General features: G+C 47.0%; 1 protein-coding gene and 1 long non-coding RNA gene across 2 annotated transcripts; both read right to left on the bottom strand.

The window, feature by feature from the left end:
• Positions 1-30,413: 30,413 nt before the first annotated feature.
• Positions 30,414-60,231, bottom strand: Onecut1 (one cut homeobox 1). The gene is made up of 2 exons (XM_059267008.1): positions 59,127-60,231; positions 30,414-30,841 (listed from the first exon to the last, which is right to left on the bottom strand). The coding sequence occupies exons 1-2, from the start codon at positions 60,229-60,231 to the stop codon at positions 30,549-30,551; spliced, it is 1,398 nt and encodes a 465-aa protein (XP_059122991.1). The 3' UTR covers positions 30,414-30,548.
• A 3,947-nt stretch (positions 60,232-64,178) lies between these two features.
• Positions 64,179-65,208, bottom strand: LOC131914381 (uncharacterized). Its single transcript, XR_009380117.1, has 2 exons — positions 65,141-65,208; positions 64,179-65,031 (listed from the first exon to the last, which is right to left on the bottom strand). It is a non-coding gene; the product is annotated as an uncharacterized LOC131914381 (long non-coding RNA).
• Between the last annotated feature and the right edge of the window lie 6,553 nt (positions 65,209-71,761).

Raw genomic sequence — 71,761 nt, 5'->3', positions numbered from 1 at the left:
CTCACTGAGCTAGGGGTGAAGTTCAGGGGGAGAGCATTCCTCCAGCATGAAGGAGGTCAGGGGTTATACACCAGCAATGAAGGAAGAAAGAACACTCTGCTGTGGTGAGGAGAACCCTGTGCATGTGTGAGTGTGGAAGACTGAGCTTCCTGGGTGAGTCTATTCACCTCCTTTAGGTGTTGAAGGGAATGGAGAGTGTGGAGACTTCAAAGGACTCTGAGATGGAAGCTTCATTACTAATCAAAAGTTCTTCAGTGTTGGAATCCAGATGGGAAGGAACAAAATGTCTCTGCCATCAGATGAACATGGTGATAATGAAGAAGGCATGCTGGGAAGACTGGGTATCCTGCTGCTCATTTATCTGGCTGAGAGAGAACCTGGGGAGGAAGAGGTGGGCCTTCTCTTTCCTTGGGTTTAGCTGGAGAGATATGGCCTGTGGGTCATCAGCCTAGCTCTCCTGTTCACCCCTGGACAAGAGGAAAGAGAGGCCCCTGCACTTGTTCCAAGTCCCATTCCTAAAGGTGAAGCTTCTGAAGTCTCTGTGCTGACTGAGTGAGGGCAGATTGAGAATGGACCGACTGTTTGTCCTAGGGACGTTGGAGGCCCTGGCTGGTGTATCTACTGGCTTGTTGCCACATAAACTTGCGTCCCACAGTGAGGACATGCAATCTTCTAATGGCATCAGAAAGATTTGCTAAGATTTACATTTGTAAACATAATAGATGGGACATTAAAGTTTCAGTACTTGGAGTAAATCCTGAGTATCGATCACCGTGCAAAAGATTAATTTGAACCACATTCCAAGTTGAGTATGTAAGCATGCCAGCAAGATTTCTGAGGCAAAATTATCAATGTACACTTCCCAGTCCCCAGATCACTTTTAATAAACATGTAACAACTACTTCATTTCTAACTAAGACATTAAATGTTCCTGAGAACTTGACCTTCTCTGTGGGGAAATCAATCAAACTATGATAAGCAATGAATGTTCTGAACAAACATTAAGAGCTGGGGAAATAAGAAATATACTTATGATGACAAAGATTATTTCATGCTCCAGAATTTTTTTCCCTCATGTACATCAGACTAGGAAGTCTTAGAGGCTGAGAAAGTTTAAGAAATAGTTTGAAATTCTAAGTACAAGGTGTGTGTGTGTGTGTGTGTGTGTGTGTGTGTGTGTGCATGTGTGCAAGTGTGTGTGTGTGTGTGGCTCAGCTGGTATGGTGTTTGCCTGGTGTGAATGAGGCTGTGGGTCTGATCCCCAGCACTCATAAACTAGGTGTGGTGGTTTGTGATCCCAGCACCGGGGAGGTAGAAGCAGGAGGGTCCGAAATTTAAGGCCATCCTTGCTACATAGAGAGTTCAAGACCAGCCTTGGTGTGAAGTATGAAAATACTTCTTGTATATATATTAAGGTATAAAATCGTATCAGACAGTCAGGGAAGCAATCAGAAACTATACCTTAAGTTAGAGAGAGAGAGAAAAAAAAAAGGCAGATATATGGAATGGAGCCCAGTGCATGGTCTGGGTGTGCGGTCTGGGTTCATTCAGCTGGTCTTTGAGGGTAAAACAGCAAGGTCTCCTATAGTGTTAGGTACATGCCTAGTGTTGTCTCAAGCAATTTAAACATATTGACATGTTTGCCAACTCGTTGAGTTATATTTTATTCTATTCATTTCATAGATAGTGGAGTCATAGCCCAGATCAGTTAAGCAATTTATCCAAAGTCACACAGTCAGTAAATAACAGCACTGAAAATGTAATCCTAAGGAGTCCAGAGGCAAGGTTCTGTAGCCCAGGCTGACCTTGAACTCACAACAATCCTCTTGCTTCAGTCCTGGTATTATATGTATGCACTATCACACTCTGCAAGACTGTGGTCTTAACCACATAGAATCTCAAGATTCACGTATGACCACTAGCAACAACAACAACAATAACAATAATAATTTTAGTTGTTTCTTCCTATATTAAAACCCAAGGTAAAAGTTGGGATATTAATGAGATACATGCTTGCAGACCCCTGATCACTGTTCTATAGCAAGCCATATCCACAATCGCATCTTCTTTTGTCCTGGCTTGTGATTGACAGGCAAGGGGCTGGTGCTGGAAGGTTCTCAAAGCCTCTAGTTGACTGCCAGCTCACAGTTCATCTCAGGAATTCTCTATCTGTAGATTACTTAATGTGGGCTGTGGAGACATGCCCCTCCACTCGAGGCACCAGCACCTGCTCCAAGGCCATCTGAAGACTGGCTGGTGACCTGCAGAATGACGTCTGCTGAGCCATTTGACCACTGCTAGGACTGGCCCAGTCAGACTGCTCTGTGAGACTCCTCACGAAAGCAGCACAGCCAGGAGGAGAGGGCACCCTGGGGTGGGAGGGGCTGGGCTAACTGGGAGAAGTCAGGTCATCTGCTGGCTGGTGGGCAGGGGCCAAATGATGAGACATCAGGTTTGCAGACTTGCTTGCTGCAGAGATCCTGGGTGACAGGGCTGTGTGGCATCCTGAAGCATCACAGGTGATGTCTGTGAAGACGGCAGTGTGAATGTGGAGCTGGTCTCTTGCAAACCCTTAGAAGTAAGTCCTGTCTTCTGAGAGTGAGTTCATCCTTTCCTGTGATAGACTATCTGGACAAGATGCCAAAACGCAGCTTAGCAGGGAAAGGTGTGTTTTAACGCACAATTCCAGTTACAGCCCAGGAGTGAAGTCATGGGATCGGAGACTTGAAGCAGGTAGTCACGTCACAGCCACAGTCAAGAGCAGAAAGAAATGTTTGCTAGCGTTTACTGCTTGGCTGTCTTTCCTCTACTCCTGTATAGTTCAGGGCCACAAACCAAGGAGTGACGCCATACACTGTGATGATTATATTGTGTACTCTAATAAACTTGCCTGAGGATCAGAGGACAGAGCCAGCCACTAGATTAGACAGAGAAGCCGGGCAGTGGTGGCATACACCCTTAATCCTATCACTTGGGAGGCAGAGAACTCTGTGAGTTCAAGGCCACACTGGAAACAGAGTCAGGAGTGGTGGCACACACCTTTAATCCCAGTACTGGGAAGCACACACGCCTTTAATCCCAGGAAGTGACGGCAGGGTGGAGAAAGGTATATAAGATGTGAGGAAACAGGAACTAAAGCAGTTCAGCTGAGACTCTTTCCAGTGAGCACTGAAAAGGTTTTCAATCTGAGGATTCCTGGAAACAGGATTGGCTGAGGAGTTGGCGAGGTGGGGTTGGCTGTGGCTTGCTCTGCTTTTCTGAACTTTCAGCTTTTACCTCAATATCTGGCTCCTGTTTTTTTGTTAAAAGACCGTCTAAGAGTCGAACCACCATTCACTTTCAGGCTGGCTCTTCCCACGTCAGCGAAGGCCTTCATGACAAGCCAGCACACGCACGCACACAGGGCACCCTCGTCTAGACAGTCCCTCACTGAGACTCTTCCTAGGCGATTTGACTTGTGTCAAGTTGACAATCGAAGCCATTTTTGCAGCTGACAATAAAAAAGAACGCAGCAACTCAGGCACTCGGATCCCCTTCTCTATTTCCCTTCCCCCAAGGGCACCTACTGAGCCAGCTCTGTCCGCCAGCCTTCACTCCCAGCCCCTCTCCACTGTGAGTCCCTCACCCCTCCTACAGAAGCCTACAAGAAGCGCCCAACGGGACTCACTTGAGGAACAGAATTTGCTTAAAAATCATTCCGATGAGAATTTTCAATGAGTTTTAGGCTCATTTGCAAAAGAAAAACCTTTACATGTTCTGATCAGTAGCCTATTCCTGCTGATTGGAATCAGAGCATATGGAAATTTCCCAAGCTGGATTTCAGCAAAAGTGCTTGCATAATGGGGACGCGGGGCTGAAAAATAACTATCATGATTTATGAACACATGGATTCCTTTGGGTCTGCTTTACCTTGGTGAGGTGTCATTCATCAGCCTTGACAGCTCCTCAAACTCCATGTCAAAACACACCAGTCTTCCGCAGGTCGAGATGCTCAGAATAATGGATTGTTACCCACCTCGCTGCTCAGACTTAATCTATTAATATTGTTTCCAGGAATAACAAATACTTAAACATTTTTTATTTAGGGGTCTCATTGGTTCAAAAAATACACGCTTAGTAACATGAACCCCGAATTAAAACTCAGCACCACAAAAATAAATTATTTATGAGCTGGGAAGGTACTGGGGCCCCTGGATCTACAAGACGAATATTAGGTCATCTTCTTGCCTCTCCAGCCATCCTCCACCAGTGCCCACTGCACTGGCGGCTCTGTGAGATCCTGCTGCATGAACCCCCCCAAGCTTCTTCTTACCCAGTGTTTCCTGCTGCATGGACCCCCCCAGCCTCTCCTCACCCAGTGTTTCCTGCTGCATGAACCCCCTCCCAGCCTCTCCTTACCCAGTGTTTCCTGCTGCATGAACCCCCTCCCAGCCTCTCCTTACCCAGTGTTTCCTGCTGCATGAACCCCCTCCCAGCCTCTCCTTACCCAGTGTTTCCTGCTGCATGGGCCCCCCTTCCAGCCTCTCCTTACCCAGTGTTTCCTGCCGCATGAACCCCCCTTCCAGCCTCTCCTTACCCAGTAGTTTCTTGTTGGTTCCTTCCACCATCACAGATGGTTGAATTTTATCTATTTGGAAAAAAAGGCCTTATCATTTACACTCTCCTTTCTTCCATTCTTCCCCCTCCTTTCCCTTCCTCTACCCCTCTTCCTCTCTTGTCCTAGAACTCAATACGTAGTCCAGAATGGCCTCTAACTCTTGTCAATCCTCCTGCCTCAGCCTCCCAAGTGCTGGGATTACAGGCATTAACTATCTAATGGTGGTTCGGGCAGACAGGCTCTCCAGCACAGTTTGCTGGGATTCCCATCCTCAGTTGACTATGGTTTTCCTGTGCCCTAATGTTCCACACATGGACGCAGCTCACGTTTGGCTGCATCCCTGAGAATTTTCCAGTACCTTCTGTCAGCCCAGTGATCCCAAGAAAGCAGGATTTATGGCCGGTCCTGCTGTTTCATTGGCATCTGAGTATGGTAAGCTCTGCTGTCTCAGGTACCTCTGTTGTTCTAGCTTTCCTCTATGATATCATCCTGAGTAATCTTCCCTGTGGGACTCCTTCCTTCCTTATGCTCTTAGACCTGGACAGACTTTATTTGTTACCATATAGGCTTCCTGAGAATTAGCAACCAACTGTTGCCTTGAAAACGGAGGTCAGCCCTTACAATTCCTCTCACACAGCCCATAAGGCAATCCCAGCTGCAGTGTGTGTTGACTTCGTGTTTAACAACCAGACATCTGTTGCTTGTCAACATTGCGTCATACAGGCTGCGTGAACCACAGGGTAAACTGTGGTTACTAAATGGGGTAAGTGTGTTTCAACAATGGAAAGATCCTGTCTCTCTCGGGCCTGATTCAGGGAGCCTCTGAAAGGCAATGAAAACACCTTCCATTCTGCTCAGAAACGTTCCTGAAGGAAAGGGTCTTACGGATGAGGTGGGTGACCCCGAGTTATCCACAAGCCCTGGTCTTCTTGAGAAACAGCACAGGGCACAGAAACTGAAGTTATTGACTCCCCCGGAAGGGAAAGCACAGCCACCTGTTGTGACTCACACGGGCTGTCTGGTAATGGCTTCCGGGTTTGCCTTCCAATTAAGAAGCTGAACAGAAGGACAGAGGTTGTCTGGTTGAGCCTGTGGGGCAACAGGTGTTCAGACCATGAGTCCATGAGGTCACTCCCAGCGTGGGGACTTAGTCTGAAAATGAATTCTGATCTTTGAAAGCAGGGACTGGGGATGCAACTCAGTTGGTAGCACCTAGCATGTACAAAGCCCTGAGCTCAGTCCTCAGCACTGCCTAACCAGGCGTGGAGGCAGGAGGATTCCAAAGTTCAAGGTTATCCTTGACTACACAGAGAGGTCAACCCAGCCCCCATGAGACTATCTATACACACACACACACATACACACACACACAGACACAGACACAGACACACACAGGTGGTTGTGAGCTGATATATATTATTTATATATTACATAATATATATTTTAATATAGTAATTATGTTTTAAATTGTATAGAAATAGCACATTATATATAATTTTTAAATTAGAAAATAAAAATTACTGAACCCTGTTGTGGGGTCTGAAAACAAGTGAGTCACTTGATATTGTTGAAGGAATAAACAGGAACTTAAGTGACAGATTCAGTGGTTCGGTGGCCGTATAGCCTCTGGTCATAGCAGTCTTCAGACTTGGAACTGCATTTCTAAGAAGCTACCAGATAAAACACATCTGGGGGAAGGCTGAGCAGGGAGGAAGCTGGGGGAGTGGGTAGAGAGCAAGGAGGTCGGAAAGAAGGGTCTGCAGCTGAGAGAAGTTGGAAATGTGGGAACAGCCCTCCTCCTTTCTAGCATGCAGGCCTCCCTGAGGGGTTCCAACCAGGCACTTGGAATCTGGAACGAGAGAGACCCACGAACTATGTATGACCCATCCTTGTGGGGCCACAGAGGGCCAGCGATGTCTCCAGTACAGAAGCCAGCCCTCAGCTTATGTGAAAGATTTCAGCCGGGCGGTGGTGGCGCACGCCTTTAATCCCAGCACTCAGGAGGCAGAGCCAGGCGGATCTCTGTGAGTTCGAGGCCAGCCTGGGCTACAGAGTGAGTTCCAGGAAAGGCACAAAGCTACACAGAGAAACCCTGTCTCAAAAAAGAAAAAAGAAAAAAAGAAAGAAAGAAAGAAAGAAAGAAAGAAAGAAAGATTTCTGAGAGTTCAGCTTGTCCTGAGACCAGTGTCAACCCCCCAACCTAGACGGACTTTGACTTAGACTCTGGAATGGACTGTTTCCTGGAAGGCCTTTGAATGGCTGTGTGTGGTAGCACCACAGCTCCAGCCAGGAGGGAGGTGGGATGGCTCAGCAGTTAGCGAGGCCCAGCAAAACTCAGGTCACGTGGCTCACAAGCACGTGTAACTGGAGCTTCAGGGGATCCAATGCTCGCACACACACACACACACACACACACACACAGAGGCAGATAGACATACACACATACATATAGACAGAAACACACACACAGAGACAGACACATAGAGGCAGATAGACATACACATACATACACACATACATATAGACAGAAACACGCACACACACACATACATACAGACAGAAACACACATAGAGGCAGATAGACACACACAGAGACAGACACATAGAGGCAGATAGACATACACACACACACACACAAACACACATACAGTAGAAACACACTCACACAAACACAGACACACAGACACACACACACAGCTGCTGAGTTAAGGGGTCACATAACTTTGTAATCAGAATTGGTTTCATGGTATTTTTTTTAAAATCAAAGCCATTCCCTGCTTTTCTTTTAAGAGAAAATACAATTGTTACTGACTGGGAACAAACCAAAATTACTTTCTAGTTCAGCACACGGGCTGAGGGAGTCTTGTGGAGAAACACACTTGCTCGATACTTCTGTACCAAAACTGAGTGTGGTGATTCACACCAGAACCCCAGCTACCCTGGAGGCGGGGGCTGGAAGAGCATTTCAGTTCAGGAATTCAAGGCCAGCCTGGGCAATACAGTGAGACCCTGTCTAAAAGGAAAAAAAAAAAAAAGACAATCTTAAGGCATCGCTCCTTCACTCTGTTTTTTGAGACAGGGTTTCTTGTAGCCCAGGCTGGCCTCAAATTCACCATGTAACCAAGACTGGCCTGATCCTTCTGCCTCCATTTCCTAGAATTATAGGCATGTGTCACCATGCCCAGATTCTTCATTCTATTTTGGGGAGATAAATCACAACCCTCCCCCAATTCTTTCATGTATAGCACACCTGCTTCGGTATACGCCCATATTGTGACAGTGATCAGTTTCCTGTTGATTTGGTTTGTCCCAGACACGTGCCGGCCAGCCTTATGACTAACGCACACCTTAAGAAGCCCTAAATAGCTGACCTGCCATTCTGGTTTTTTGGTAATAGGCCCACGTCTGGTCTCTCTTCCTCATCTAGCTGAGGCAGTTGATGCTGAGGTAACTTTCCTGTTTCTGCCCTACAGGGGCATGGATGAGGTTAGCTACTCAGACTCTACTTCTGTGCAGAGGGGACTGGGAGTGTAGCTCAGGTAGTAGAGTGCTTGCATAGTCTGCCCAAAGCCTAGGGTTTAGTCTCTAGCACTGTGGGGTATAATCCCAGTTCTTGGGAGGTGGAGGCAGGGGGAAATCAAGTCATTCTTGGTCACATAGTGAGTTCAAGCCTGGGTGACATGAGATCATCTCTCAAAACAACACACACACACACACACACACACACACACACACACACACACATACATGGGGTAGGAGGGAGCAGAGGAGTGCTTCTAGGCAAGCATAATTAATAATTCTTACTCAGAAAGCTCCTGTCCCTGTCTTCTAAGGTCCATAACCTGCTTCCTGAGAGGTAGAGCAAATGAGTTGACCTGTCACCTGCCCCCGCAGATTTCTTACTTATATCACATCCCAGAGAGTGCCTGAAACTATATGTAAGCCAAACCCAAGGCTAAAAACACCTCTCTCTCTCCATCTGGGGAGCTGGGCTTCACCTTGCACAGGGCCCTAAAGACTCCAACCACACTCCTGACAGGACACTGTCAGAAGAGCCACAAATCCAAACACAACCCACCACACCCTATCTTCCAGAAGCTAAAAATACAGATCTCCCCAATAATGATAACTCTACCAATGTATTTTAACAACAACAAAAACCTCAACTTAATCATTTTCCAAAAAACCACAGTGAACACAGTAAAAATATCATAACAGTACAAAAGTCTATTTATTAAAATTAGTCTTCCTAGTTCATACACCAAGTCCCCTCAGCTGCCCCCTCATCCCTTCCCACCAGTCATCAGAATCATACAGAGCCTCCTAGAAATGTTCTCTGTGTGACGTACATCTAGTATCATTTAGTTGACGTCTAGTGACATCTAGGTTGACATCTAGTGTCTTCCTCCATCATTCTCCATCTTCTTTTTAAAAATATTTTATTTTTATTTATATGCAGATAGATAGAGAGAAAGAAAGAAAGAAAGATAGATAGATAGATAGATAGATAGATAGATAGATAGATAGATAGATAGAGTTGTGTGTGTAGTGTCCTTAGAGTCCAGAAGAGGGCAGTAAATCTCCCGAAGCTGGAGTCATGGGAGGTTGTGAGCCCCCTAATATGGGTGCTGGGAGCTGAACCTGTGTCTCCTGGAAGAACAGCAAGTGCTCTTAACTGCTGAGCCATCTCTCCGGCCCTTCCACCTAATTCTTGGAGGCTCAGCCACTCACTGAACCTGGAGTTCACTGATTGGCTGGACTAGCTGGCCAGTAAGCCTCTGAGGATCCTATGCTTTCCGATTCGCCAGCATGGGGATTTATAGACGTGGGCCTCTTCTTTAGCTTTTTATGAGCATGCTGGGGATGTCCACTCAGCATGTCCTCATGCTTGTCAGACAAGCACTTTACCCACAGTCATCCCCCAGCCCACTCCCAGAAGTATTGTACATCTATTTAGGCACATGTATGGCACATATCCACTGTTATTGCCCTCCCTTTCTCGTCCATGTGTGAGAACATCCTGAAACTCCTTGTGCCCACCCCACCACCCTTTATTTTCTTCTTCTTTTTTTTTTTTTTTTTGGTTTTTCGAGACAGGGTTTCTCTGTGTAGCTTTGCGCCTTTCCTGGAACTCACTTGGTAGCCCAGGCTGGCCTCGAACTCACAGAGATCCGCCTAGCTCTGCCTCCCGAGTGCTGGGATTAAAGGCGTGCGCCACCACCGCCCAGCTTCTTGTTTATTTTCAAAGCTTCATTTGCTCAGAAGACACCTCGTGCCTGGGGATTCCAGCATTGCCTGGTTCCCTGCTCACCACTACAGATGTTGGCCTGGCTCAAGGATGACCCAGAGGCTTAGGCACCACACTCTGGAAACAAAGGGAGTTTCCAGCCGTCGTGATCCAAGGTGCTGAGTCTTGGCAGTGCTAGCAGGGTCACTGTAAGGTGACCTGTGTTAGTAAAGACACCAGCTCACAGAACAGATTGTTTATTCCCTAAAATATGACCAAATGTTTATAACTGGATTCATACCAAGCTTGTGAGTTAGAGTCTATTGAAGCCTCACATATAGCTCAGTGGCAGAGTATATGCTTGATGTGTGCAAGGCCCTGGGTTTATCCCTAGCACCACCCAAAGAAGAAAGACTCTAGAAACTTTGTAAACTTGGAGAATAAGGTATAATGTCTGCCTTAGTTAGGGTTACTGTTGCTGTGAAGGGATACTATGACCATGGCAACTCTTATAAAGAAAACATTTAATTGGGGTGGTTCACTTACAGTTTCAGAGGTTCAGTCCATTATCATCGTGAAGGGGAGTATGGTGGCGTGCAGGCAGATGTGGTGCCGAAGCTAGAGTCCTACATTTTGCAAGCAATGGGAAATTGACTGTCATACTGGGCATTATCCTGAGCATGGGAAACCTCAAAGCCCACCCTACAGTGACACACTTCCTCCAACAAAGCCCCACCTCCTAATAGTGCCATTCACTCCCTATGAGATTATGGGGTCCAGTTATATTCCAACTACCACAGTGTCATATCCATCCTCACCTACCTGCATTTTCTCGTATATGGGTCTGTCACTTACAGGTGTGTGGCTGCTGGAAGGGTTGGTCCAGGAGCAGTATTAGGAGTGGAGTTAAGGCTGTGAGTCAAAAAAGTAGACACCAAGAGCTGGGGTTGTAGCTCAGCAGCAGACAGTTGCCTAGCATGCATTTCAATCCCTGGTATTGAAAAAAAATATCAAAAGATTAATGTCCACATGTACCTCCTCACACAGACACACGGAGAGACAGACACACACAGGCAGGCAGGCAGGCAGACAGACACAGACAGACAGACAGACATTGTCATTTAAATGGAAGTCAGCTTTTCTGTGTAGTACTTTTTCTACTCATAAAACATTCTCAGAGGGGCTGAGGATGTGGCTCAGCCAATAGAGTGCTTATCTAGGGTGCATGAAGCCCCGGGTTTGATCCCTAGCACCCCAGAAACTGTTGGAGCCCACTGAGGTTTCCTAGTGGCTTTACCCAGCAGGACTGCATACGAGGATGACTGGACCACGGGCCTGGGCACCAGGTGTTTGGAAGGGTCCACACTTGGTTGTATCTAGCAGAGGGAGATCTGTTTGTCTCCCCGCTTGGCATTGTTATAAAAAGTCTTTTGGAGTAAAGTTCTGGGCTGGTAGGTTTTGGCCCAGGCCCTCCCAAGGCTATCCTGTGTTTCTGTCTTTCCTCTCGTCATCTAGGTCTCTCTTTCTATCTAAATATTTCCCACTTCTCCCTGCTCAAGAGTACCCTGGTCCTAAAGGTGGGGGCTGGTCCCCCACAAGAAACTGGGAGTGACAATGCGCACCTGTAACCCTAGCACTCTGGAGGTGGAGGCAGGAGGATCAGAAGTTCAAGGTCAGCCTTGGCTGGATGATAGGTTTTTCCAGCCTGGGATACATGAGATCCCGTCTAAGGGCTTAAAACTCTAGCACTTCAGAAATGTTTAACTTGGATGTGTAGACAGAACTTCCAGCGTGCAGGAAGTCAACAGAGAAAGCAGGATAAGCATCACGGACAGGCCAGTGGACACAACCACGTGGCCTGGTGTCCTCAGGGTCACTTGACCCTGTCCTCAAGGAGTCAGAACGTGGCTAAAAGGAGTTTTGAGGTTTGAGACAGACAGAAAATTTTCCAGGTAGATAAAAAGCAGGCACATTGTATGGCCTCCTACGGATCCTAGTTTTCACAAACATGCTATAAAGACAATTTGGGAAGTTTCAGAATTTACTGCAAATTATATAGTATTGAGGATATAATTATACAATTTAATTTGGTTAACTGTGAGAGGTGATATTTTGACTCTAAAAGTGTTTTTATTTCTAAAAGATGTACACTGAGTTTTAAAAAACGTCTCCCCCCCCCCCCCTTCCCTGGAATTTTCAGCCTTCAAAAGGGAGGTGACCAGGTGAGGCAGGGAGGTGTGGCTGTGCTGCTGGCTTGTTTTTGTTCTGGTTACTTGAAAGCAGGTGGCGTTACTGACAAGTGGGGACGGATTTGTGGAGAGAAAGAGCAAACTGAAATGTTTGTGGACACACACATACACACACACACACACACACACACACACACACACACACACACACACCCCTCCTGTGCCGTCTCTGTGAGCCGTGAGCTCTGCACAGTCAGCAGGCAGAGGCAGGGCCTGCATTACGCAAAGTCAGGCTTCTTGCTCCACAGTTTGGAGCTCCCTTACCCACATCCTATCACACTCGCTGGAGATACGGCCAGGCACCCTGAAACAGCAAAGGAGGCAGGCACACCCTTGTTTGTACCTTGTGCTCCAGGCCTCCCGAGTCAGGGACCTGCTTCAGAGGTATCAGGAAGCCCTGAGTTAGTATTACCAAAGGACTCACGCGTGGGCGGGAAAGCAGATGAAGTCTCTGGGGGCTTTAGTTCCTCCAGGCGTGTAGACCTCAGAGCTACGCCTTCAACCTCTAACGAGTACCTCAGGAGGGAGCGCATATGAACTGGGGCGCCAGCTTCTTGGACTGGATTTTTTTTTTTTTTCGAGGAAGATGTTTTTTCTCTTTGTTGTTTTGGTGCCTGTCCTGGATCTCGCGCTGTAGACCAGGTTGTCCTCGAACTCACAGAGATCTGCCTGGCTCTGCCTCCCAAGTGCTGGGATTAAAGGCTTGCGCCACCACCGCCCGGCAGGCTCTGGACATTCTCAACACTAACCAAGAAACAACTGATTAAAACTAATCCAAAAAGCCCATCTCTGCTGGCTGTGATCGAGCATCCCTGAAATCCCAGCACTTCAAGACCAGGGTAGGAAAATACAGAATTGGAAGCCAACTCAGGTTTACACAGTGGCCCAGCTTACCCTATGTAGTGAGACTCAGTCTCAAATGAAAACAATAAAAACAAAAAAAACCCAGGCTGGCCTCTCGTCTCCCATGCTTGGGCCCCAGATACCCTGGGTTCTGGCTGACGAGTCCTCTGCCTGTTCTTCAAGGTTTCTCGGGGAGGGTTGGGTGTTTCATGGTGCTAGGAAATGCTGAGTATTCCAGGGTCACTGACTGCTCTCTGAGCAAGCAGGGATGCCCCTCCACCAGTTAGCATCGGGCTGTGGGTTGGGAGTGGCAGAAAGGATGTCTTTAAATAGATTTCCCTTTTTGTTTGTTTGGTTTGAGGCTTGGTGATCGAGGTCACTCTGGGAGGAACTTGGAACATAGTAGAAGGCTCTGGGTAGAGGCTTCGGGCTCACATTTCACCACCATTAATTACCCTTCCACTTCAGTGGGGGAAAGAACAAGGTTGGCAGGGTGGGGTCCAAAACTGAGAAAGAGAGGAAATCAGTGCAATAAAGCCAGCATGGGCAAGACTAGTAAAATGCATTTCAGAAGCCGGGCAGTGGTGGTGCACACCTTTAATCCCAGCACTGGGGAGGCAGAGTCAGGCGGATCTCTGTGAGTTCGAGGCCAGCCTAGTCTGCAGAGTTAGTTCCAGGAAAGGCTCTAAAGCTACACAGAGAAACCCTGTCTCAAAAACAAACAAACAAACAAACAAACAAAAAACCCTGCATTTCAGGGCTGAGAGTGTGGCTCAGTGGTGGGGGCCCTCGCTCAGCATGTGTGAGGTCATGGCTTCCATCTCAAGCTCCACAAACAAAAACAACAGGAATAACAAGCTATGGTTCAGTCCTCCTGAGAGTTCAGTTCAGCTGGCACAACTTAACTTGATGAGGACTCCTTGGTGCTCATGGCTGGAAAGCATAGGTCTCCTGGACAAAGACAAGATAAAGCAAGGCATTCTTGTGTTGTGAGCAAGGAGTGAATTTATCTGATGTCCTAGCTAGATTAAGGTTAAATCTTTCATCTGACACTTGGGAGCTTGCATGGTTTGTGGGTGGTGGTGGTGGTGGTGATGGGGGCATTAAGAGAGAGTGTTTTGCCATGCATCCCAGCCTAGCCTTGAACTCACAACGATCCTCCTGCCTCAGTCTCCAGTTTTGGTGTGCACCACGTGCCCAGATAGCCTTAGTGTTTTAAACCAATTCTTTGGCTTCGCTGGGGCAACTAACAAAGAACTGAGCTCTCGGGCCAGGTGCAGACTCAAACGATCACATGCTGCAGTGAGCAGGTCTGGGGTCTGTGAGAGAATGAACCCATCTCAGGTGTACAGTTATGGGGGGAAATGTGTGTGTGTGTGTGTGTGTGTGTGTGTGTGTACATGTAGGACATCTATATATAATACAAATATAAACTTACATAAATTTATTTATAATTTTGCTTTAAAAATGACTTAAGGAAAAAATGAGAAAAAAATGATGTGGTATATAGTTTCTTGGACTTAAACACTTGGGAGTACTCTTGGCTACTTTTCAGCAGTGTGACCCTGCACACCTGAGGAGCCCTCCTTGAGCATGGAGGAGTCCTGCCTGGGGCTCCTTCAGGACCCTAGAGGCTGCAAGAGGAAGAAGGGTGGGAATGGGTGGGGTGGATGATTTAGCCTCTGAACTTTACATCCCTGTTTACTGGCTCATTCTTCCGTACCTCGTCACCTAAGTGTCTCTAAAGATGGCATCTTCTGGTAGTGATTATACATCACACAGTGATGTCGCCTGCTCCAGTGTGACAGGAGCTATCTCATTGTTATAAAGCTTTCTTTTTGATCCCTGGTTCTTCCCAGTCTTGCTGACAGGCATGTTGGTCAAGTGCTGCCATCTAGTGGCCAAAATACATATAACTAAGCCTGGAAAAGATTAAGAGCCCAGGCATGTCCAGCCTGGACATGTGGTCATTTACAAAGTTCACGCTGGAGTTTTAAAACCAAACACACACACACACACACACACACACACACACACACACACCATAGAACTCATAATATTTTAACTGTGTTTCCATGTTTTTTTTCCAGTTTTTCAAGACAGGGTTTCTCTGTGTAACCAGTGTGCCTGTCCTGGAACTCGCTCGAGTAGACCAGGCTGGCCTCGAGCTCAAGGAGATCCACCTGCTTCTGCTTCCCGAGAGCTGGGATTAAAGGTGTGCGCCACCACCGCCCAGACTGTGTTTCCCATTTTCATTCATTGGTATCTCGGGTTCATTGCCCCTCCCCCCTTTTTAATCTGAAAATTTTTCTTTTTCTCTTTTGTTGTTTTTCTTTTTTGTTTACTCTTCCCTCATATACTACACCCCATTGGCAGTTTCCCTTCCCTCCTCTCCTCCCAGTCCCTCTTCCTCAGCTCCCCTCTCCCCTAGACCCACTCCTCCTTTCCCTTCAGAAAAGGGCAGGCCTCCCAGGGACATCAACCAAACACGGCATAACAAGTTACAATAGTCACCTCCCCCCATATTAAGCCTGGACGAGGCAACCCAGTAAGAGGAAAAGGGTCCTAAAAGCAGGCAAAAGAGTCAGAGACAGCTCCTGCTCCCACTATTAGTAGTTCCCCGAGAACACCAAGCTACACAACCATAACGTGTGCGGAAGACCTAGTCAGACCCGCACAGACTCCCGGATTGTCAGTTCAGTCTGTGGGCCCCTCTGAGCCCGGGTTGGTTGATTCTGTGGGTTGTTTTCTCGTTGGTGTCCCTGAGCCCTCTGCAGCCCCTTCCTCTTTTTGGTGGTTGTAACCCGTACTGCCAGAAGCAGTTGTGTGCATGCTTCTGGGTGACTAGGCCTTTTTCGGTCCTTTAGTCACGAGTGCAAATGGAAATTGTATGAAGATTTTTTCGAACCTTTTGTTTTGTTTTTCGAGACAGGGTTTCTCTGTGTAGTTTTGGTGCCTGTCCTGGATCTCGCTCTGTAGACCAGGCTGGCCTCGAACTCACAGAGATCTGTCTGGCTCTGCCTCCCGAGTGCTGGGATTAAAGGCTTGCACCACCACCGCCCGGCCCGGCTGAACCTTTTTAATGTTCCTGTCAGTGGCATAAGAAAATTTAGACTTCTTTAGGGAGCCTCCAATGTATTAGTTCTGCCTTCCTTCCTTCCTTCCTTCCTTCCTTCCTTCCTTCCTTCCTTCCTTCCTTCCTTCCTTCCTTTCTTAAACAAGATCTTGCTAAGTAACTCTGGCTGCTCTGGAACTTCTTACGTAGACTAGGCTGGCCTCAAACTTGTGGTGATCCTTCTGCCCCTGCTTCCCCAGGGCTGTATGACAGGAATATGCCACAAGTCTTGACTTTAAGAAAAAATTGCTATCCTAGCAGGCAGAAAGTGATGTTTCATCATAGTGTCAATTTTCATTTCACGAATGACTTAATATGTTAAGTATATTTTATGTGCTTGTCGCCCATTTGTGTGTCTTGTCTTTAGAAATATCTACCCGGGTTGTCTGGCCATTTAGACTAGTATTTGCATTTCTGAGTTGTTTTCTATGTATGTTGTGCTGTTGGAGCCGCTGTGTTCTCTACGGTATGACTTGCAAACGTCTCTTGCTGCCTGGTCTGTCTTTAACTGTTGTGGTGGTGTCTTTTAAAGTGTTGTGTAAGTTACTTGTAGTGCAAATTCTAATTGGTCTTAATAATAAAAACCCAGAGTCAGATATCAGGGTGAAAGCTGAAAGATCAGAGAAGCAGAGCAGCCAGCCACTAGAGAGTCTTCTTACCTCTAGGAATCCTCAGACTGAAATCCTGTCTTCACCCTGCCTCATCACTTCTTCTCTCTGTCCAGCCATATTGCTTCCTGTTTCCTCCTCCCAAGTACCGGGATTAAAGTCTGTGCCCCCCAAATACTGGGATCAAAGGCATGAAATCCCAAGTGCTGGGATTAAAGATGTGTGCCACCATTGCCTGGCCTCTAGTAGCTAGTTCTGCACTCTGATCTCCAGGCAAGCTTTGTTTGTTAGAGCACAAACAAAATATTACCACGTGTCCCCCTTTTTATCTAAATTTAAAAAAGGTTATAACTAGTATAAGAAAAACTATATATAATAAGTACAATAACCATATACAATATATAAGCAATAATTACATTAACAATGTCCAATGCATTAACATTTGACAAATTCAGAAAAAATACTCCATTATCTATCCTATCTATCACCTATCTTGGTGAGTCCAACAGGTTGTACCTAATTCACTTTCTATCTTACTTGCATTACCAAAACTATCTTTTAATGTCTCTCAACCTTATACACTTTACAACTGTTTAGTGAATTTCTTTTTCTGACTCTAGTAACAAGGAAAACTATAACTGTAACTATAAAGTCTTCAACTCCATCATAGACCCAAGAAGGAAATAATATTACCTGAGTAATCGGGAAGTACAAGCAAGTGACTTCCAAAAAATGTGAGAAATGACAGAAACAGCTGGCTACCTGGACAGTCACCCAAGGTTCCTTTGCAATGTTGGGATATCTATCTTCAGTCTACAGGTCTAGAATATCTGACAGACTCATCTGTGAAGCAGGATTTTTTAAAGGGCCTTCCTACCTTGTCTTGGCAAAGTTTGGCAGTCCTTTCTTTTGTGTCCTGCTTGTCCATTTGGACAGTATACTGTCAGTAGTCAAGGCAAGGGCATTTTCTTGCCCACTGGCTAACTTTTGCCACAAAGAGAGCAAACTCCATATAGAGTTTCTTTTATGCTCATCATCTTCTCTGAAATAGATTGGTGCTGCTAGGAGCAGACACGTCTCATTGTCATAAAAAAAAAAGCACCTATATTATTAAAACAACTTAAATGCCATTTTCTGTAGATCTCTGAATTGTTTGAAGACCACCTGTCTACCTAAAATATATCTGTTTGACCTTGAAAACATACGTAACATGACTACAAGTTTAATTGTAATAGGTGACTAACTACTAACTTGCATTTCTTTATTATCCTAAATAGTTTGTAATTATAACTTTCAAGGACTAGCAATTCGCATTACATTGTTAAATGAGATGTATAGGTACAATACCTTGAACAAGATTAGAAATATATGTACAGTATGTTCTAACAAAAATAATCTTAACTTTGTATCAATATACAAAGATCCTTATCAATGTAAACTATTTAAAACAAATAGTTGCTTTTTAAGAGTAGATTCAGTAATCTACCCTTTTATCCTATCATATCTATATCTCCCTTTTTTTCTTTTCAAAACAAGATTCCTGAATCTAAATTCCTTTGTTCAGGTTTTTTCCTGACCATTACCAATAACAACTTGTAACCAACCCCCCTAAACAATGACGAATATCCATACTCCATTGAATGACAAAAAACCACCTACCCCACCTCTTGAGAATGTGGATGTTGTGTTCTTAAATTTACTTCCTGCTGTCTGGGGGTGATGGCATCCTTAGGGGATCCTCAAAGGAAAAATTTGGGTTAATTGTCAAGTTCTGGGAGAGGTAGCTGTATCATTTGTTGTCTAGTCTCTGCATAATGGGAAAGTTACTTTTCCTGTAGTTGTGAAACATTTTTCTAATTATTCTTTTATCAATAAAAACTCAGGAGTCAGATATTGGGGTAAAAAATCTGATTGATCAGAGAAGCAGTAGAGAATCAACCAGTGATCTCCTCTCTCTCTCCTTCTTTGATTCAAAGGGCTGAGCCTCTTTCTCTAAGCCCCTCCCTATTACTTCCAGCATCTCTCTATATGTCCTGGATCCTCTAAAACCTCTATGGCTAAACTGGTCAGCTAGTAGCTAGCTCTGATTTGAGGTAAACTTTATTGGCAGTTTTGGGAGTATCAGAGTGCAATCAAAATATCCCACAACATATTTGTGATATAATATCTGGGTAAAAGCAGCTGAATAGAGGAAATATTTATTTCAGTTTATAGTTTCAGATCATCGTGGTGGGGACCAGCAGGAGAGAGGCGACTGGTCACATTGTATCCACAGTCAGGAAGCAAGGAGATATGAGCGCTCAGTTCACTTTGCTGTTTTGATGTAACACCCGGCACTAATCCAGTAAATGCTGCTACTCATATGTGGGGTGGGAGCTCAAAGATGTGCCCAGGGACCTGTATCCTAGGTGATTCCAGGTCCTGTCAAGTTCACAATCAGTATCAACAGTCACCAGTGCAAAGGTGTTTAATTTTGTTAAAGCTGAACTCTCCTAGCTTGGCTCCAGGTCCCATTCAGTCAAGCACTCATCGAGGGGTGTTTTCTTCATGCGATTATCATTCCTAATTTGTGAACGTCAATAAGTGAGGCTATTCTCTGTAGATGTATGTCACTGTCAAGATTCCCAGTAGTGTCCCGGAACTTTCCAAAGCCTGTTATGAATGTCATATCTGCCTTTACCTTTTAGTTTTAAACCCAGCTTTATGGGTTCTCTGCGTGGCCACTGCCTCAGGCAGCTGTGATATTAAACTCTTACTTTTCACTCTTCCCAACAAATGGCCCTAGGACATCATGGTGAGCTCTGAGTTGGGCCAAATAAATACAATTCCTATGAATGGAGATCTCTGGGGAATATCCAGAGAGGTCAGACAATGGCAGTTCACAGAGATCAGCACTTTGGGAGAGAGCAATAGCCTACTGCCCTTTTGCCATGGCTAGGAAATTGGTTTTCACTGACTGGGGAGCTATTGGTTCTTAAGGCTAATGGAGAGCTGGAGTGGCTCAGCCACACTAAAGCATCACAAAGTTGATGGTTGATCTAGTTGTCTTCATGTGTTCATGTATGTATATGGGTGCATATGCAAGTGTAACAGTCGTATGTGAAGTTCAGAAAATACCCTTGGGCATCATTCCTTAGGTGCTGTCTACCTTTTCTGAGACAGGGACTCTCACTGGCTTGAAATTCTCTGATTAGGTTGCCCAGGGAGCCAAGAGACCTCTTGTCTCTGCCTCCCCATTGCTGGGCTTTTGAACGCCTACCGCCATGCCCAGCATGGTAACACTCACTGCTCTGGGAATCAAACTAGGGTTCTTGTTTTTGCAAGACAAGGGCTTTGCTGACTGGGTACCTCTCAGCCCTTGGATATTCTTAAACATACATTACTCAGATCACAGCAGACCTGAGACTAATTTCCATCACGTGACTAAGTTGTTTGGGTTGTTTCTGCTAGTGTCCTTGTTGCTTTGATGGAGGACAGACCCTGGGGAGTGTCTCTGCCTTCCCTGGTATACCCAGGACCCCCTTCAGGCTGCAGGTCAGTGGAGACCAGCTTCAGAGAATAGAGGTTCTTTCAAGGCTCTGATACTTGTCCACGGCTGCCTTCCTCATGCCGAGTCTTCAAAGCTGCCAGGACAGAACACAAGTGTCTTCATGTGAGTGTGTAACCCAGCAGTGTGTTGGGGGAATGGATTCCATATATCCTTTCCTGAGTTCACTCCTTGAGAACATCACGGTTCTCTGTACGGTCTAGAGAGAGCTGTGTTGAGATTCTGACATCTTCTGGTCCATTCATTCTAGACGAAGCCTTGTTTATAAGTGTCAGATCCAAGCCATAGCAAAGCAAGGTGGGTGGCAGTTTTTTTGTAAAGAAGATCTCACTGGATGTCTGTCCGGACGACACAGATGGTGTGCTGACTCACTAAAGGGAGTTGTGGTGTGCACCTGTGTGCATGTGTTATAAAATGTGTTCAACATTAGCAGGTATTGAAATGAGGGTGGGATGCTGTGCTGGACAATCACAGAGAGGGAATGGGAAACCTCAGGCAGTCGAGGTACCTTAAGGATAGGCCGTGGGTGGCTGGCTGTTTTACAGGTGATGGAAGCGGAAAGGTGGGATAGTACTCCAGGCAGAAGGCTTCAAAGGCTGAGGCAGAGAGGGAAGAGAGAATAAACCTGGGGAGTAGCCCAAGCTGGCGAGAGCAGGAACAGGACCGTTCTTACAGTGTCTCTCGTGACTATGTCTTGATGTGCCCGGTATAGGGTTTAGATGGTGCAATGACTGGCATGACAATCAGAACAAAAATGAACAACACGAATCTACCCTAAGTACTTTGGACAGCCAAGGGTCTCTCTGACAGCTTATCACCAAGATACCAGGGTTTTGTTTGACTGGTGGTTGCTCCAAAACAAGGCTTCTTCTCTGTGGATCTGTGGAGTGGAAGCTAACCTTGAACTCATACCCATCCTCCTTCATCCTTCTTAGTCTAGGACCACAGAAGTGCCATACTGTGCTTTCCTTAAGATGCCAGCTCTCCCCTCCCCCATTTTTCAAGACAGAGTTTTTCTATGTAGCTCTGGCTATCCTGGAACTCACTCTGTAGACCAGGCTAGCCTCAAGCTCACACAGATTCACCTGTCTCTGCCTCCAGAGAGCTAGGATTAAAGGCATGTGCCACCACCACCTGGCTGAATACCAGTTCTTAACAGCTCTCTTTTCAGAGTGCTGGTTAAGAAAGGATACCATAGCCTATGACTAAAATCCTTAAGAAAGGATACCATAGCCTATGACTAAAATCCTTTGTCTTGGAGAGAGAACTTTTGGGGCCTAACTCTCTAAACAAAAATCTTTAAAGATGAAGCCAAATGCAAAATACTCCTGTCTCAGGTTTCCTTAAGGGTCTGGGTGACACCACAATCACTGTGTGTTTCTGAACTCATCAATTGGATTGAGATTAGAGGAAAGGGCTGAAGGTGGGGTGGCTCCTTAAGCACCCAGAAAGACAGAAGGGGGAGACCTTCCTCTCAGCACACAGTTGATGCCCTGCCTAGAGTAGACATAGGGATGAACTACCTTAGAAGGACTGTTCTCTGCAGCCAGAACTTACACTGGTTTCAGTGCTTTAAATAGGTGGTGAGATCACTCAGCAGGTGAAGGCATTTACTGCCAAGACTGATGACCTGAGTTCAATCCTTGGGACCCCCGTGATGGAAGGAGAGAACCAATTCCTGTAAGGTTTTGTCTTCTAACCTCCACAAGTACACTGTGAAACACACACACACACACACACACACACACACACACACATACAGTAATTTTTGTTTGTTTGTTTATTTATTTATTTATTTATTTATTTATTTATTTATTTATTTATTTATTTATTTTTACCCGAAACAGGGTGTCTCTGTATAGCCCCTGGCTGTCCTGTAACTTGCTCTGTAGACTAGGCTGGCCTCAAACTCACAGGGATCCACCTGCCTCTGCCTCTTGAATGCTGCACTTAAAGATGTGTGCCACCATCACCACCTGGCAAATATAATACTTTTTTAAAAAAAGAAAGATAGGAGACTGGGTAGTTTGAATGTAAATGGCCCCCATAATCCCAAAGGGAGTGGCAATACTAGGAAGTGTGGCCTTGTTGGAGGAAGTGTGTCACTGGGGGCGGGCTTTGAGGTCTCCTAGGCTCAAACTACTCCCAGAGTCACAGTCTACTTCCTGTTGTCTTCTGATCCAGATGGAACCAGCACCATGTCTGCCTGCACGCTGCCATGCTCCCTGCCATGATGCTAATGGACTGAACCTCTGAACTGCAAGCCGCCATCTCAATTAAATGTTTCCCTTTACAACAGTTGCCATGGTCATAGTGTCTCTTCACAGCAACAGAAGCCCTAACTAAGACAGAAGTTGGTACCAGGACTGGGGTATTGCTGTGGTAGGCCTGACCATGTTTTTGTTTGGAGGAATTTGGACTTTGGTACTTTGGGTTAGACAGAGACACACTGACCATTCCTGGAAGGTTTCTATTTTTCTTCTGACTTCTTTTGTTCAGACAGGGTCTCACTATGTAGCCCTGGCTGTGATCTAGAACTCACCATGCAGACCAGGTTGGCTTTGAACTCACAGAGATCTGCCTGTCTCTGGCTTCCCAAGTGCTGGGTTTAAGGGCATGAGCCATCACGCCTAAGAAAGCAATTCTGTTCTTATGTTTAAAATATGAAAAACTTGATTCTAAGAGGATGGCCCAGAGGGTGAAGGCAGCTGCTGCCAAGCCCAGTCGATGACTTTGAGTTCCATGCCTGGGATCCACACTGTGGAAGGAAAGAGCTGACCGCCCCCTGCCCCAAGTTGTCCTCTGGTCTCCAGTTGAATGGTTTGGTATGTGTGCATACACACAAAAGAAATTAATAGAAATGTCATCAAACAGTTCACATTGTGGCTATGCCAGGGATTGAGTGGGAATGAGAAGACGAACCAAATCTACTCTGATCAGGTAAACGAAGAGCCATTGAGGATTTACACACCAGAGGCTGTGCCAGAGTCTGCATGCTTCTAACTCTCATAACAACCCTGCTACACAGGCAGGTCTATTAGACAGAGAAGAAACTGAGACTCGGGGAATCATTCGCCCAAGCTCACATCCCTGAAGAGCACGAAATGGACTCAGTGGGCTATTGAAAAAAAAAAAAAAAAAGATGGAGCGGTGGGCGGGGATGGTTGTGGGAGGAGTTAAGAGGGGAGTAGGGTGTGAATATGATTGAAATGCATTGTACGGCCTTCTCAAAAATATTCAGAAAAATACATTTAAAGTTTTGTTTCCTTAATCTTTCTTTAAGCACGCTACCCTCTCACCTCCGCCCTTCCTCCAGAGGAAAATCCACGGACGGCTTCCTCAGCACCTCAGGTGGAATAAAACGAAAGCAGGCAAGGAGGGTCTAAATGTAAAGTGCTGGAAAATCCAACATTTTATTCACTACATTTCGTGACTACACAAATTCGGGAACATTGTAACACTGGGAGCATGATGACATCACCACTTGCTTTTTTTTTTTTTTTTTTCTTTTTCTTTAGCAAACACAGCAGATGATATTGCACGGCATAAAGAGAGAACAGTATTGAAGCTCAAAAAAAAAAATTAGAAGAAAAAGAAAAGGGAAGAAACCTTAATGCAGTACAAACCAGAAGAATGCCTAACACATGACACGTTTTGTCGCTACGCACGGAAAATACAGAAGCGTCAACAGAGAGAAAGACAGACGTATCAGCAAATGACTGTAACTGGGTACAATAACCATTTCATCTGACGTGTTGATGCGGTGTAGACACGACCACCATTTTCTAATTGACAAAGAGAAGGACACTAACGTTTATTTTTCTCTTATCAAAAATCTCCTAAGCCCCTCCTGGTTAGGTGTGTAGTTAATTAATTATGTATTTACTTTTTCTGTTGGTTTTTTTTTTTTTAATTCATTGCTAAGGAAGAACTCCCCCTGCCCTTGGAAGATTTTCTACTCTACTGATCTTTTATTTAACTTTTACCTGATGATTGTCTTAGGCACCCTCCTTATATAATAAACCATCAAGCTAACTTGAACAGGGAAACTGAGTCACACTCTTACAGTAGCTGAGGTCAAAAGTGTGCTGAAAATAGAAAAGGGGGGAAGGGACAAGTCTCAGTGAGTGACAGACAGATGGACAGCAAATGGGGGTGGGGTGGGGCGAGATATGACAACAGCTAGCAGAACAAGTGGAAGGCAGTGTTTTGAAGTTTATTAGTGTTCATTTTTAATTGTCAGTTGGTTCAGACGGCAATTCTAAAATGAGCCCACAATGATTATGTAATAAATGCAGAACATACTATATAAAAAAAAATCAACGCTAACATAGAAATAGAAGTGTGACGTGGTAAAGATAATTCTGCTTTGAGCTTCATTGCTGACCTCTCAAAGCCTTTCCTCAGCATCCTGACTCCCCACTGCCACCTGGGGCTCAGTGTTACCCTATTCATATACATAATCAGTATAAAAATGTTCCTCTTGACCAAAACCTGCACCCTCCCCTCTCCTTCCCCACCCCAAACACGCCTGCAAAAGAAAAGAAGGCTAAATGCCTGTGTTGAGGGGAATGTTGGGTACACCAGTGAGTCTATGCAACCTACGCCAGTAAAGCTGACTGTGGAGGTTGGCCCTGGTCCTCGAGGGTTCTGTGTGTGCTGATCAAGGACCAGACCTGCCTTGGCTAAGGGGCCTGGCCAAGGCTCATGTCTGTGAGATGGAGAGTGAGAAAACACAAATTCAAATTGCTCCGCGGTATACTCTCCCCCAAGGACCCTTGGAGTCCTTCCCGTTTGGGTAGGGTACACAGGAGAAGGTGAGGGTGGGGCAGCTGTGGGGATCAGGGGTGTGGTGCTCTTAACTGCATTTCCTAAATTAGGGTGAGCCTTAAGCCAAGTGAATTTGTTTTGCTTCTTGCATGGGCTGCAGGGGGTTGGCGGCCCCAGGCCCTTCTTTGTCTCAAAGCAGCCTGGCGGAGAGGCTGCCTTCCACCCCGAAGTGTAGAAACACGGGCCTTGAGAGGGTTTCCAGATTCAAGTTAGCTTGTCTCTTCAGGTTTTTATACTTTGACTTCTTATACCCATGCTTGGATAGTTAAAAACAGACAAACCAAAGCAGGGGTGAAACAAAGTATCCCACAAACACAGGTGCCGCAAGGCATTGGGAAAGAAAGGTCTTAAGCTCTTTGAAATTTCAGGTCTTACCTGCAAAGAAATTTTTTTTTGCTAAAATAATAATAATAAATTAAAGGGAAACCACAGGTAATGCCTTCCATCTTTCTACCGTGGTACACTCATTTGGCATGGACAAGTTTTTGAGAGGGAGCTGGCAGTGTTCAGAGCACATGGCGGCTGTGCTCACCAAGAATAAACTAAAGGTAACACTCTGAAGTCAAGAGAGGCTCTTTCTTCAGCTTAGCGTCAAGGACAAAAGAGATTGTAACAGAAGGGTTTGGCCATTTCATTGTACTATATACACTGTAAAAAGTACACAGTCATAAATTAACGAAGTGATTAAATAAGTTCATATAAAATGTAATTAAATTAAAACAAATCACAGCACATTATAGAGAAAAATAGGAACCAGTTTCACAAAAAAGATTATATATATATATATAATTTTTTTTTTTTTACCCTGTGGAAACAAATTTTCTACAAAACACAAACTTTCTTAAGTAATGATCGAAACGAAAATCATTTCTTATTCCATTCTTGCATTTTTTACACAACCCTTAACTTTTAACCCACTGGGGGAACATTCCCAAAAATTGACTCTTCCTTGAGCAACTGAGCAGTTCAGCCAAGAAAATAAACCCCAAACCAAAGTGGGGGGTGGGGTGGGGGGGGGGAGGGAGGGAACACCCAAACACACAGCTACAAAATAAATAAGAATTATAAAGGTTTTTTTTTTCTTTAAAGTAACCTTAACAATTAACAAACTAGTAAGTTCTGCCTTATCACATAGAGTCTCTATACAACATAACCCTAAAGCTTTATTACTATGAGGTATTTGGAGGAATTGGTAAAGGTGACGCACGGCCTGCCTGGGGATGGGACTCCGTCAAGGAGTTGGGGAGGGCCTCAGGGAGGAGCAAGAGGAGGAGCTTTGGTTTATCAGCAAGAATTGGGGGTGGGGGAAGTCATCCTTTGGTATCAAAGAAAGTTTCATTGCATGGTTGCGCAGAAAAAGCACCACGGTGAATAATTATTCCTTTTTTTTTTTTTTTCTTCATTAGTGGCCTTTCTAAGAGGCTGAGGTATTCAAAGAGTATAAGGTGAGAGAGGTTAACAGCGGTTTAACACTTTGGTTCAAGCAAGGCACTCGTCCTAGGAGTTTACAAACTTTGCAACGTGTTTGCCTAGAGATTTACAAGAAGTAGCAGTCGTAAGAGTAGGCGTTCCTAATGTTGTTGTTGTCGTCGGTGTTGTATTGTTATTAAGAATGAAGACAACGTCACACACTGAGTGAAGAGGGAGGAGGCGGGGAAGGGAAGGGGCGGAGTTCCCTCTGCAGACCATGGCCGTGCATGAAAATATCTTTGGTATTCTTTGGTATATCAATGTGATTAAAATCACCAATGGAAATTGAGTGAGGTAGCGTCTTTGGTTCACACTATAAATAGTAGATCTTTACACTTTTTTTTCTTTTTTTTTCTCTTTTTTTTCCCCTTTTTTTCTATTTTTTTTTTTTTTTAAACACATGGAAGTAAGCTATTTCTGACCTTCTGCTTCTTTGTCCACACTATTTGGGAAGTAGTTACCAAATGCACTGTAGAGCAAACCCACACCACAGTTATAATCCAGAAGGCCAAGTGCATCCCCCAAACAGCCTCTGGTATTTGAATGCACCCTAAACAACGAGATAGAAAAGGGAGAAGTGCTTTCTCTTTGTTTGCTAAATGCATAGTTTCATCCTGTATGTACAAAGCAGGGAGGCAGACCGTAAGGAAAATGTCCTTAGACTCTTTGGTATAGCAAAGTTGCATTTAACCTGCAAAGACGGGTTCTTCACCTGGGGTAGCAAAGGGAGTGGGATGGATCTAAATGTAGCAAGCGCTTTTATGTTGTTCTGGGAAAATAAGTATGTTTTTCGAGGGGCTGAGGGGTATGATGGGTGGCAAGTTCTGTCAGAACTTATAGATCTCCCTATACACTTTCTTTGGTCTTTGGAATCAATTCCCAAGGCGCTCAAGGACAGGAGTACTCAGTCCCCAGCATCCAGAATTCCTCCATCTGGACAGTTACTGAGATCCAGACTCCAAACATCCCTGTTGGCTTTCAGCCAAAGCTTCCTGTTATTTGAGGACCTGAACGACTTATGGCCAAAAACTTATACAAAAAAGAAAAGGAAAAAGAAAAGAAAAGAAAAGGAACAAAGAAAGAAGGAAGGAGGGAAGACAGAAAGAGAAAGGAAAAGAAAATAAGGAAGTCTTTGAAGTCTGGTTTTTGTATGCATAGCGATGAGAGATAAGGTCTTGGGGTGAATGGTGTGAAAGGACATGATCTGCTCTGTAGAACATGAGGGGAGCCATCAATTAGTGCTACATAAAACAGGAATGGAAGCATGATCTCTGAGTGCTGGTTCCAAAGCAAAGAAAGAGTTGTTCCTACAGGGTGTGAGAAGGTATTGCTTATGAAAGCTGAGTGTGTCTGCTACGGTTTCTAAGAAGCAAAAGTCTGGAGTATGCTCAGTCAAGTAAGAAAATTGCTTTTCAGGCTCTGACTTGTGCCTCTGTTTACGAGAAAATACATCTCTAGGCCCTGAAATTGTGTAATTGGTGCAAATTTAATGCTGGTATGAAATCATCTTTGGTGTCAGCAAGTAGGGTCACGGTTATTTCTCAGATAACCATCATGGTGGGATTCTAAAAATGTAGTCATGTTTTATTTTGAAGACTGTGCCTCCACAGTACCAAAATGATTGGCTTGAAAACATGCAAAATGCAGTTGGGTTAATCATGGAAGTAACGTGGTAAAAGGAAAGACACTGAATTTTTTTTTTTTTTCCTGGTTCTTGGAGTACTGAAAGTTGGTAAGACTGTGTATAGACACAATTAGTTTCCCCTGAATTTTTAATTCCCTTGTTTTAAGTAAATAAGGCTATCTCCCCCCCTTAAATTATAAATGCACCTACCTTCCCCAGCTCCCTCCACTTTCAAGAGGGAAAATAATGTTTCTATTTTTAATTTTTGTTCATGCTACAGAAAACTTGAGCAAATCTCGAAGGGTGGCGATTTACTGGTTCTTCATGATTGAACTAGAATTGTGCCATCTTTAGAAGAAAAACTTTTAAGTTGGAATTTTGGGTGAACTTTTAAAAATACTGCGACAAAATATGTCGGGGAGCATGCTGGTTTCCTTCGCTCAATCTCCAGACGGATGGTTCCCTGGTTGGGTTGGGCGCCTCTCTCTAGGTACCTGACATTTGATCTCCAGGAGTGAGATTTTGTGTTATAAAATTTTAATTTTTTTTCATTTGGCATTTTAGTGAATCTTATTGAACATCTGCTATTAGGATAGCTTTTGGTGCTATATGTCTAGTCAGGTGTGACATTAACTGAGGGTACCCCATTCTTGACTTTCCTGTGCAGCAGGTAGGTATCTGTTCAGATCAGTTGTAGTTCTACCAAGTTCAGACAGAGTGTTTCTGGATGCCAAATGTTTTTTTTTTTTTTTTAAACTTTGTTTTGGCTTCCTGCCTTGGTCTGTGCGGCCCCAGTGAAATGGTTCAGAAAAAGTCAAAATTGAAAACTTTGATTAGGAAGGTTGGGCTTAATCTGTCCCTGCCAGAGAGTAGAAGCCGTGAGATAAAATTTTCCAGGTTCATTTATAGCAGGAAAGAATGTTAATGCTGTGGAAGTTATGCTTAGTAAAATGCATCTTTTGATTCTGAAGGAACCAAAAGGCTTGTGTGAGACCAGAGCGCTGGCTTTTTGTTTGCAGTTCTCCTATGCTACCATTTCTCAGTGGCCCTATTGTTTTCCTAACATCTACCTGATAGGACATCTGAAATCGGAATAAAGTCAGTTCAATTGTTTTCTGGGATGGTTACAACATATGAGATAACTAATTGTCATTAATATTGGTCTGCTTGCTTCATTCGTGTTTGGGAAGGATTTAAAAAAATATTTGGTGCCAAATGCATAAAGTAAATTTGAGCAAAATTAGTCTAAGTTTTTTTTGGGGGGGTGGGGTGGGGCATTTACTAAAAATGATCACTTCGGACAATTTTTCTAATTCAGTTATCTGCCCTGGTAAGCTTTAGTTTCCTAGTGTTTATATGGGGACCTACTCTGAAGAGGCCTCACATCTTGGCTACGTGTAGATGATGCATTATGTCTTTTCTCTATGGAAGTGACATTTATGGATCCCATGTGCACCACGTCGACCTCTCTGCCATGGTGGTAACTGCTTCCCCGAAGCCACATTCTTCCTTGCCAGTTCTGAAAACTCATATTTCAAATGCCTCAAGAGTCATAAATAATAGTCCTGAATCTACGTGGCATTGTGGGTTACAGCTAGATCAGTTCATACGTATAACTTTACATAGTATCTTGTGTAAAAATAGCTTTGGTTATTAAAATCATTGCAATAAAATACCTGTACTATAATATTGTGTGTTCTTTGGTACCTGGGTGATTTTTTTTTTTTAATGGATGGACTCTTGTTTCACTTTTCTTTAAAAAATATCTGAACATTTCTTAACAAACAAAGAGAGTGCACTGGTTTAGGCGCCATTCAAATGATCTTTGCTGGGTTTGAATCTGCATTTCGGTTGTGGGCCTGGCAGGTTCAAACGCTAGGCTAGAAGAGAGAAATCACACCTTAAATCCAATGAATTTAGAAATCCCACACTGTGTGGGTCACACTCCTATGGTGCAACCCTTCCTGAAGACCAGCCCTGCCTGAGTCCCTAACCACTGGTGGTGGTAGGTGGGTGTGCACCCGCACACCCGCCCACACATGATATTGAGACACGATACACCTTTGTGGTGTAGTGGAAGAGATGAGAATGTCTGATCTTAAAAGATGACCGCTCAATGGCTCAGACATTACTGTGCTTCGAGCCACGGAGCAGCCAAGCACAGTGCGGCGCAAGGGTTGAAGGCGTGAGATCCGATGTTTTCCCCGATCCTTTCTCTTGCCAAGTTTTGCCCCGCTGAAGTGTCTCGGAACAAAGTCAGAATGCAGGTGAGCTCCAGTCTTTGGTTTCTTTGGACTATAAATACCACTTTTATTTCTTCAAATATTTCTAAGTATAAACCTGCTATCTCGAGGTCCTGGTCTTTAAAAACTTTTTTTTTCTTTTTTTAAATTAAATTTAAAGCTTTTCCACCGAGGTTCTAGTCCGTGGTTCTTCCTTCATGCTTTGGTACAAGTGCTTGATGAAGAGGAGGAGTTGCCTGAATTGGAGCTGCCCTCGTCTTGCCATTTGTCCAGACTCCTCCTTCTCGCGTTCATGAAGAAGTTGCTGACAGTGCTCAGCTCCAGCCCCAGCTGCTGGGAAATGGTGATTTGTAATTCTTTGGACGGACGCTTATTTTCCTTGAATATTGCATGTAGAGTTCGACGTTGGACGTCTGTGAAGACCAGCCTGGGCTTTTTGGGGGTGTTGCCTCTATCCTTCCCGTGTTCTTGCTCTTTCCTTTTGCAAGCTGCAAAGAAATATGGAAGATGTTTAGAACGAATTCCCTGTGGGGGATTTTGGCCAGCCATTCCTCGGAGCCCACTTTTTGTCTGCTGACCCCCGACTAAAGCACCAAGGACGGCGGGGACGAAGTGTAATAAAGGTATAGAGAGCTGAAGGACAGGTGGAATTTTGTGCACTGTGGGTGGGTCCTGGCATCCCTCAGTTTCTGCACTGTGTCTGAGGTAGGTCAGGTAGCTCCATCAGGCCTCTGGCTAAATGAACCAATAGGCTTGAGTTTTTCTTCTAAAAGGATATTTAATTCTTTACAAATTGTATGTGTGTCAGCGTGTGGGTATGTACACATGAACGCAGGTGCTAATGCAGGTCAGAAGAGGCCGTTCGATCCCCTAGAGCTGGAGTTACAGGCGGCTGTGAACCACTTGACATAGGTTCTGGGAACCAAACTTGGTTTTCCTCTGGAAGACCAGCAAATGCTCTCAACCACTGAGTTGGTTTCTCTAGCTCCTAATGTGATCTTTAGGTTCTTTTTTTTTTTTAATTTTTAAAATTTTATTTACTTGTGTGTGTGTGTGTGTGGCCTGTGGTGTAACTCCACCACACTCTGCTAACATCACACTCCCCGACAGGAGGTAAAGCACTCTCCATCTCCTCCCAGCATGCAATTCTCTGAAACACTAAGTCTGTTCCCCCAGAAATCTTGTGCAGAGACAGGAGCCAGGTGACAGACTCTGTAGGGAAGACCCAAAGTTAGACAGTGGCCACTGAGGAGTGGGACACACTTCTCCGGTGGTGACATCCAGGGGACATACGAGAACCTGGCCTTGGGTGAGTGTGGGTGTATGTGTGTGTGTGTGGGGGGGTGGGCTAGGTAGGAAATGTTTAGGATACTTCCAGGTTTCTGGTTAGATGGTGGCACACAGAAAAAGGAATTTTATGAGGATGTAATTATTTGTATATAGGATAAAGTGCATTGGAAGTGCTGGCTGGCCACGCTGCTAAAGATCTCCGATAGGTAGTTGTCCAGAAGACAGCAGGATGTATGGAGCCTGGAGCTCAGGGGAGAGGTCTGAGCTAGAAATACAGCCTTGGAAGTCATTACGGCTCTAGATGATAAATTATACAACGCATACTTAGGGAAAAGTAAATAACAGTATTGGGCGAAGTCTCATCTATCATTCAAAAAGCAGAGCTAAGGAAAATCCCTGCAAAGAGATGTCCATTTTCCAGCTAATCAGGAAGCACATTTGAAGGACTTTAAGAGGTCCTGGGTACTTGGCAGAATTCTGTGGCCTGAAGCTACCCACAGCAAGTATTTTCCAAGTGGCATCAGAGCAGCAAGAACCTCTTTGAAAGGAGGGTTTACAGGTCAAGGGCACCTAGAAAAACCTTACCTAAATGGCTGCTTCCTCAAGATTCACAAAGTATGTTAGCATACCTAACTGTTTCTCAAGTCCATTCAACCCCAAACCCTTTGTGGTGGAGTATGTCTATCATAAATTATATGCTACTCATATCAGGGAAATATAGGTTACTATATTTTGCCTCAAGGTTTCAAGTGCTATAGATACTGTAGGATCAGAAACTGCGAGGTGAAACTCTGCTGGAACAGGGACCTGACTAGCCTCTTCCTTTTTTTTTTTTTTTTTTTTTTTGTTGTTGTTGTTTATTTGTCTATGGTGTCCTGAAAAATGCAGGTTGGAAGGGGAGCTCAGAGCCTGTGGGGGCTATTAGAGATGGTACCTGTAAGTGCATGTGGTTACATCTGGAGAGAACACTGCAGAAGTCAGAATAGCCAAATAAGAAGGCCATAGAATCAATAGAATAGAGAACAGCCAAGCTCATTTGGGATTATGAGGTTACCAGAGAAGAGGAACAGCCTACAGAAACAAAGTCTTACTTCTGGAAGCTTACATAGAATTAAAACTGTTAGAGTCCTTGAGAGACCACAGGAATGAGAGAAATGCTTTGGGATGTCTGTGGGAGACATTGCAGCATAGAGACAACCCAGGCCAAGATAAGGAAACTGCAGCTGGAGGTCTGAGTCTCCACATATGTATGTGGGGGTTCGGGGAGGGACCCGGGAACCAGGAAGAAGGAGCCAGGGCACTGCAGTGCAGGGAAGTACTCACACATGAAGGTTTTCACAAGCTATACACAGGCAGTGGGAGGGGGCAGAACTGGGTTGAGGGGTTACTACAGATACATGAAGCCCCCAGTATGAGTCCCCTCCAGGAAGGAGGCAAGCCAACATGCTTTCAGGATTCTGTGGCAAATTGTAGTGGGAGATGCCTCAGCCATAAGGGTAGCTTTGATCTGCTAGGGTGTGGTCACTCATGCGAGTACTGTGCAGGAGGCAGATGCAGCCATGGATTGTGCCCATTGGGGAGAAAGGAAGAAAGAGGAAAAGAGCCGTGTGCAGGTAGCACATCTGTGATTACAGCACTCGGGGAATGGAGGCTGGAGGATTGGGAGCTCAAGGTGGGGAAAGGCCAGAGGCACCATGTCTGGAGCCTTGCTTTGCCTGCAATGTGCAAAGCAGAGCCAAACGTGTTTTGAAAAACACGAGTCTTCCGGGTGTTCAAAGATGTTCTGTGAACAGAGTTTTGAGGTCAGGTCAGTTTGGAAATGCTAATTGATCGAGTGCAGTGATTCGATTCAGACACTACCACCACTCTAAGCCTGTAATGTGGGAATGTGCCCCAGCTCACGCTATCAGGAAGCACTCTCTGCAGGGAATTTTAGGACTTGTCTCCCTTGGAAGAGTGTTTCTCAGTATGTGGTTGGCTGCCCTCAAGCTGGTCTATGACTTGTCACTGACCTACAACAAGATCACGGCAGGAAATTGAGAGTGACCAGGAAGAACTGTCTATAGATGCTTGATATTGCTGGGATAGTCAAGCATGACTGCATTCCTACCAGTAAATTTTTTCCATATTATATTCTAGAACTGCAGGCACAAGACACATGAGGATTAAAACAAACAAACCAACCAACCAACCAAGCAAACAAGTAGTGCTCTCCTACCTAGATTTTAAGGCGTTTTCCCCTGGAACACACTTTACAAGCATGGTGTGTGGTGGCACCCTAGAACCAGCTCTGAGCCAGTGGCTGAATACCACCTTGTCCATTTTCCTTCCTTAACAACCCAAGGCCCTATCCTGGGTGGGAAGTGTTGACTGATGGGGCTGGAGAGATGGCTCAGCGTTAACAGTTCATGCTTCTCTCCCAGAGGCTGGGTGTTTGGCTCTCAGAACTCACAGCAGGGTTAGGGTTGCCTCTAACTCCATCTCCAGGTGATCTGATACCCTCTTTTGGCCTCTGCAGGCACTGTGCTCAAGCATGTATACCCACACAAGACACACATACACACACATAAATTAAAAATAAAGTTAAGTCTGAAGCATTGGCTGAGTTGTGCAAAAGTCTGCCAGGAGTCTGTCTGGGAATACATGGGCATGGATATCTTGGCCTGGGGGATGTTTACAAAGCCAGATGGACTTGGAATACTTGTTAGATAAACCTGGACTCAGAAGATACAGTGGATAATCTTGGGGTCACTAAAGATATGTAATTCTGTGCAAGTCTCTTACCATTTTTTAAGCTTAACATCTCCATTTGGTTTCTTACTTCCCAGGATGGTAATACGTTTTAAATAAGAATATGTGCATAGATGTGATTAAAACCTTGAGCTCTTAAATAGTGCAGAAGTTAGCAAATTAGGGACTGGAAATGCAGCTCAGTGGCAAACACAAGGCCCCGAGTTCAATCCCCATCACTGTGAATTCTTTTGCATATGCATTTACCACGCTTCCTCCTTCAGTCAGCATGCAAGTCAGACACTGGGCTCAGGTCTTTGCTGACTCGAACTTCTGTTATAAAGTTGACAGACCCTGGAGACCTCTTTAACTGAACAAAGAGCATTGCAAGGCCTCTGAGGACCCTGAAACTACCACTCAGAGCTGAAGCTCCTCTTTTGGTTTCCCAAGTCTATTATGACCTTAATTAAATAATGTCCAAGGTAATCCTTCTCTCTGTCGGGGTGGAGAGCTACTCCATTGACTTCCATTGTACCATCTATGACCTGTATGGATTTTTATTCTTTATTTTTATTGTTTGCTTGGGACAGGATTTAATTTCTCAGGCTGACCTGGAACTCACTATAACCGAGAATGAGGATCAGAGATCCTCCTGCTTCCACCTCTCAAGTTCGGCATTTACAGGCATTTGTGCCATCACTTCGAATTTATGTGGTTCTGGGGATTGAGCCTAGCTTCGTGCATGCTAGACAAGCACTCTACCTACTGACTACATACATCCCCAGACTCCTTTGCGGTTTTTGAAAAAGAGCCAATAAGCCATGAGTCCTGTGGTACACACCTATTGTCTGTCCAAGGCTTTACTGGGCTACAAAGGGAGATCCTGTCCCCCTCCAAGGAACAGACAACAATAGCAACAACAAAAGACACCAATGAGGGCTCTGCCATCAGCTAGTCCAGATTCAGTCTCATCCAGATGAAGGTCGTAAAACAGACTCTTGCTCCTCGTGAATCACGACTGTGAGAGCTTAAAGCAAAGACAAGCACCACAGACTCCGTTATCAGTCCAACACTGTCTTCCTAGACCTCTGAACCATTGAAAACAGAGGCTGGAGCGATGACGCAGCAGTTAAGGGCACACGTCGCACTTGTGGAGGACCCGAGTTTGGCTCCCGTGTCAGGAGGCTCACACCTATAAGTTTAGCTCTAGGGCAACTGCACTCATGTGTACCTACACGGAGACACACACATAAACCTAATTAAAAGTAATAAAAACAAGTCTGAAAATATATGTGCACACATACATAGGTATGTGTGTGTGCCTGCCTTTTGAAGCCGAGTTTCTACTTTTGCATTGCAGGTGTGAAACAGTGGTTTGAAGCGTGCTGGCTGGTGGTCTTAGTCTATCTGTCCCGGGGCTGGTTGCTTCACACAGAGGAGTTGTGTGGGTAGAGAGAAGCTCTTTTTCAGTGTGGATGTGCTGTAAATCCAGAGGGGCCTGGGAGGTCACATCGTACGAAAAGCACCACTCTGCCAGAAGCTTCCATTCTGCTGCAGAGCTAATCAAATCCTTCTAACAACCTGGGCCAGGTTCTTCAAGGGGAAAAAAAAAATGAAACGCAGCTACATGGCTTGATGATGCCAACCATGACCTCGGGGCACAGCAGACAAGGCAGACCCTGTCAAGGACTGTCTGCCTCCGTGTAAGGTATGGACAGCTTGAGCCCAGCCTGGTGGCCCATGCCTGGAATTACAGTACTTAGGAGGCTGGGTTATGGGAATTGTTGAGGGTGGCAAGCCCGGGCTGTATTACAAGATCCTGTCTCAACCCTCTCCCCACCCCAAAAAAGAAATGGACTCCTCAAGAAATGTGGGTTGAACGGTCATCTCTCAGATCAGCTGGTCAGCCCCTCTGTTCCCTATCCCCTTTGTCTCACTGTTCACGTAACTCAACCTCAACCTCAGCCTTAGTCCTGGGGGCAGAGAGGAGCATGAGTTGGGACAGACTAGGAAAAGAAGCCCCTTTAGCTTCCATGCGGAAGAGGAGAGATGGGGAACGGAGGGCTTCCTGTCCACATGTCCACACTCATACACACAATTAACAAACATTAAAAAGCCCTTCGATCGCCTGGAGTCCAATCATTGGTTTGGCTCTACAGTTATGATGCTTGTTCTACAAGCCAGTCAAGATACATAGCTGACCTGATGAACTCCATGCTTAGTTTGCATTTCAGCTCATGTGGGTCTATTGCGAGTTGTAAAATTTATTGATCCACTTTTTATAATTAATAGCTATATATTTTATAGTAGTCATAACAACAAAGGTGGTAAAACAACAACAACAACACAACAGCAGAACTATAAAAATCAGTTTCCAAGGAAGAGAGAAGACTCAGCAGGCAAAGAGCTCTTGTTCTACAAGCATGGGGACCTGAGTCTGAATCCCAGCAACCACATAATAAGATGAACTCGGCTACATATACCTCTAACTCCAGTGCTGTGGAGTCAGGGGAATTGCTGGGGCTCACTGGTTGCCAGTCTAGCTCCAGGTTCAGTGAGAGACTGTCTCAAGAGAATAAAGTAAAGAGTGGTAGATCTGGGCACCTGATGTCCTTCCTCCGGCCTCTGAGTATGGATAGCGTGGCTGTGCACAGTTTCGTACACAAATACATACACCATACACACAAAAATTTAAATAAAAATAATTGCCTATAGTTAATTTCAAAAGAGTGAAGTTTGCCTTGTTTGTATTTCTGGAAAGATGTCTGTATGATCATACTGCAAATTTCTATAATATGCCAACAATGTGCACTAAAAATGAACTTCACAGAGGTCTCCTGAAGCCCATGAAGAAAGCTCAATGACTACTCTACCTCAGCATCCAAGGATCTTGGTACTCTGACCTCAACCACTCTTCCTTTTTCTCCCCACGATTGCCCTCCACTGCCTAGCATGCCCCCCACTGCCTAGCATGCCCCCATGCCCCCCACGCCCCTCACGCCCATTGTACCATTCAGAAGCCATGCCTAAATGCACTAGGCACATTCATGCTTCAACATCTTTACCTACACTGTTTTCTCCACCCAGAATGCCATTTCTTCCTTCTCTCCATATAAAGAATTCCTTACATAGCAAAGACCAAGTTCCAGCATTTCCCCTTTTTCTATGCTTCCTCTGTCCCAGGGAAAACTGTTGATTCCTATGATGACAGACCACCTTCCATCAATCTCTCCCACTAAAATGGAGAAAATCTCTTGCATGGTTTTAAAAAAAAGAAGGAAAGAAAGAAAGAAAAAAAAGGGCTAGACTAAAGATTTTAATTTTTTAATTAATTAATTAACTAATTAATTAATTTTTTTGGCATTCTTGTTATATAAATGAGCTAGATGTGGGCCTGTGTGAAGTAGAGACACTCAAGATAGATAAAATTTAGTATCAAATTTCAAAAGTCCTTTTCCTGGACAGTTTCTCTTGAAACAGGTTAACACTACCGAGGAGACATTTCTAAAGTGGCATTAGAAAATCAGTGGAGGGCTGGAGAGAGTCGGCTTAGTGGTCAAGAGCATATGCTGCTCTTGCGGAGTACCTGAGTTTGAATCCCAGCACCCTAGTGGTGACAAAACTGTCTGTAACCCCAGTCCCCTCTGACTTGACATCCTCTTCTAGTCTCTGCAGGCACCAAGTACATATATGCACACATGCAGGAAAATCACTCATACACATAAAAGAATAAAATAAATAAATCAAGAAAGAAAGAAAGAATAAGAAATCAGTGGAAGTCAGCTGAGTCCTTGGGGGAAGGAAGTTGTGATACCCTGAATCAGGAGGGGGTTCAGAGCCAGACAGGGAACAAGTTGGAAAGATAGAGCTGGAGAAGAAGAAGGTGCAGAGGAATTAAGTTGGTCTGAGACTCCAAAATGAGTTGAGAGTAAAGTAACCACACCTCTCACAGACAATTGGTGTGCAAGTTGAGGCTCTGTGCCCCAGAAGGCTAAGATACACTGTGATCGTCCTTGCTAAGCCTGGAGTGTAACTGATCAATATATCCCTAGTTAAGGGTACAGAAGAAAATAACTGGATTTTTTTTTCTCCTAAGCCAGGGTCTTGTATAGCTCAGTCTGCCCTCAAGCTTGCTATGTATCTGAGAATGGCCCTGAACTTCTGATCTTTCTGCCTCTACCTCCCAAGTGCTGGAACTACTATGCCCAGTTTACGCAATGATGGGGAACAAAGCTCGTACTCTACCAACTGAGCCATATCTTTAGCCCAAGAATTGGAATTGTGCATGTGGACAGCACATATCTACCTCCTTTGTAGTGGAAACCGTAACAATACATTCATGATACGGTCCCTGGAAAGGAGTCTTGGAGAAATTCAGCCTCTGGGACTGAAGGGCTCACATGGAGCATGTGCTGGAAATTCATGAAGATGCCATTTTGCTTCTTTTCTGGAAGCTGCATGTCACTGAACACTTTACCATTTGGGTCTCTCTGACTCCTGGTTCCCCACATCCAGAGTTGATGGCATCATGTTTTTCTCCTGAGCTCTACGACTAGCCTGCACTCTGCAGTGAGAAAGGCTAGTTGCTGTGGATATCGCTCTATATAAATAAAACGCTGATTGGCCAGTGGCCAGGCAGGAAGTATAGACGGGACAAGGAGAGAGGAGAATTCTGGGAAGTGGAAGGCTGAGGGGGAGAGACCTGCCAGCCACCGCCATGACAAACAAGCAACATGTAAGGTACCGGTAAGCCACGAGCCACGTGGCAACTTATAGATTAATAGAAATGGGTTAATTTAAGACAGAAGAAGTAGGTAACAAAAAGCCTGCCACAGCCATACAGTTTATAAATAATATAAGCGTCTGAGTGATTATTTTATACATGGGTTGTGGGACTGCGGGGCTTGGTGGGACCTGGAGAGAAATTCTCCAGCTACAGCTAGTAGTGGAACCTTCTGGAGTCTTTAGTGGTGGCTAGAATTTGGAACAACTGAGAAGCCTTAGAAGCTGGTACCTGGGACCCGGCCCTAGATATGCAATGTATCCAGTTCACAGAGGACCCAGGTGATTCAGTCACATGGCTACTGCTGAGATGCTCTAAGCCACTGTTTCTTAGACCTGAGTCCGGTGAAGATTCTGCCTGAGCAGATCATGATGGGACCCGAGATTCTGAGTGCTACCCTGGACCAGGTGCTTCTGAGGAAAGTGGAAGTTGGGATGCTCAGAGCCATGGTTGGGAGCTGTGCCGGCTTTTGATGCTGGGTATTGAACCCAAGGCTCACCATGCTGACCACATATTCTACCTCTGACCCACAGTCCAGCCCCTGGCTGTGAAGTTTTTCAGCACTAACTAATGGACCCTCCCCAACTTTGCCAAGCACCTAAGGAGGAGAGCGAGCAGGGAGACTAGAAAGCAGCTTCTTGAGTGGGGTACATATTTCAGGATCAGAGGGACAAGGAACAGTTTTGGTGTGACTATCATCTGCCAGGCTGGCACCAGATGAACAGGGCGAGCCCACATTACAGTCTTGAGCTATGCCTCTCAAAGTTTAGTGTACATTATGGTCACATTGAAGCTTGTTAAAATATGGATGAGGAGGATCTGCCTCAGGGCTTCTGGTTCAGCGTGGTTTGTAAGAAGCCAAGTGACGTGGGTGTGGGTGTGCTTGAAGGAAGAGCTGGGAGTTATTCCCATCAAAAAACAGCTAAACAGGTTTATTTCCAGATGTGCTATGGGACTGAGCAAATGCAGGGTGTGTGTGTGTGTGTGTGTGCATGCGTGTGCATATGCGTGCATGTGTGTATGTGTATGCATGCACGTATATGAGAGAGAGAGAGAGAGAGAGAGAGAGAGAGAGAGAGAGAGAGAGAGAGAGAGAGAGAGAGAGAGAATAATTGATTATTGGGTATCAGGCTTCTGATTGTAGACCGAAGGATATGTAACTAGGATATGAGGAAAGGCAAAAGAAAAAAAAATCCATGGGAATATTTCAGAATTATGTGGGTGCAGGTATTGGTATAAACTTGTGATTTCACACACACACACACACACACACACACACACACACACACAGAGCCAGTGAGATGGCTCAAAGGGTAAAAGAGCTTGTCATCATGCCTGAAAACCTTAGTTTCATCTCCAGGACCCACATGGTGGAAGGAGAGAACTAGTTACTGTAAGTTGTCCTCTGACCTTTACACATGCCGTATCATGTATGTATGATCATGAGTGCAAACATACACACATAAAAATAAACAAATGTAATACAAATGTAAATATTCAGCATGTCCATGAATGCATCTATGCATATCTGTGTGTAAATATTTATGTATACACATCCCAGCTTTATTGGAGAGAGCAGGGAAACAAAGCCATGCTAAAGGCACATGCGCACATAGTACCCAGCTCTTCTCAGTCTCTAACACCTTATCCATCAGCACAAGCCACGGGCCATCGAAGAAGCCACAAACCCAAAGCTTGGGGCAGGCAGGGAGGGTATCAGATGAACTTGGAATATCTTTTTATGTTGGAAAGTTTAAGGAAAATTAGTGAGAACTTGTCCCAGGACATAGAAGGGGCCCCCATCACCCAAGGATATTATACTGACTCCCATCAGCTACATCTGGGACAACCTGAGCTCCAAAATACTTAAAAGCAAGTAACACGTTTGCAAATTGTTGATTAAAAAAAAAAAAGTAATGTGTGAGTCCACACCAACAGTAAATGGGTAAGTAAGTATGTGAGAGAGAGAAGGCTGAGGAGTGCTCATCCAACGTGCAGAAATGCTGAGGATGGAAAGCTAGACCAGGCAAAGATCAACAGGCACTAAACAGGGGATTTTGAGGAGAAGTAGAATATTCGCACTGTCTTAAAATTTCTCCCAGGGGTTGCTTTTTAGTTGGAAGATAGAGGGAAAAAAAAAAGCCCAGTGATTACACAGTATAGAAATTAGACAAGACTTGGGGTAAAGAAAACACACTCACCAGGTAAGTGAGGAACAGACAGTTGGGGGCCTCCAGATGTGATCCTCAGAGAAGGCACACTGCCACCCATGCCGCTTTCTGGGTAAGAGAGCAGAGGCTCAATGGAAACAGCAGAAGCACACACAGGAAAACGAGCACGTTCTAAGGGGGCCGATATTAAAGGCCACTTGACCGGAGTGCAAGGTCTGGGACCCCCACGGTGGAGGGAGAGACCCAACTTCTGCAAATTGTTCTCTGACCTCCACATAGGTGCTCTGGCATGCTCACACCCCCAACACATACACGCGTGCAATACACACCCACAAACAAGCAAACGAACGAACGAATGAATGTAATAAAGATAAAGAAAAAAATGAGAATGGCATTCTTCAAACAGGCGAGCTTTGTAAAAGACAGAAGATGGAAGAGGGACATTTGACAGTAAAAGAAGCAAAGGAGCCGTGGCAGCAGAGCCCGAGACGGAATTCTGTACGGGAGGACCACGCTCGGAGGACATGGCTGAGATACCTAACAAAGCTGAGCAGTGACCACACAAGAGACTATCCTTATCCTTAGGAAAATGCTCAGGTATTTTGAGGTGAGGGGCCATGATGAATGTAGCCTGCCTTCAATAAACCCATATGGGAAGAGGGCAAACATAAAGTAGGACACTAACCATTGGCCAGTGTTCACTGGTGAGGAGGGTATCCTGACGGCCTTTGTCCTACTTTATCTTTGAAGATTTTCATAAGTTGAAATGAGTTTCAAATAAGAATTTAAACAGCTTCGGAATGGTATTTAATGACCCTGAGGCATGTTTGATTTTAAATACTTTATCAAGTTAATTTTGTAATAAAATAAAAACTTAAGGTCTATCTTATGTACACACCTTTATTTAATTGCATCTATCTATCTATCTATCTATCTATCTATCTATCTATCTATCTATCTATCTATCTATCATCTATCCATCCATCATCTTTCTATCTATCTATCTATCTATCTATCTATCTATCTATCTATCTATCTATCTATCTATCTATCTATTGTGTGTGTGTACGCACATGAGCCCGTGTGTGCGTGTATGTGAGTGGGTGTAGGTAGAGGTCAGAGGACAATATGGGAGTGTTGGTTTTCTCCTCCCACCATGAGGGTCCAGGAGATTGAACTCAGGTCATCTGGCTTGTGGCAAGTGCCTGTTTACATATATGCTATTAAAAAGCTAGAAGGAAAGAATTCGGTATCCAGAGGTCAGGGAAGACTGGAGCGAAACCATGTCTTCTGGACATGGCGAGACCCCTGCACTTGTGAACTCACAGCAGCTGTGGTTGCTAAGATAAGACCTGCACAAGATCAACCAGTCAACCTTCCACATGGTGTGGGAAGCGGTTCCCAAGCCACGCCCTCTAACTGAGGAGCTATTAATTGTGGATGGCTTCTAGGGGAGGGAAGTCAGCTTCCTTTAAGTGTGGGGTCGTGGTTGGTTTACTATGTTCTAGTGGGTGGCTTCACACCCGTAAGTACGTGGGCAGCATAAATTGGACTCAGTGTCTTTTTTTTTTTAATAGAGGCCATGAAGTTTGGAGGGTAAGGAGGGGAACGGGAACCTGGGCGGAGTTAGGGGAAGTGGGTGTGGGTGAATATGATTGAAATACAGTCTTCAATTGAAATTCTCAAAATTAACAATGTTATAGTTTTTTTCAAGCAAGCAAGAACTAAACTAATATATAGAAAGGTATTATCTCTTGGTTATAGAATAATGAGCAATTTCCTCCTGTTTCTTTGTTATAATCTCAGGTTTTCTAAAGTTTTAATGTGGGCATCAAATACTTAGAGAAAAAAACATCTTTGAAAGAGAAAACCAAACCTTTGGTAAAACTTCTTCTATAACACTGCAGGTTGCCCTGTCATCCCATAACAGCAAAATCGAGCCAAAGCCCTGAATATCGTGAAACACTCAAGGATAGGAAGGGTTGTTGGCGAGGACTTGTGAATTATGATACTTCTAAAATATAAAACCATAAAACTTTATTTCCCCGAGCAGTTTATAGACCAATGTAAGTGTCTAAAAATAGGAGATTGATTAAATAAATTATAGCACAACTATAAAATCGAAGATTCATAAATGTTTTCTGGCATTAAGCACTTGGAGAGCACAGGCAGAGTGTCTGCTTTGTCTTGCAGATTGTGAGCACCCTTATCTCTACATATTTATTGAATGAATGAATGAATGAATGAATGAATGCTACTCATAATAGTTTGGGAAGGGGTAATGGTGGGATTACTAGGGATTAATATGGCCTCTGTTATTCTTTCATGTGTTTTCAAATACTCCACCATAAATGCAATAGCACTAGACATTTTTATTCAAAACTTCTGTATTTATTTATTTAGGTGTATATCTCTGTGCCTCTGTGTGTGTATGTGCATGTGGATGCAGTGCCCGTGGGGGCCAAAAGAGGGCATTAGATTCCCTAGAGATAGAGCGTCAGGTGATTGTGAGTCAGCTGACACCGGTGCTGGAAGTTCAACTCCTCTGCAAGAGCAGTGTGCTCTCTTAGCCCGTGAGCCGTCTCTCCAGCCCCTGAGTTACTTTTCAAAGCTGGCCTGGAATAAAGGAAACTCCACTGAAGTTGGGATTACTTTCCACCTCCCAAGAGCATGGTCACCCTACACTGCCTCTCTATTTGTCACTCAGCCCTCTGCTCTAGCACACAGCCCAATGTGGGAATAAACATTTCTAGAGAGGTAACTGTCAGTCAAAAGAACTAAAACAAGAAGCCTTCTCCACTTTCCCTGGAAACTCATAGTTTGAGGGATGAAGAGCCTTTAATTATTTATAAAGAAGACCATCCACCCTACACATACACACACACACACACACACACACACACACACACACACACGTGTGTTCATAGGCTTTAAAAGCCATGGGTTATCTTTGGAGAGTGCAGAAGGACCCCCAAGTTTCAGAAGCTCCCCACCCCCGCCCCATCCCTGTCCCACATCCCTGTAAGGATAACCAATCCTTTTTGTGTGTGAATATCCTTCCAGCCTATTCCCGGTGGGATGAAACATTCTAAAATTTAAAGTCCTATTTCATTAACTTTAGTATAGAGTACCTGAAAACACACAGAAGTTTAGTGTCAACTTTAATAACAGGAGAATGGGTTAGGAAGAAAACTCTGTATGCCTATTAATGTTTAACTTTTTAAAAATTATGATTGTACGATGTATATGTAAAATACCTATTTACTAATTGGAAACAACTCTTCTTTCATTTTGGGGCTCATGGGACAATCATGCAAATAACTAGTGTGCTGGGTAGTTTTGTGAACTAGACACAAGCCAGGGCCATCTGGGAAGAAGATTCTCAGTGGAGAAAATTCCGCCATCAGATCGGCCTGTAGACAAATCTGTGGGAAATTCTCTTGATTAATGGTTGATGTGGGAGGGTTCAGCCCATCGTGAGCATCCCTAGCCAGGTGGTCCTGGGTTGTGTAAGGAAGCAGGCTGAGCAATCTGTGGTTAGTGATAAGTAGTAAGCCACACTCCTCCACAGCTTCTATTTCAGTTTCTGCCTTGAATTCCTCCCTTGACTTTCCCTCATGATGGACTGTAAGCTGTAAGATAATACAAACCATTCTCTCCCCCAAGTTTGTTTTGTTTCTGATATAGGCTTGGCTGGCCTGGAAGTCACAAGTGAGCTGACTGCCTCTGCCTCCCGGGTGCTGGGATTAAAGGCGCGCGCCATCATGGCTGTCCCAGCTTGGTTCTGGACAGAATTTTATCACAGCAATAGAAAGCACACTAAGACAACCAGGTGAAAGAAAAGCAGGGTTCTCCTTCTGGTGAAATAAGGCTTGTGTTGTGTTCAGTGCTGTTCCTACCACAGGTGACTCAACCAAGACTTGCCAACACTTGCCTGCCACACACACACATACCCACCACCCACACATGCCCACCACCCACACATGCCCACCACCCACACATGCCCACCACCCACACATGCCTACCACCCACACATGCCCACCACACATACATGTCCACCACACACATGCCCACCACACACACATCCCCCATCATATACACATGCCCACTCCACACACATGCCCACCACAATACATGTCTACCATACACACACATGCCCCACCCCACACACATGCCCATCCCACACACATGCCCCACCACACACACATGCCCACCACACACACATCCCCCATCACACACACATGCCCACCCCACACACATCCCCCACCACACACACATGTCCACTCCACACACATGCCTACCACACACACATGCCCATCCCACACACATGCCCACACCACACACATATACCTACCACACACACATGTCCACTCCACACACATGCCTACCACACACACATGCCCATCCCACACACATGCCCACACCACACACATATACCTACCACACACACATCCCCCATCACACACACATCCCCCACCACACACACATGCCCACCCCACACACATGCCCACCCACACACATGCCCACACCACACACATGCCCACACCACACACATGCCCACACCACACACATGCCCTACCACACAACATGCCCATCCCATACACATGCCCCACCACATACACATGCCCAACACACACACATGCCCAACACACACACATGCCCATGCTGAGTCTCTCCTCTCATGGTCTTTGCTGACAGATTGGTTCCCTGTTCCTGGGGTTACTTCTGTTCCTCTAACAACAGGGGTGGGTGTGTTTGATCCCTTGCATTGGTTCTCTAAAGGTCCTATGTCCTCGGAGGCAGCAATTGGCCCAGGGTGGGAAAGACTGACTACCACACCATCACAGCTTCTCTGTGGCTAATGGTATACCCAAATGCCCAGCTTCCCAAGGCAGGGTCACAGGAGTTAATCCCCATCAGAACCACTCCCAGGAGCCCTGCTCCATTTTACTTTAGAGGTAGCTCTGAAATTTTACCACTGCCCATGTTTGCAGCCCATCTCTTAGCTACTGCTCAGCTGTTCATCTGCCCCCTCCATTCCAGTATGCTTTCAAAACCACAAACCTGATCATTTCATTTCACAACTGGCCACGGCTGCCTTTAGCCCGTGCTGCCAGAGGCTCTTGGCCTGTACAGACACAAAAGTCTCCATCAGTACTTTTAAGGTTCCTCTTTTGTGTGCCTGTACTTTGCCCAGTGCCTGGTGCATAAGTCTCTAGCCAGTCAGTGTTTGGACAAATGAAGGAATAGGAAAATGCTGAAGGGTTTTCTATAGTCCTTCCCAGACTGTACACATATAGGAACCTCCTGGGGACCCTGTGAAAATACAGATTTAGATGCAGGAGGTCAGGTCTGAACCCAGAGTTCCCAGGTGATGCTGCTGGTCTCTGAGATTCACTCAGAGAAGAAAGTATGCACAGAATCATGATAGCTTCCAAGTTGGAAGAGTGCGTGTTTGGAATTAGCTCCTTCTACAGGGATCCCAAAATCTTGAGTGAACTTTAGAGTTGAAAAAGATGAAAAGAACTTAGAGATTTTATGTTCAGACCCTGTGCACACTGAGCAAAGCCATAGGCTATTCCAGAAAAAAGAGAGAAGTAAGTAAAAGTCACTTGGTATTAAATTCACAGTACCACTTTTAAAAAATCAGGGTCTTGCCGGGCAGTGGTGGCGCACGCCTTTAATCCCAGCACTCGGGAGGCAGAGCCAGGCGGATTTCTGTGAGTTCGAGGCCAGCCTGGTCTCCAAAGCGAGTTCCAGGAAAGGCGCAAAGCTACACAGAGAAACCCTGTCTTGAAAAACCAAAAATAAATAAATAAATAAATAAAATAAAAAAAAATAAAAAATCAGGGTCTTATGTAGCTCGGCTGGCCTTGAGCTTCTTCCTGATCCTCTTGCCTCAGCCTTAGACTGCAGAGGTTACAGACGTGCATTATTACTACGTTATGCTGCACCTGGGAATCTTTCCTCTCCTCCCCTTCTCCACCAATCTGATTGTCTCCCTTGGAGGAATGTGAAATGTATGGTGCTTTGGTCTCCACCATTGAAATCAGAGCCTGGGTGTTGCTGATGGGAAGGGGTTGCTGAGCTGGGGGAAGAGAGAAGCTGCCAGCTTTGTATTCAGACCCAAGAAATCTGCGGAGAACTAAAGGTATGGGCAGCTCATGCCTGTAGTTTCAGCACTGGGGAGATGAAGGCAGAAAGATCAGAGGTTCAAGGCCAGCCTTGGCTACAGAGTGAGTCAGAGGCCAGCCTGGGCTACACCAGAGAAAATTATTTAAAAAGAAAGAAAAAGAAAGAAAAAGAAAAAGCCTATAGAGGGATTTTAGCCCAGGCTCCATGCATTCTGTTCCTGTCACCCTGACTTCGGACTTAATCCCATCTCATTCTCTAGGTCTTTAAAAGTGTTCTTTCACTACACCTAGACTTCTTGCTGCAGCACACACTGAGCTGAACACCCTCAGCTCCTGGAGGAAGCATATGAACAGCCTGTCGCCTCTCTCCACTAGTCCTGTTTCCTGGACAAGTGTGCAGTACCTTTGGGTCTGCCCTGAGCAGACCGCTCTAGAGTAGGGGCTCAGGTAAGGGAGGAAATCAATGGTTCTTCCCAGATCTTCTGTCTCTCCCTACACTTGGCCCATTATGGACTACCTTTCCCTAACAAAACTCGTCTCTAGTAAGGATCAAGTCCTGAAAAAATGACAATACAGAATGCTCAGGGTGTATTAGAATAAAAGTAGGTTGGGGGACCAGACCGAAAAACCATCCCAAACAAACAAACAAACAAACAACCTCCCCAAACCATCATCTTCCTACCCAATGTTTAAGCTTTTTAATACTTAATGTTTTCAAAGAGACTATGTATCATGTATACAAGATCTGAAAAGGTTACAACATGAGCTCTTAAACCCACCCACCACTCAAGAGGAGAATTGGAACACAGCTGTTGTATAAAGACATAGGGAACTTGTTTTTCTTTTTGAGATGCCAAGGATACAACCAAGGGTTTGCTTGTACTTGGATAAGCACTCCACTACTGAGCTACATCCATGCTCATTCTCTCTCTCTCTCTCTCTCTCTCTCTCTCTCTCTCTCTCTCTCTCTCCACATAATATATCTATATTCTATTGTTTATCTGTCCATTTATCTACCATCTACCTCTATCTACCTACCTACCCATCTACCTACTTATCTATCTGTCTGTCTATCTATCTATCTATCTATCTATCTATCTATCTATCTATCTATCTATCTATCAATCATCTATCCACCTATCATTTATTGTTTATTATTCATTTACCATCTTCTATCTGCCATCTACCTACTTATCTACCCACCCAACTGTTTATCTCCTATCTTATCTAACTATCATTTATTTATTTTAGTAACCTTTTGAGACAAGGACTGTTTTTGTAGTTCCAGCTGGATTTGAACTCATGATTTTCCTGCCTCAGCCTCTCAAATTCTACCATTTGTGTTTAAAAAATACTTTGTATCATGTATCCATCTCTAAATATAATTGTTTAGCCTTCCTTGCTTCTGAGTTTTGCCTTATATGAGAACATTCTGCTTCATATGTGTACACCTTACATTGGGCTGTTTCTGGTTTTTTTTTTTCCTTCTCTTTGGAATAAAAGTTCCAGGAGCAGTCTTTTCACATTTCCAGGAATGCTGTGAGTTTAGAATTATGAGTGGAATTACTAGATGAGTGTGGATCCATGGTTATATGATGACGACAAATTTGTTGTAGCAAAGATGCTAATTTACACTCCCAGGGTAGTGTATATGTGTTCATGAAAACCCATGCTATCCCTGTCAGCTTTCGTTACTGGAACACAGGCAATATAGAATCTCACACTGCAGTACTTCTGTGCCAAGAGACAAGGCTCCTGACTGCATGGGCTGTTAGCTCCCAAGCACCTGACTAGAGACGCCAGCCTAAGACACTGCCATCCAGATTGAGCAACTGTGCCCTGCATCTTGTCTAACCCTAATATAGGTGGACAGGACACTGAATGGAGACAGGAGATGAAGGTGCCTGCTGGGCTTTGCCATGGTTACACAGTCGTGATAGGAGGCAATCAATGACAGAGTGAAACCTGGAAGGGACCCGAAGGCCAAAGCCTTCATTTTACGTTTAAGGAGACGGAGGCTCACAAAGGTTAAATTACTTGGCAAGATCTAAGAAGTAATTACTGCGTGAACCTTTCTCTAGGGCACTTGATTCTTAATCCAGAGTTGCCCACATTTAGTAATTGAAGACAGCATGATGTCATGTGTTAATTTCTCAAAGAATTAATAAAAATATTATATTAAAAAGACAGCATGATGTGATTCATAATGACTTTAAATATTCAAATAATCGATTTATTTTTAAAGGCAATTGTTTAACTTAAATGACTGATGAATTTGATAATGAGCACTTCTTTGCTTATGGTGTGCACAGGAGTAATATTCAATGGGATGAATAGAAGACAGAGACAACCTCAATTATGGTTTCAATATGCAAATTTAACTGTACTAAAAGACATGGGTCTCTTGAGGAAAATAAAATAATCCCCAATTATCTCATTGATGATTCTTACTTTTGGGTCACCTTCTCAGGAAAATGTGAAGTGAAGGCATCTCCTTAAAAAGTGTGTGTGTGTGTGTGTGTGTGTGTGTGTGTGTGTGTGTGTGTGTAAAGCAAACTTCAAATTCTTACGTTTCAATTTAGCTCTCCTTTATGAACATTCAAAATTAAGCTGTCCTAAGAGACTAGGGGCCATGAGATTATGGTAGGACATCCTCAGTGAACTTTTGCTTTATAATGTAAAACTACTTTACACTGGGACACGGAAAACTAATCAAAAAGAGACCAATATGTAGGAGATACTTAGTGCTCTTCAGAGTGAGCATAATGATTGATCGTGCTGTAACCCAGCGCAGAAGACTCTGACCTACTCACTACAGGGAAAAGAATCCACCTGGGGAAGGGAGGAAGAGCCCTAGCAACAGGCTAGGAATCGGTATGGGAAATGGCTCCCGCAGCCTACAGGGGAAATGCTGGTTCGTGTCGACCTTGGGAATTCTCTGCTTCTTCACTCCTGCTCATCTGCCTTGCTCCTCTCTATACTCCAAGGAGCTATTCTTTTAAAAAACATTCCTTCCTGGCTGGAGATGGAGCTGAGTTGGTCGTGGGGTTGCTTCAAATGCTCGAATGCTCTGGATTTGATCCCCAGCATGACACAAACTGGGCATGGTGGCACACGCCAGAACTCAGGTAGTGGAGACAGGGGGATCAGAAGTTCAAGTCATCCTTGGTTACATAGTGAGTTCAAGACTAGCCTGGGATACATAAGATCCTGCTGCCTTTTTTTGGGGGGGGGTAATGTTTACATTTGACAGTGTCTTTGGTTTGGTAATAAAGCCTTCTGGGTACCACCCCTCTCTCAGTGCCAGAATAAAGCTTTCCAGGTGCTCATTACTTTGGCGCGAGGGTTTGGAGGGAAAGAACACCTAGTGATTTTGCCCAAGAATGCTGACTATACTGTACTGAGTTACTTCTTGTTCAAGTTTTCCTCCTGGCAGTCATTTTAATCGCACTTCTCCTATTTAATGAGCTTGTAGTGCCATTACATAATCACCCAGCTCGCCAGATTAATGATGAAAAGAGGAACTGATTTTTCCAGCTGCATCATTCGAAGTAAACGTTAACTTTCTTTCTGAGTCCTTCGTCTAACAGCATTAGCGTGACAAATATGTCTTTCTCTAGCATAAGTAATTAGAATTTAATCACTTTAACTGCATCTTAATTACCCCAAATGAATTGAAAGGACATTTAATAGCAAAGATTAAATTGCCTTAATGAACGATTTCTGTGACTCCATCAATACTGGAATCACGGTAGCCGCTCCTCACCCACTTATCAAGACGCCTGTGATGAGCGCCACTGTCACTAGGTGGCATTGCCTCACACGCTTGTATATCCATCCCCCTCCCTCCCCCGCCCCCTCCCCCCCAGTTCCTCTGCTTAAGAAGGCAAGAAGAAAAGAAAGTGAAAAGCACATAGCTTGTTGTGTTCTTCTGACAACCCCCCCTTTTTTTTTTTAACATCGTCAGCTGTTAAAAGAAAGGAATTATTGCAGAAACTGTCCATTCTCGTTACCCCACGACATATGCAAAGAATCAAGGGTGGCGGGTACATTGGAGCCTGGCTGAAACTGAGTTGCTCTCAGACATTCACGAACATACACGCAGAGCTTTTTGTCTGTTTGCTTTGTGTGTGTGTGTGTGTGTGTGTGTGTGTGTGTGTGTGTAGAGACCTAAAGTATGTGTAGAGTCCTAAAATAAGCTGCTTTTGGAAGAACAGAGCCCAAGGCAGGTGAGAACATCAGCCTTGGAAGTATGGGTGGCCTCGGGCCTCTGGGCCTTCCTCCAGGCATGGGTCCCAGAGGGCCAAGCTTACCCGCAGAGCACGTCTAATGAGATGGGCCTTTCCCATCGATAATTGTTTAAGTGAACAAGTGGATATATCCATGAGAGATGTGAGCTTCACATCTGTTACCACTCTGGCTGCTTCTTTGGAGCTGAGCAATTAACTGAAATCTTGCTTATACATCTGAGAAGAATGTTTCAAAAACTTTCCTTGAGAGCCTGAGAGAAAAGGTTTACTCTCCAATTTCAAGAGCTTTGTGATGCATGGACCTTGTTAAAACGGATGCTTAAGATAGAGAGTCAGGTTGGGCGGTGGTGGCGCATGCCTTTAAACCCAGCACTCAGGAGGCAGAGACAGGCGGATCTCTGTGAGTTTGAGGCCAGCCTAGTCTACAAATCTACAAAGTGAGTTCCAGGACAGGCATGGCTACACAGAGAAATCTTGTCTTGAAAAAAAAAAGAAAGAAAGAAAGGAAAAAAGATAGTGAGTCAGATGTCTACATTCTGGGAGCATTGACTATGGTCTGGAACTGGCAACAGAAGCCAGTGGTGTAGGATATGCTTGGCCAGTGTCATTAAATTGGGGAAACTGAGTCCAGGACACCAGTACATTCCAGTGGAGTGACTAAAGACAAATTATTTAACTCCACTACAGAAAGCGTCAGAGAAAGCAAAAGTAACTACCACACACCATATAGATTCCCAGACCTTCATGCACATTAAGATCACCTGGGAGCCTGGGTCACACCCCACTCGATTAGATTGGAATATCTGGGGTTGCAGCCAGACATTAGTTGTTTAAGTCTTTAAGTGATCTCCATGTGTAGGAAGACTTGTGAGTCATTGGCATAGACAGAGTTTTAAATGGGAATGCCTACCCCAGCATGCAATAAACAGGTAAGCAACCAACTTCAATTCTCTCCTTTTTCACTGGTATGGCAGCCCTGATGAATTATCCTCCAGGGCTGGGCTCTGTTCAGCTGTTGTCTTATTAAATCAACACATTAAAGGAATGGAGATGTTCTAGAAGCTATTTGTTCCATTGTAACATCTTTGGGAAGAGACATATGTAGATGATAGAACAGTAAGACCTGATACATAATTGCATGTTTGTATCAAATGGTCAGATTGTCACATGATTGACCCAGTCACCTGTCACCTCAGCAAGAAAGTAAGATTTATCAGAGTGAATATACTTGTTTCAAAATAAAAAACCTGTAAAGTGGATGAAATAGGAATATATGACTGTGTACTAAACTTATTTACATTAGAAATAAGACCTTCCTTCTTCATGGACTATGAGACTGACATTTTCCATGTAGAAAGAACATGGCAGTCTTCTGAAGGTGTTCACTGGTCTTATTCAAATGTTGACACACAGAAAATGATCTGTGATGCATATGGGTTGAATTTTTTTATTAGAAATGTATTTGATAACAAGCATAGCTTCATGAGATCCCCTTTCTGTAGCGACCCTTGGTTGGGGGGGGGGCATTCAATTTTACCAAAGCATGGAAATCTTAGTATTTAAATAGGGTCTGAAATGAAACCAGTTATTTCACTTTCGAGCTACTGAGGTTGAGTTACAGAAATGAGTGTGTGTTTAAATACTCCACTATATGCAGTTTACTGAGAACACTGGGCATTATCACTTCAAGGACATGGCTGCCACTAACTATGGAAGCCGAGGAGTGAGACACCTGGGAACCTCCTTCTAAATTACCCACAGCCACTAGAGTTGAATATTTCCTTTTTACAAGAAAGCCAAGAATGGATTTTTTTTTTTTACCGGTATGCTCTGTAAGAACTGTTGCTTGGGAGAACTTTGGGGACCAGCGTGTTTGATTAGCTGAATTTGCCACGGATGTGGAAGATGATGACATCAAACAGCTAGTGTAACAACCTCCTTAAAGACCTCGTAGATTAGAGATGACTATAGATTTTCCCCAGCACGGATCAAAGGGACTGAATTGAACGTTTTAGCTTAATGATCCAACTCTTGTCACACCCACAGGGACGCAAATTCCGATTTTATATGCTGGTGTGCACGCGCCATGCCACGTAGGGACAAACCAATCAGCCCCTGATCTTTGACGACGGTTTTGATCTTTTCGACGACCCGGCAGGGCCAGTGTTTATTCTGGGAGGGGCTTCCTGCTCTCACAAACTTCAGAATATTAGCTGTTAATGTTTCTTTGCTACAGCGTGGAATCCTGTATCATCCCAGCAGCTTTTTTAGAGACAGAGTCCAGCCTTAGGCAGCGAGGCGGTGGGGCTCTGTCCAGGGTCCTGACTCTGGGCCAGGGCTCCATGCCTGCAGGCTCCGACAGCCCTTTCACTCACCCCGCGGGATGGGAAAACAAAGGCTTCCAAGCTTAAGGCCCGGGGGCTGCCTCCTGACTCACTCAGGCCAGTTTGCTGGGAAGCAAGCAAAACAAAGGAACTGTTAATGTGTGCGGACAATACTGGTCCCAGCTTCCTGGACTTCAGACTGCTAGGGTCACCTCTGCACTCATTGCTCCTCTTAGGTAAAAATATGTCAGAGAGCATAATTCGGGCATGGAACAGAAACATTGTCACCCTTTCTGGGTAGGTTAGAGTTCGGGGTGTAATTGGCGAGGAAGGAAATTGTGTCTTCCTCGATGGGGCTTTTGTTAGGCATCCTTTTCCTCCTCCACACTTTCTTCCTATCAAAATACTGCTTAGAAAAATCTTTAGGACAAGGATGCTCTAAAAACAAAGCCTCAACCAGCGTAACATCTATCTCCTGTCCCCTCGTCAGGCGGCCACTAGGGGGCACGCGCAGCGTCCTTAGCACAGCCACCCCAGCTGCAGCAAAGCAACCTAGGTTCCAAGGTCCGGGAGCGAAGCCAGCTCATCTCTGCCTCTGCCGAGCTCACGCGGGGCTAAAAGCTTCGAAGACAGTCACGTTGTAGGCTTTGGATGGCTTTACTGCCACGACCTACCTGTACTATTGGTAAGGTTCTCTGTCAGTTGTAAGAGGCTGGGTCTGGAGGGACCGCAGTACCCTGACCCTGGGCATTCGGAAATGATACTCAGAATTATTCAAGGATCTCCAGGCTGCATTTGGGGGGGTGGGGGGTGCCATTCGGTTTGTTTGTGGTGGGTGTCCTTCTGTGACAGCCACAAGACCAACACACCGCAACCACCAGGTCTCCTTAAGCCTCAGAAAGCAGGTTTAGCTCGATACAAAAACTACAATCGCTAATTATCGCCACAGGCACCTCTCAGCCTCACTGCGCTTCCTCTCCTCATGGGATGTAGTTGCCCCAACGAAAAATGCACAAAGGCAGCTATTGTCCCACCAAGTGGACAGATAAAGTCTGTGAGAAAGATGTTGCTCAGAGCCTTCCGGTAACTGTCCCCAAGTCCTTTTGACTTTATAACTGGCTGGGGTGTGTGTGTGTGTGTGTGTGTGTGTGTGTGTGTGTGTGTGTGTTCCGACTACCCCAGTTCACCCCCACCATTCATCCCTGGAGGCTCTGGGACTCTCGGTTGCCTCCTGATAACGGGTTATCCCTTAGCCATGCTGGGAGAAAGCCATCCCAGGCCTTGACCTCAGCCTCCAAGGCGGACACGGTCGGTCGCGCCCTGCCGGCCCTTTGTTCAAGCGGCAGAGGGCTAGCAGCAGCTGCATCCCGGGAGAGCCACAGCGCAGGGCGCCAGGAAATCGGTGTGGCGCTGCCGCCTTCTCCTCCCACTGGGGAGCCCAGGAGCCGTTCCAGCCCTGGCATCTCTCATACCCCCCCCCCCTCTCTCTCTCTCTCTCTCTCTCTCTCTATCTCTCCACCCAGAATTCTTCAGGGGTTGAACAAATGCGGTTCCTAGGGCTCAGCCTAGCACTCCTACCTGGCAGCACCAGACACTTGAAATGTCACCGATCGGGATAAATATTAACACAAAAGCAAATGGACGTGTGCAGAGCCAGTTATCAATCAACCAGGCCGCAAGGCCACTCACTGCAAACACTGCCCAGGTTGGGTTGGGCAAGACTTTCTCAGGGCCACTTCCAGGTAGAACCCCCCCCCCCTGCCCCCAGCTTAGATCTGCCTCTAGCACAGAGGGGCAAATACCCGACCGCAAGGGGGCGAAGTACCGGGTGCTGAAGGGCAGGCCATCTTCATGCAGGGCTCTGGAGGTCTCCTCACCGCTGGCAGGGTCTGTGTGCCCAGCACACAGTCTTGCCTGGGCTGAGGACCTGAGCCGCCACCGCCACGGCCACCATCTCCTGGGTGCACAGCGCTAGAGCGGCAGGCACTCACTGGTGGGTGTCTCTTGCAGTCTCTTCTTGCGTTGTCAGCTCCCGCTGAGGGGCCAAAGCCTTCTGGAATATTTAATTGGAAGCTAATCTCCTCCTGTCTTGATGGACGCCCACGTCAGAGGCGGGGCACCCAGCTTAGCTTCCCCACCCCACTCGGGACCAGAAGCGGCCAGCGTCTGGTCACGCTGCGTTTTAATGAGCAGCAGCAAGCATTACGTTGAGGCAACATATATTGATTTTTAAAAGGTAGTTAATTTGGTGAGAATTTCCTCCAGTCTTTCACCAGCGCTTGTAATTTATACACCCTTCTGGCGCCTCCCCAAACATACTGCCACGTGCAGGGGATTTTGACCCTCCAAACATGCTGCGTGGAACGCGGGGCACAGAGAGGCAATGGAGGAAACCGCCCTTCCACTGAAGAGTGAAGGAACTAGGTCCGGCCTTAAAAGGGGGTTGAGAAAAGATGAGGGTTTTAGTCTTAAGTGCAACAGCGAGCAAAAGCTGCAGCATGTGTGTGTGTGTGTGTGTGTGTGTGTGCGTGTGTGTGTGTGTGTGTGTGTGTGTGTGTGAGGGGGCTGGTTAGCAGGCTCTGAGTTCCTGCAGTTGCCACGGGAAAGCATCAGGCTGTCAGTCCTTAGACTCCATCACTGAGACCTGCTAGTCACCATCCCAAGGACCAGAAAACGACCTCTCTTAAGAAAGTGGGGGAAAAAATCAAGAGCCAGCCAGGTTGGTTGTTCTTTAGTGACTCAAAAATAGACTGTGACTTTCGAGGCAGAATGGATGGTTCTGGGTTCCTCTGAGCACCTCGCCCCCTCACTGAAGACTTAGGCCCGATCCTTCTCACTCTTTGATGTTACAGAAACAAAAATGAAAAGTGGTGCTCGGCTGTCTCAGGACACCCAGTGTCCTTGGGTTTGGTGTCCGCTGGAGTCTCCTATTTTCCACACATTCTAGGAAAAGGCCACATGCTTGGAGCCAAGAGTAACAAACAGAGCTAGCCTTGGGGACCTAGTGTACAGACACCCTTTGATGACCTCCTGGGTCCCATGAGCACCTGCTCAGCACCCAACTCGTGCCTTTGGTGTGCAGGTTCTAGAACTCGGGCCTTCCTTCACAGGGCTCCCCAGCACCAAGCAACCCCCATCCCCAGCTCAGTTTTCTTATCTGGAGGTCGGAAGGTCTTGCTCAGGGTAGACAGGCTAGGCTTCCAGGACTAGGTAGGTACTCAGCTCAGCACAGGACCTATCCGTTCTTCCTTCCAGGGTGTGACAGAAGACTACGTGGAGTGTCACTGATGTCTGGAGTGTCTTCACCAAGTGGTGGGATGGAACTTTCCGTGAGGGAGTACGCTTTTTATCCACGCTTCCCGTGCCCCCACACTGGCTAGCCTCAGAGCCCTACCTGCCTGGAAGGTCCGGAGCATTGGCTTCAAGCGAAGGTGCTGGTGCTATGGAACGTTCTGAAGGTGGAGCAGTTGGGAGAGCAGCAAAAATCAGCTGCCCCGCGGGGAATCAATGGGCCCACCAGGGGCTTCACCGCTACATAAAGTCATAGTGGAACCGTGAGGCTTAGGTGCGGCATTCGGTCGGCCCAGGTCCCCTTGTCCTTCGCCTCACCAGAATCCTGGGCGCACTAACCCGAGCCTGCCTTGAGAACTTTAGAGCAAAGGACTGAGTGAGCTAAGCCGGAAATTCTGGGCGGTCAGAGGCTGAAGCAGGGTGGCACCTACCACCAAAGGCCTCTAGAGCCCAGATGCAGGGAACACTAGGGTAGCCTCGCGGGCTAGGATCCCAGGCTCGGCCGCACCTGCCTCTTCCCAGCTTCTCATTGGCAGGCACCGGGTGGGGGGAGGGGGGTTTGGCCTCATGCTTTGATTTTAGTCCGTGAAACGGCTCAGTGCCCTCGGCTCAGAGCGGATTGACTGTCTCTCATTCTCTAGGGACGAATTAATGGAGAACGATCAGTTAATTAACAAACCCTGATTCCAGCGTTTACCTTTCCCTTCACCAAGACTCAGACCTGGGCTCTGGGCTCAGAGGAGGCTGTGTGTGGCTTGAGGCGGGGGTTGGGGGTGGGGGGACGCGGACACAGGAGTCAATCAACGCGGCAACCTCCACCCAGGTCTCATGAACACAGTCCGCCCCTAGGCTGCCCTCTTCTCGTGTCTTCAAGGGTCGCCGACTGTGTCTGAATCCCTGGTGCGGTTCATCATCTGGGCTCAGCTGTCCACTAGGTCTCTTGGCCCACTAGAGGAGTCAGGCCTGGCGCTTGCACTTGGCAGCTGAGACTTTCAGCGCTCAAACATCAAATAGCCTGCTAGGGGTTTTGAACTGGGAGACCAGCTTGCTGATTGGGGCGCGGGGGGCGGGGGGGGGGACATTTACACACTCCTACCCAGTAGCACCGAGATTTAGATGAAAAAAAAAAATCACGAAAACAAAAAAGCGAGTTGTCAGTGGTGGTCCTTGGGCTCAACCGGGAGCTTCCTGGGGACCTGGTCACTGTTTGTCTCCGTCCCTCTCCTTTCCACAGCCGCAGCGCATGTGTGGAAACCCTTCCAAACCAGCCCGCCACGCACACATCGCCTGCAGGTTTGGAATCTGCACACACCCTACCGAAGTGCGGTTCCCCGGATGCGCGGCGCCAATACAACGGGGGGCAAGAGTGGCTCGCCAAGGCCAGCTCAGCCAAATATTGACTGGTAGCTTGAGTAGCGCCAGCCCCGCGCCGGGTATGTGCAGTGAGCAACCGGACCCAGTTTTAGGCATTCTTCGTAAACCCGCTGTGTTCCGCTGAGAACCACACACCCAGTGTTCCACCAGGTTCCAAGAGTCTCTCTCGGCCTGCGGCTCAAAACCCTGTAGTTCTGTCCCCGAGCACAAATGCGACCCCAAAGTCACGGAGGCCGCCTTGTTCAGTCTTCGAAGCCTCCCACAGCCCAATGCACTGAGCTCCCGAAGGAGAAGGTCGGCTGCCTAAGCTGCCTCTTCCAGGTCTAGGGAAGAAAGGGGAGGCGGAGCGGGACGAAGCGCGCCCAGCCTTCTCTCATTCCCTCCCACCTTCAATCCCTTATCTCGCCCACGCGCCCATCGGCTCACCTGCTAAGCGGAGCGCGGACATGCGCTGGAACTCCGGCTCCTGCAGCCACTTCCACATTCTCCGGAAGGTCTCCCGGCCGGACTTGAGTTTGCTCCAGGGCTTGGGGTTTCGCAGCAGGTCCGAAAGGGTCCCCTGGGAACGGCAGAGCACCCTCTGCGCGAAGATGGCCTGTGGGATGCTGTAACGTTTGAGCTCGGTGGTGATACGCTGCGCCACCTCTTTGGTATTGATCTCTTCCATCTGCCCTGAATTACTTCCATTGCTGACCTGCGAGCCGGTCACCGAAGGGTTGGGCTCCCGGGCTGTGCCCAGGAGCTGTCCGTGGCCCTGGGCATTCAGGTGGGCATGGGGATGGTGTGGAGGAAGGCCGTTGATGGGCACCATGCCGGCCGAGGTGGGCGTGAGGTGCTGCTCTCCGTGGCGACCGAGCATGGCAGGGTGGTGAGCTTCAAAGCCATTTGGGGTGAGCATCTTGTCGGTGGGCATAGCCGCTCCGGGATGGGCATAGTGGGGAAGCCCTTGCTGGGAGTTGTGAATGCTGCCCAGACCGGAGCCAGAGAGGGGCGAGAGGCTCTGGCCCATGCTAGCCACGTCCTTGTGGTAGGGGGTATAGAGGTTATTCATGGAGGCCAGCCCGCGTTCATCCCGCATAAGTGTGAAACTACCGCTCACGTTGCCCGCCAGGCGCTGGTGGTGGTGTGGGTGGTGGTGGTGATGGTGGTGGTGATGGTGGTGAGGGAACTTGTCGGACACGGTGGAGATGGGCGGCAGCGGCTGCAGAGGGGTTAAGGTGGTGTAGGTGGTCGGCATGCTCATACCTGGGGGAGTTTCACAGGCCATGGTCATGGTGGGGTGCAGGGGGCCAGCCAGGCTGTGCTCAGGGGCGCGGTGGTGGTGGTGGTAATCGCTGCCTCCGCTGCCGCCGTCCAGCAGGGACGCCATGCCCATGGACCGCGGGTGCGCGGGAGGCAGGTGGCTGCCGCGGTGCCCCACGGAGCTGCGCGCGTGAGGGCTGCCGCCCAGCAGGTCGGCAGGGGCGGGCACCGGCTCATGGCTCACCCCGTGCAGCTCGCCGATCGCCTCCATGGTCAGCTGCGCGTTCATCGTGATGCGGGCGAGCGGGCTGCAACATCGATGTGGCCGGGCAGAGGCGGCGAGGGGCGCACGGAGTCCAGTCTTCACATCGGCAGCCGCCGGCGACTGTGGCCTTTCTTCCTCTCACGGTGGGGAGCTGTGTCTCTCGCTCTTTCTCTGTGTGTCTCGCCTTCTCTCTTGCTCCCACCTTCCCCTCTGCTTGCTTGCTTTTTTTTTTTTTTTTTTTTTTTTAATATTAATTTCCAAAAAAGGATCCGCGCTGTTGGGAGAGCGCGGTGCCCCTAGCCCGCCCAGCCCGGCCCCCTCACGCCCCTCTCTTTCTTAGAATCGTGCTGACCCCGGCTCCCTTGACGCGGCCCGTGCGCCTGCCGCGGCTGCTGCTTGCCCGGCGCGCCGCCCGCCAGCTCGAGCCATGGCTCGGTTACTGTTGCAGACTGTGGCCGCGATTCGGTAGCCGCCGCCGCCGCTGCCGCTGCCCGCCCTCACGCCCGCCGGGCGCAGCGCGCATGCGCGCTCCCAGGCCCCGCCCCCTCGGTCCCAGTGCACGGGCTCCGTGACGTCCCAGTACAAATGAACCGGGTTGGGGTGGGAGGGAGGGTTGGAGGGGGGGGGGAGCAGAGCTTTCGAGGCGGCGCCGGATGGCCCCGGGGCGGTGCGCACGTGCACGGGACGCGCGCAGAGCGCGACCTGGAGCCGCTGCCACAGTCCCGGGAGGCTTTGCTTCCTCCCCCTGGTCTTCCTCACTGCCTTCCCCTCTCTTCCCAGCCCGACTCTCTTGCCTAGCTTCTGTCACTGTGGGCCGGTTAGGTTAGAGAGTTAAAGGCCCTGGGTCTGAGTGGCTGTTTCCCGGTGCAGGTTACCCGCGAGGAGCCGGGGGGCTGTGCCATGGCCCTCGCCCACTCGCCCACTGGGCTTTATTCCCTGGAGGGTCGCTGGAGGCCATTCTCCGACCTTAAATGCCTGGCCTACGGGGCCTGGGAGGTGTATATCTTCAAGCCCTATGTTAGTGTGGCCGCATCCTCCCTGGTACTCCTAGATCCATCTTTCCCCATCCGAGCCATGGGCAGAGGAGCACTCAGTGCCTTGAGTCCGGATCGAGGCCACACCTCGCTGTTCCAGACTTCAGAGGAGGTCTTCCACTATGCTCCCTAATAAGGCGGCTTTCCACTTGGGTTGAGCCTGCTTGGGGGGTCGTGAGGGGGACAACAGAGAGTGCCTGGATGGGCTCCCTGGTTAACATCGGGGGGCCGGTCTCTTAGTTACTCCATAGCCTTCCTAGAAGAGCACCTAGAGGCTGCTGCTGCTCCGAAGGAGTACCCACGCAGGCAGAGTGCACGTGGCCGCGCGGGTCTCCGCTTGGCCCGCAGGGACGCCTTCCTCTTCCCGGCGTCCCTGCAAGAAGCCTCCAGATTTGAAAATCAATTCAGCTCTGGGCATAATTGCGCCCTTGTCACAGTCACGCTCCAATCCGGAATTGAACCCGGGCCTTCAGCCTGGTAGGGACGCGTGGGGAGGTCCCCAGTGTGGGACACACACCCGGCCGCCACATGCCGCGGCTTTCTTTTATTTACAAAAGAAAGAAAGAAAAAAGTCCGTAACAAAAGGCAGAGCCTTGTCTGCTTAGGTGCTTTTATCCCTTGGAGAAAGGACAGATGTGCCCATTGTCAGACCCTTGGCAGTTACGGCCGGGTCAGCGCCGAGCCGCAGCCCGGGGCTAGCGGTGTTCACAATAAGGATAGCCTCGAAGCTGGGCTTCCAGGGTTCAGTCACCGAACAAAGTGTCTGAGGCCTGCTAGTTGCCAAACACAGAGCCCACCACCGCCTGTGTTTCCTTCCCCATAACCGTTTTTCAGAGAGGCTAGGATTGAGTCGTGGTGGTGGGGGTCTGTGAGAAAAGTTTGGTGTGGTGAACCCTGGGGACGAAATCCCATCAGCTAAGGCACAAACGAACTCAACTCTGAGCCCGGGTCCCTGCCACCAACAGAGCAAGATCACTCCAGGTCAGTCAAGGTCAGTGGGTACACTAAGACTTCCTAGAACGCTAGGCTCTGGGACTGACTAAATCTTCTGGGTCTCATCATCCGAAAGGCCCCCATCCTACCCAAATAACTGCTGTGGATCCTACTTCCTGCCCACTTGGTCATGGCCATTTAGGAATCTGGAGCACCTCCCCCAGGAAAAAGTCTTTTTGTGGGGGGAGGGCGGGGGAATCCACTGGCCAAAACCAAAACTATACTAATTTAATTTATTATCATCTCTTCAGACACATTCAAGCATAAAATATTTTCCATCTAGTGAATCAGCTTCAGAAGCCAAATCCATGTTCCTTTCATATTCTTGAACCCCTTTCCCCCTCTCGATAAGACCACGGGGTGAGTTAAAGCAATCCACGCTCAACTGTTTCTGCCACCGTATTTTTAATCCCATTGAAATGATTGATCTGTCCTTAGGATCCTCTCTTCTTGAAAGACCGTTCACTTAAAAAGTGAAAGAAATCAGTACACAAGTTGTTCGTGGTGTTCCTCCCCGACTCCATTGGAGACTGGGAGGAAGACCTCCTTCGTGGAGACTCCTGGCTGAGGCCCTGGAGCCCAGGAGAAGAAGGGTGGGATCCAGGGAGCTCACCTCTGCCCGCCCACGCAGCAAGGGGCTTTGTCAAAAGGTGGCTTGTTTCAGCTTCGGTTCCCAAAGGAGAAAGGAAGTTCTGGAAGGATCTTTTGGCCTTGTTCACTTCAGTGTTTGACACCCGTCCCCCCCACCACGAACCCACTCTTGCACGGCAGTAGGACTTGGTTCACGAATCTTCCTCCTCCTCCTCCTCCTCCTCTTCCTCCTCCTCCTCCTCCTCCTCCCCTATTTCACACCTTTTATTGAAGCAAGGTTTTCCTGTAGTTGGTGAGTCAGAAGCAAGGTGTTTTTGACCTCTCAGAAGCATTTCCTGTCACCGACCATGGAGTGTAGAAAGGATGTCCCCCCCCCCCCTCCGGCCTCTGAGGGATTGTCAAATGCTAGGAGACTGGGGTTATCTTTTGTTATCTTGTCTTCTTTTCTTAGAGTTCCCAGCACAAAGCTTGGCTCCCTTAGGTGTACTCCAAGGGAAGAGAGAATTAGAGTCTATGGAAGAATTCCTTGAAACTGGAGAGGTAAGTGTGTGAGGTGGAGGGAAGGGTTATATTTAACAGCTTTGGTTCTAAGCAACTGCAGGATAATTAAAGAAAAAAAATGTCAAAAGTTGTATTAAAATATGTGTTTAAAAAACAGGGGTGAAAGGCTCGACTACATGCTCCTTACAGTATTTTCGTATTGGAAACCAGCTTTTGTGCTTCTGGGGATTGAACCCAGGGCCTTGAGCTAGGCAAAGACTCTATTATTGATGTCTATTTTGTAAATGTCTCAAGTGTCTGGGAGTGGGTGGGTAAATGAAATGTGTCCTCTGCTAAATAGGCTTCAGTTTGCAAAGAAACGTCATCAGACTTGGGGGAAAGGCCGTTCTTGTAAATGCTGGCCACACAAGGTTCTCTGAGAATGGTCCATGCGATTCAGAGTCAGTGGCTTAGTTTTCTTTGTGAGCCATAGAGATGTAACATATGGACCATTCAAAAGAAATGTTTCTAGGCTCTCTGGGCCATCAGGTGCTCGGTTCCTGTTTGGTATCTGGCAGTCCTGGGGTTCAGCAAATGTCCCTACCTAGGACTTCAGGGTGAGAGACCCTTAGCCTCAGCTTCTGAAGCCCTCTAGCCTTTCTGAAGCGTGGAGGGGCTAGCATGAAACTCCCGGGGAGGGACATGTGGGTGGCATCCAGCTACAGCAGAACCCTTGATAAATGGGGTGAAGGATTTGATTCTAGATGCTTCCAACAGGGTTCTACTGTCTTCCTCTGGAGTCTTTCCGTCTCTGGAGGAAATTTATTCCGAAAATTGCTGTTGGCGCTTAGAATAGACAAGAATTTTAGAACAGGTGGTCTGATGGTGCATTATTGAAAAAAATTAAAACAAATTAATTCCCAGTTCCAGTGACACCGTTTCCCAACCCCCTCCCCTGCACAATAGGGGGGAAATAGTGTCTTCTCATTCAGGTGGGGCTTCTAATGCCCCCTTTCAAACTTTGTGCCTGTATTTTGTGCCTATATAGTTTTCATTCCTCTGTCCGGCTAACCTCCCTCCTCCTTTTCCTTCCTAAATATTGTTTTGCGCACGAAAATGACTTTAAACCCAGTACTTTTGCACCACCCATTCTTTCAACTCCTATCCCCCCCTATTCCTCAAGAAGAAGCCTGCGGAAGGGCCGTCAGCTGCCTCTGACCCCCACCTAACATGGTGTTCCAGGAACTGCTTGGAGCCGCCTCGGTGGCGGTGGGAGAACCGACCACGCAGAGAGCATCTCTGGTTACTTCCTGGGCAAGGAGAAAACCGCCTGCTCTCCTGGGACCCTGGGTGAACTACCAAGGGAATCTTCAGGGTTGAAACTCTTTCTGGGGGTCGCCTGCTTTGGGTGTCACAGAGGCTGTGGGACTAAGGGAGAGGCTTCTAGCTCCAGGGTGACGGGTGCCAGAGCCCAGTGCCGGTCAAGGTTAGCCTCACTCCCGGGACGCTGGCCTTCTGTAGTCTGACCTTCAGTGGATTTCCTCTCTTGGTTAGAATTATATATTAACGGAGAGAGGCACCCTGCCCAAGGTGGTGAGGGAGCCGGTGAGGAGCCAGTGAATTTTCCAGATTTGGGGCAGCGGTGAATACTCTTTTTTCCAGTCCTTGTCCTTTGGAGGTCCGCGATGGATTAGCAGTGGCCGTCTGGTGGTGGAGAGTGTCCAAACTGGGAATTGAAAGGAAGGGGTGAGAGTGAGGACCCTCATGGTGGTGCCATTCAAAGCGACAAAGTAAGGAAAACGCAGAGGGGTGGACGGAGGGCCAATTCGACTAACGATGCTCTCTAACTTCTTCTCCGACGCTGGAGATAATTAAAGAGCAGAAGTCACCAGCCACCACCCAGCCGAGAGCCCCAGATGCACAGGGCTTAGACCAGCCAACCTACCCCAAGCCGGGGCCCAACGCACTGCACGCCCACTTGGCGAACTCCACCGTCGCCCGGCAACGCGGCCGACGCAGGCCCAGAACAGCTGCACTTGGGAAGGAGGAAAACTCTTTAAACAAATCATTTTGGTGTCTAATCAATTAGTGTTTGCGAAGTCAAGTACCATAGATTTAACAGAATAATCGTTACTGCCCTTGTCTTTATATGACCCGCAGACACCTAGAAGATTTAAAAATAAAACGCAGGTGTTCTGAGTGCCTGCCCTCTTGCCTGAATCTCCCTCCTCTGCCTGCTCTGCGGGGTTTGGATTTTGCTTTTTCCAGGCTGGGGGACTCATATTTTACTTTTTCCTTCACTTCCCATACTTCACCTCCCTCCACGCCCCTCCCCATTTCCGACCCGGCCCATCTTTCACAAATCAGTCACCTTATCTCTCGGTCAGTCCCCACCCTCAGTCTCTGACCCAGAGACTGTGCCCTGGCCCTTTAGCCTGATGGCATAGGATTATGGAGTGGACTAGAGTCCCCCGCTCCACCCCAACCTCTAGACCTTGGCTTTCACGCGCCCTTCAGAACCTGTCCAAGACACAAGGGGTCTCCTGCTTGACCTCCAGTTTCTATGGAGTTAGGGAAAAGACCTTGGCCTGGATGTGGGTCTTGCCCCATAAATACAACCCGTTGGTTCTCTCTCTCTCTCTCTCTCTCTCTCTCTCTCTCTCTCTCTCTCTCTCTCTCGGCGCTAAAAGGAAAAAAGGAAGAGTACAAAAGCCATCACCCGACCGGGAAGAAAGGTGTGTCAGCCGGCGGGATTGAAGAACCAAGCCAGAGGTTTGCCATGGTACAGGGGACTGTCTGATGCAGGCTTCTCTAGGCCTGGCCCATCCCACGGTCTATGAGTCTGTCTGTAGGGTCTCCAGACTCTTGTGCCCAGTCCGAATCTTTCACAGATTTCACATGCATGGGTCCATTTGTGTGTGTTAGTGTGTGTGTGTGCGCGCGCGCGTGTGTAAGTGTATGTGTAACTGGGTAACTGGGTGCTACTGGAGTCTTCATGCCTGAGATGAGGTCTCAGACTATTCAAGGGATATCAGTAGGGCCCAGAGACATAGAGGTGGAGGTGTGGGAATGTGGACCTGTAGGTAAGAAACTTGGGAAGACCCAGGCAGCCCAAACACCTGATGCACCTGCTTTGCGGTTTTGTTAAATTAGAGGCTGTAGTAACTCTACAAGGAGAGGGTGGGTGGGAGGTGGAACTGTAGGTGAATCTACCTTACCAGCCCCTCCAGTTCCAGATGCCCCCAAACTTTGCTCCAGAGTGTTCCCACCTCGCTGGAACTGCCTGGCTCCCCAGTTTCCAACATCCCCCGAAAAACCTTCCTCTCAGTGATAGATGATTATAATGTGCTTGACTAATGCCCGTATTTTCCTGTTTAACATACATTAATCCAAGTAACAAAAAATCAATATTGCTAACAACATGGCAAACAAATCCTAGTCCATCTCACACAAAAACCTCAGATTTTCAATCACTCCTATCCCCTTGGATTTGTTCACCTCTGGGGATACCAGTAGCTCCTGACTACTGTGAAAATCAGCCCTAACTTTTCAAAAGCCTGGTCTCTAAAATTCCATTCTCCCCCAATTCTTTTTATCATGGGGTATGTATGTGCAGAGGCACCATGACACTCTATGCCCAAGCCACCTCTCTTCTGGGGTCATTTCAGAACCTCTAATTCTCTTAAACTTGTCACACTTGCAGTCACACTGGGCACCAGCAAATGCCTAAGGTCACTGGACAATACTTTGGGTTTTCTTTTCTCTCGGGGACAAAACCCCATATGTAGTAGATTCCAACATTTTCCCAGAGTAGGGGATCCCACACTTTGGTCTTCTCCCATTTTGTGCCTGTCCTAGCTATCCGAATCTAAAGTTAGCTGGTGGTTCTTGTTGGGAGTTTATTGTAATTATTATTTTTAAAAACTGGTGTTTTCCACCTGGAGGAAACAAACCAGAGGGGCCGGCTAATGAAGGAACTTAGGTTTGCAAAACACCGTAAATAATTTATTATTGTATTTCAAGGGAAAAAAATAGCTTTCTTAAATCATCCCCGCAATATAAATGGTAGACTTACAGTATGGTCCTGGTAAGTCTAAATTTTTAAAGGAGCAATATTCAAAGAGACATAGATGTCTGTATTAATTATTTATTCGCCGGTGCCTTCCTTCGTTTCTGACTTATTATTAATTAGGCGCCTCTAGTCTTTCACAGAGCGCTCCACTGAGCCGGTTGCAGCTTTAAATATGAATTAAAAGCAAATCCAAGCTACTGTAATGCGAAAATTATTCCGTGTCTTGCATGGCAGAGATGAATAGCTGCGTGGATCAATACCGTGAAACTCGGCTCCCAACGACAAGGTTATTGATAGTTCGTAGTAATGACATTAATGATGGAAAAAGGGGAATAACCGCCCACCCTCCTTGGAAACTTTTTAGCCACTGAAACCCCGCAATAAAAATGGGAAGGGGGCAGGAATCGGTCTTAAGTGTAAGAAGAAAATTATTTATGAAACCCGGATAAACGACTTCGGAACCTTGATGCATTTGAACCTAAAGCTCTTGGCTTCTGGCGGCCCTGGCTCCAGCTGGGGAGACCGCGAAAACCCCAAGCTGTGGAGAGCTGGGGGGCCGGGTGCGCTACAGCAGCCTTAGCCTCCGGTGTGCAGCCCTTCTGCCCGGTTCCCCGCTGGGAGAGCCCTGTGGAGGCGCCGAGGACAGAAGCCTCTGGAAGTGGGTGGAAGCCGACTGGCGTGAGGTCGGTCCCCGCTGTCCGGGCGGCGACCCGAGGCCGAACCTTTGCGGTCCGGACTTTGGCCTGGGTTTTTTCCTGGGGTTGGCTTAGCCCCAGTCCACGAAGAGGACTGCGGCCTCGCGGGGGCCCAGAGCCCGTCGGATAAGGCTGTCGCGCGCAGCTCGCCCCGGCCCGAGTGATGGGAAAAACTGTTCGAGACCCCGCAGGAAACCCAGGCCCCGCACCCCATCTTTCCTCCCCGCTACTCGCCGGGTTAACCGGGCCTCGGCCTGGCCTGCGGCTGCTCTGTAATGCCGGGCGCCCCAGGCACGCAGAGCAGGCAGGCTCGGGTCTTCACCCACGCCGGGTCCTCTGCGGTCACCGAGGCTGCCAGTCCCAGCATCGACCCCTCTCCCTGTCCCCTAGCCGAGGACACAGCGAGAGAGGACGCGTGCAGCGAGCGGGGATGCGAAAGGTTACATCCTGACCCTTCAGGGCTGCAGAAAAGGTCAGCGCCCTAGGGACGGTCACAGGCCCTTGGTCCCCCCCCCCTCCCCCGCAGGGCGCTCAGCCGCCCGGTCCCCTCCCCCAAGCACGAGGACCCGCCTCTGGGGGCGGAGGTCGTGGTGACCCTGACAGCTACAGTGAAGGGCTGTGCCCTGGCTGCCGGTCGCTGCCGGCAAGCAGGCCTGCCCGCGGTCCTGGCGCGCGTCCTGAGAAGTGTTTTGGGTTAGAGTGGGTAGTTGGGACGTTTGCTCTGGCCCCGAAAGGGACGAGAGGACGTCCGTTGCTGGGAGAGTGGGGGCGACCACAGTTTTTTTTCCCTCCCCCTTCAGAAAGATGGGTGATTTTGTATTTTTGTCTATTCGGTCTCCCTCTCTCTGTTTCCTCCCTCTCTCCTTTCCAACATCATCATTCTCTCATCCTTCTTATCCCTTACACCTCTCTTGTTTTTTTTTTTTTCCTTTCCACCTCTACCTCCCACCCCCAGTCTTACTCGGTGCCTCTAACCTCCTTCACTCCCCCCTCTTCTGGGGCCTGCTAACAGGCCTTACCTCTAGACCTTCCTAGGAAAGGAGCCAGTTACATTTAGTACCAACATCAAGGAATCCTGTTTTTGAAGGAGGAAGGGCAGGTGAGCGAAGGGACCACCTGGTCTTCGGTGGTCCCTTGCTGTCGCCCCTGAAGCTTCTCAGCTAGGTTTTGGCTACTGCCAAGGTTCATCTGGCTGGAGTCTGGACTGGTCAGGAAGAGTTGCCAGGGCCTCACGGTGCCTTGTCGACCTCCTGACACCAGCAAGACTTCCGCGTGCTGTGCTCGTTTTTTCTTTCACTTTATTTTATTAATTAAAGGAGGAGATCAAAATGAATCTCAGAGGTCATCACCACTAAAATCACCACTTGAGCCTTAGCTCTATTTCAGAACAAAAGGGTGGGTGGCTGAGCTGAAACCGGTCTCCAGATAGTTAGGACAAACCCAAACTTCCTGACACAGAGAAAAGTCCACGGTCAAATGAGTGTTTCAGAGAAGCACTCTCTGCATGCACACATGCACACACACATGCACACCAGCCTCATCCCCACGAGGTCTACAAGCAACACCCCTCCACACACACACTGGATCCATGGGCCTCATCCCCATGAGGTCCACAAGCAATGAGTCTTCTCAGAAAGGAAACACAACAGACTGCAAAAGAAAAAAAAAAATAAAAAGAAACCCACACTTGATTCTGGAAAAAATCAATATCAAAATTAGATTTATTGTCTGCTTATGCGATTAAAAATGACAAAGTGTTGGCTTTTATTTTCATAAAAAGACAGAAGGCTGAACAAAATAATTTACTATTGAGTTCTTTTTGTTTCATTTGCCTGGCAAAACCCTGAGGGGGCTGATCAGGCAGTTGGGAAGAGCAGTGCTGCAGTCGGGAGCCCCTGAGGAGAGGCCTGGGCACCTTAACCCAGGAGGTGATTGCTGCTATGCTGGGCAGAAGAACTTTCCCGATCTCAGATCCAGAAGCACTGAGTCCAGCTGAGAAGTTCTCAACTCTGCTCCAAAGAAATGCTGTGTGACCCCAACATGACCTCAACCCCGGGTCTCAAGTCTTGTTTCCCAAGGTAACTTCCGGTTCAGGATGATCTCCTTTGCTTTTTCCAGACTCCACAGCTCCAGAACTCAGCCAGCTACCTGTACAGGAACAACTGCATGAAGTCTGCCTCTCCTCTCCCCGGCTCTCTCTCTCTCTCTCTCTCTCTCTCTCTCTCTCTCTCTCTCTCTCTCTCTCTGTGTGTGTGTGGTGTGTATGTGTGTGTGTGTGTGTGTGTGTGTGTGTGTGTGTGTGTGTGTGTGTTGCTTTCAGAGCTTATGCTGGAATCAGCAAAATGTTTGTTTTCCACACCAGCCTAGGCTAGTAGATCTTTTAACTGTGGTGGCTGGGAGTGTACTTGAGGAATATACTACCTTGGACATGCCATGATTACATCAACAGCCGGGTTCTGTTTGTTCTTAAATGTTTTAAAAGGAAAACAAAAGAGCCCGCAATGTGCGTCTCCCTCTACACCCCCAAATCCTCAAGCCGAGTGTCACAATCCACCAGGAGTCTCTTCACTTCTCCACACTGTGTGTGCTGTCTGTGGTGCCAACTCCCACATTTTCATTGCCTTGTTCCGGAGCAACGTGGCTTCTTGGACAGTGGCTTCACACACGTGTTTAACAGTGTCTGGGCCAGGTCCCTTAGCACCCTTAAATGCACCTTCAGGTTTTAAGGCAGCGCTCTTTGGAGGCGGCACATGCTGGGACTCATTTAGAAAATCTTTGATGGCTTCTTTTGGTTGTTCTGGAAACCAGCCTAGAGTGCTTAGCTGTGGGACTTGTAGAAATGAATGCCCTGCCAGCCACCTCTTCTGCGGACTCTCAGGGAGAGTCAGAGCTGAAGGAAGGAGATGGGCAGGCAGCCTTTGGCAGGTCAAGTCTTTGGGTCTCTTGCTTTGGGGCAGCATCAGCTCCTTGGATCTGGAGGGCAGATTCCACAACCGGCGTCCTGAGGAACTCACCTGGCCTTTCCTACCGCCCTCCAAGGCCCTCTTCTTGGGCTCATTTTGGGACCAGCCTCTCCCCAGCAACCTGGAGCTGTGAGTTCCAGGGTCAAAGATCAGGCATTCTCTAGGCACAGGCTCCTTCTTTACACAGTTGGACACTGTAGCAGGGGCTCTTGTCCTGGAGGCTGGGTGCCCACCGCCAACCAGACTCAAATCTCAGACTGCTCCTCACTCTAGCCACTCTGTAATGCTGTAGGGTCTTGAAAAAGTGGGAGGGGGTTGAAATTTAGGAAATGATATTCATATACCAACATCAAGAATCTTTTGTTGAGGAGGCATGCACGGTTCAAGGCTTCTTTAAAAGCATTCCTGCCTTGGTCTAGCTTTGACCAGAAGCCAGAGGAGAAATCTTCTATTGTCTCATTTTCTTCCCCAGCCTGGCTAGAGCTGGAAAGAACGTGCCAAACGAATACCCAGCCTTCCAAGTAGACAAGTCTGTTCCAAAGGGGCTGACCTTTTGCCTGAATGGGGGCAAGGCCAGCAGAGTCAAAAGCAGGTTTCTATGCAAGCCCACGTGGCTCCATGTCACCAACACATGTCCATCAATTCCTGCAGGCCAGGGGCTGAATTTCCTCCGTGTTTCCAGCCTCAGCTCTGAGCCCAGAGCTGCCAGGAGTTGGAGTTCTCTCT

The sequence above is a fragment of the Peromyscus eremicus genome, chromosome 7, assembly GCF_949786415.1.
Source record: "Peromyscus eremicus chromosome 7, PerEre_H2_v1, whole genome shotgun sequence".
Classification (NCBI taxonomy): Eukaryota; Metazoa; Chordata; class Mammalia; order Rodentia; family Cricetidae; genus Peromyscus; species Peromyscus eremicus.
Note: the sequence above shows the minus strand (reverse complement) of the source record. Positions and strands in the feature narration are given on the sequence as shown.

What these genes read in the sequence shown, in the direction of transcription:
- Onecut1 (XM_059267008.1), bottom strand. Translation starts at nt 60,231, where the DNA reads ATGAACGCGCAGCTGACCATGGAGGCGATCGGCGAGCTGCACGGGGTG. An exon ending in GTCCGCGCTCCGCTTAGCAG is followed by an intron (nt 30,842 to 59,126) that starts GTGAGCCGATGG and finishes ATTTCTTTGCAG; the next exon opens with CTTGCAAAAGGAAAGAGCAA.